Source organism: Zootoca vivipara, chromosome 10 (genome assembly GCF_965207765.1).
Source record: "Zootoca vivipara chromosome 10, rZooViv2.hap1.1, whole genome shotgun sequence".
Lineage (NCBI taxonomy): Eukaryota > Metazoa > Chordata > Lepidosauria > Squamata > Lacertidae > Zootoca > Zootoca vivipara.
In genome coordinates this window covers 48,269,397-48,335,956 of record NC_142593.1, presented here as the reverse complement: position 1 = coordinate 48,335,956, position 66,560 = coordinate 48,269,397, and the positions used below count along the sequence as shown (strand labels likewise).

At 45.5% G+C, this 66,560-nt stretch overlaps 1 protein-coding gene across 4 annotated transcripts; it reads left to right on the top strand.

Moving 5' to 3' along the window:
• The first annotated feature begins 6,904 nt into the window (after positions 1–6,904).
• On the top strand, positions 6,905–61,112 carry ZNF532 (zinc finger protein 532). Of its 4 annotated transcripts, none has more exons than XM_060280343.2 (9): positions 6,905–7,039; positions 30,196–32,556; positions 44,315–44,496; positions 47,395–47,571; positions 50,824–50,986; positions 52,752–53,030; positions 56,271–56,383; positions 58,195–58,342; positions 60,300–61,112. In XM_060280343.2, the coding sequence occupies exons 2-9, from the start codon at positions 30,223–30,225 to the stop codon at positions 60,792–60,794; spliced, it is 3,891 nt and encodes a 1,296-aa protein (XP_060136326.2). In that variant the 5' UTR covers positions 6,905–7,039; positions 30,196–30,222; the 3' UTR covers positions 60,795–61,112. The 4 variants fall into 4 exon arrangements, with proteins under 4 accessions (XP_060136326.2, XP_088508976.1, XP_060136327.2 ...); XM_088652850.1 differs by lacking the exon at positions 6,905–7,039 and adding an exon at positions 7,994–8,126; XM_060280344.2 differs by lacking the exon at positions 6,905–7,039 and adding an exon at positions 11,130–11,254.
• The last annotated feature ends 5,448 nt before the right edge of the window (positions 61,113–66,560 follow it).

Genomic DNA, 66,560 nt, shown 5'->3' with positions numbered 1-66,560 from the left:
AACATATATACCTTTTCCTGCCAGGGAAGGGGAGAGCACTTAAGTGGTCTTCGGCTTTGACCAGCCGTGAGTGCTATCCACCTTGACTTGTGGGTGGGCATCATTAGCTGCTTGGTCTCAGGAAACAAAATGTCCCGGGACAGTCATGAGTGGAGCTGGAATGTCTGTTCCCGGCACAATTAAATGCAAGGGCCGGCTCTACCATTAGGCAGAGTGACTTCTTCAGAAGCAGATCCAACCCACTGGCTGCTCCTCCAAAGTCCCCAGCCAAGCGCCTCTGTTGCAGACTGTTGCACGTCACACAGCCTGCTCTGCAACCCTTAAATGTGCCTGCTATCTTCAGGTTTCCTGGAGGATATTGTGCTACTTTCCTGTTAGCGGATTTGTAGTAAGATTCAGCTGGAAATTCAGTGTAGGAAGCTCAAGGCTGAGGAACTCCTGAGATTGCACAGACACCCTCCTTACTAATCTTCAGGTGTGTGACTAATAATTTCTTGCTCATTTTAAGGTAATCTTTGGTTTTGTGATACTGTTTTGCCATCTCATTTTCTGTGTGGTTTGATTTTCTGTATACCACGTGGAAATGTCCATGACTGAGTAGCAGTCTTTTCTGCTAGTACAATTGATTTCTGTACATGGATTTGAGGTGTGTTGTGTGTGTGCTCTCTTCTCCTTCGCCTCAGGCAGCAAAATGCCTTGGGCCAGTCCAGTCTATCATTCTGCAATTCTAAGGTTTGCTGTTAGCTATTACACTACTGTGTATCAGTGCTGCCCTCTTGAAGCTGAATCATTTTGTTTTCAGGGACCAAGATCAGAACTCTAGTACAGTGTTCAGACTTCCTACATTGAGGTAACCCATGTACACATCAACTCAGCTGCCAAGGGACTCTTAAATGTATGTCACAGAACCTCTGCTCATTCAGAAAATATTCTGGCATGTAGTTCCCAAATTCCCCCCTCCATGGACCACTCAAGAAATTGCCAACAGTCACAGAATCATAGAATTGTAGAGTTGGGACCCTGAGGACACCTGCAATGCATGAATATGCAGCTGCCCCATACTAGGATCAAACCTGCAACTTTGGCATTATCAGCACCACGTTCTAACCAAACGCGCCTGACCACTTAATGTTTTTTTTCTGCCTATTACTGTATAGCAATTGCAATGCACCATGCTTGGTTTTAAACTGCAAATTTTTTTATTTGTTACATGCTGTATTTTATTGTATTCCAAATAATTCAAATCTTAATGCAATAAAATGCAGTGTTAAGAAATAACGGCAGCAATTAAAATACAGTTAAAATCCATATTATTAAGCTGATGAATATTGTAGAATCATAGTTGGAAGAGACTACAAGGGCCATCCAGTCCAACCCTCTGCCAAGCAGGAAACACCATCAAAGCATTCCTGACAGATGGCTGTCAAGCCTCTGCTTAAAGACCTCCAAAGAAGGAGACTCCACCACACTCCTTGGTAGCAAATTCCACTGCCGAACAGCTCTTACTGTCAGGAAGTTCTTCCTAATGTTTAGGTGGAATTTTCTTTCTTGTAGTTTGAATCCATTGCTCCGTGTCCGCTTCTCTGGAGCAGCAGAAAGCAACCTTTCTCCCTCCTCTATATGACATCCTTTTATATATTTGAACATGGCTATCATATCACCCCTTAACCTTCTCTTCTCCAGGCTAAACATACCCAGCTCCCTAAGCCGTTCCTCATAAGGCATTGTTTCCAAGCCTTTGACCATTTTGGTTGCCCTCTTCTGGACACGTTCCAGCTTCTCAGTATCCTTCTTGAACTGTGGTGCCCAGAACTGGACACAGTACTCCAGGTGAGGTCTGACCAGAGCAGAATAGAGTGGTACTATTTACTTCCCTTGATCTAGATGCTATACTCCTATTGATGCAGCCCAGAATTGCATTGGCTTTTTTAGCTGCTACCTCACAGTTGACTCATGTCAAGTTTGTGGTCTACCAGGACTCCTAGATCCTTTTCACATGTACTGCTCTCAAGCTAGGTGTCACCCATCCTGTATTTGTGCCTTTCATTTTTTTTTTGCCCAAGTGTAGTACTTTACATTTCTCCCTGTTAAAATTCATCTTGTTTGCTTTGGCCCAGTTGTCTAATCTGTTAAGGTCATTTTGAAGTGTGATCCTGTCCTCTGGGGTATTAGCCACCCCTCCCAATTTGGTGTCATCTGCAAACTTGGTAAGGATGCCCTCAAGCCCATCATCCAAGTCGTTTATAAAGATGTTGAATAAGATTGGGCCCAAGACAGAAGCCTGTGGCACCCCACTAGTCACTTCTCTCCAGGATGAAGAGGAGCCATTGATGAGCACCCTTTGGATTCGGTCAGCCAGTTACAAATCCATTGAATAGTAGCACTGTCTATCTTGCATTGTCTTCACCACAAATCCATGGACATGTTGCAAACCACCTGAACGAAGATTGGCCCATGGACTGCAATTTGGGAAAATCTGTTCTAGTGTACACATTCTGTTTGGAGCACCGGCCAACCCTTTCTGGTCTCATTGCCACCACAAATGTACTGGGAGTTCATCCTAAAAAGGATTGGTCATGTTTGTGTTCCAGACTCCATAGAGTTCTTGGCTCATCTCACACTTACGCACTGACCAGCTCTAGGTTGCTGCTTCATGTCTTCACACCATACCATTTACACTACAGGGGGAGATCAGTAGTTAAGGGCAATCTTGTCTTTTTCCAAAATATTGGAAAGTAATACAAAGCACATTAAAAATCATATTAAAGGCCTCTCACAAACAGTAGTGAATATATTGTGTAAGTTTGTAAATAATAACACAATGCTGATCGCTTTGGGAACATGCCTTAAGACAGCAATTAAGCTTCTAGTCTACTGCTGTTTTAATAAAAGTTTTAAAGATGCTTGATAGAAATATTTTTGACTTCCAGGTAAAATTTAATGAAACATACAGGTTTGATAGCCCACCAAAAATGTGGGGGCAGATGAGGTGAGGGTTTTCTTTTTTTCTTTCTAAAATACAGCTTTGAAAATGGTGCTGTCACTAATAAACTTATGTGCTTATCTGACATACTGGAATGGGAAAATTTAAGGGTTTGGTTGTCTAAAGACTCCTTTTTAAGAATCATTTTAATTTAGAGTTCAAATGGACAACAATATGCTCATTTATTTCACCTTCCAAAAGGACTCCGTTCCCAAGTTACCTTGGCCCTGGCTGCTACCCAAGTAGTAAAAGGTAAAGGTAAAGGATCCCTAGGTGTTTAAATCCAGTCAAAATTCGACTATGGGGTGTGGCACTCATCTCCACTTTCAGGATGAGGCAGACGCCATTCGTCTTGTTATAAGAATTTAAGATCTCAAATATATAAATTAAATGTTCATAAATGTACCAGGCAAACACATACATAAATATATAAACCACGTCTGAAACAGTACAGGAAATCAGTCCTGAAACCATTTTTACTCTCCCAAATTGACCTCAAATGTTTCTCTGCAACGAGGGAGGAAATGGGAAAACCTCCCCATTGTCTCTTTGCTCACAAATCCTATCTTAAGGGAGTACAGTATCTGAGTATGAACAGGGTGAGCTTGTGACCTGGATTCAGGAACTGAGTATTTACCATCACAAAAGAATGGTCAGACTGCCCAAGTAATGCAATCAGTCACCATTATCAGGTCCTGGCAGACAGAATTTCTGCTGTAAACCACCCCTTCTGTGATGTATGTATGATGTATTGGGGGGTGGTCCTGGGCTACAAGGTGGGCAATTTCAAAAGTCTATGTAAGAGCTTGCACACCAATGTTCTGGGTTCCTTCTCCCTCCTACATGTGGTGATTGAGCACCCTGTTGTAACAGTTTAATAAAGACCATGCTTACTACCTGCTTTGCTTATCAATATTCTCTGGTTGGCCTGTTATTTTCTCCTACCAATAGGGAACCCACTTAAGGACTCTATACAGGCTCTTGGATACCCCATAAGGGGAAAAGGGCAGATTTTGTTCACAACATAGCTTTTCTGGGTCATGTGGCCAGCATGACTAAACCGCTTCTGGTGCAACGGGACTCCGTGATGGAAGCCAGAGCGCACAGAAACGCCGTTTACCTTTCCACCACAGTACTTATTTATATACTCATGGTGGTATGCTTTCGAACTGCTAGCCAGTGTGGTGTAGGGGCTAAGAGCGGTGGATTCGTAATCTGGGGAACCGGGTTCGCGTCTCCGCTCCTCCACATGCATCTGCTGGGTGACCTTGGGCTAGTCACACTTCTCTGAAGTCTCTCAGCCTCACTCACCTCACAGAGTGTTCTTTGTGGGGGAGGAAGGGAAAAGGAGATTGAGACTCTTTAGGGTAGTGATAAAGTGGGATATCAAATCCAAACTCCTTCTGCTAGGTTGGCAGGAGGTGGGACAGAGCAACCCCATCATGCCGATCTGAACTGCCAACCTTACCCAAATATTCCTAATGGTTGCATTGGGTCTGTCTGAGTGTCATAATACAGTAATTAGGTATTGATAGAGAAACAGCTTTGAGTAGAATATGGTCTTAACTCAGAGGTGGGGAACCAGAGACCCTTCAAACGCCCGTCATTCCCAGCCAGCATTTCCCTCTATTGCATTTGCAGTGACCGCCTTCTTGACCAATGGATCTCACCCCCGTAATGTGCCAGAGCCTATCTTCACATGCAGAAAATATCCCAAACTCACTGAAGTTTTGAGACCTACTGGCTCCAATTTGCAGATGCAAATTTGCTGTTAGCAAAGCGGTAAAAAGGTAAAGGGACCCCTGACGATAGGTCCAGTCGTGACCGACTCTGGGTTTGCGGCGCTCATCTCATGTTATTAGCCAAGGGAGCCGGCGTACAGCTTCCGGGTCATGTGGCCAGCATGACAAAGCCGTTTCTGGCGAACCAGAGCAGCACACGGAAACGCCGTTTACCTTCCCGCTGTAGCGGTACCTATTCATCTACTTGCACTTTGACGTGCTTTCCAACTGCTAGGTTGGCAGGAAAAAGCGGTAAGCACATGCTTTTACATGTAGACGGACCCAGCGGTAAGCACATGCTTTTACATGTAGACGGTCCTATTAAGAAGGGCCAGGTGACAGGAAAGAACCCCTTCTGCCTGATCCCCTGGAAAGCTGCTAAACAAGACAATATTGGGCAAAATGGACAAATATGGTGACCTGATGCATGGGTGTAGCCAGGATTTTTGTTAAGAGGGGGCAGATCTTTGGGGGGGGGGCAGAACCTGTTTGCTATGTATTTGTATTGAATTTTTTTGATGGGGGGCAGCTGCTCCCCTGCCCCCCCCTACACCCATGGCCTGATGCAAGAATTTTTCCTTGGCTCCTAATGGATTGCATAGAAATAAGCCCCCAAGAGAGAGAGAGAAAATGCACTGCGTTTATGCTATGGAAAAACAGGCAATGCAGTTCCCAGAACAGAAAAGGTGTTGACATGCAGATTAATTGCAAAAGCACCGGGAACTGCTGCGGTGCATAGTTGATGGATGCTGCTGCTTTGTCAGTTAAGAAAACATATTTTCCAAGAATACAGATGCTTATCAGAGAAGTAGTCAAGACTCACTTGAGAATGGGCCAAGAAAATAAAAGTGAAATTGTTTCCTTGCCTCCATGGTACAGAGCTGAAAAAATATCTGTGTACATTTTTTTTGGGGGGGAGGGGGGAGAGTGTTAAATCAAGGGTTTAAAATGTCTTCTGTTTTTACTGAGCCACATGAATTATGCTCCCAAACAAAAACATCCTTATGATTTCAACACTGGCACATTTGCTGTATAAAGCAAGGTAAGAACGAACCAAGATAAACCCTCAGCAGAAGCAGGTTGTTGGCAGCACTAAATGTGGACACGCCAGTAAAATTAGAATCAGTGGTGTGCTAGCTCATATACATTATTCTTCTGCCCTTATTCCTCAAGACTTCTTCATGAGGCCCAAAGTAGGGATGAAGAGGAACCTGCTTCCATCTTTTGCTTCGTCATCCCTATTTGCTTCCATACCGGATTATTTGTTATTTTACTCCTTACCCTGGGCAGAGCCTTTTAAAAACAGGGCACAACTGCCCTGCCCCAAACCCCTGAGGATATCAGCCTGAGGAAAACCCATCATTCTTTGTTCACCTGAATTATATATCCATGTCTGTTATGTACATGGATGTGTGTGTATCACCCGCCTTCCAACCTAAGGTATAAAATATAAAATTATTCGGATTTATGCTACTCACGCCTGGCAGGCACACACATTTTAACTGAGCTTTACCTCAAGGAAGGTGGGTGGAGGGGAGGGGAACCATTTATTTTTGTTTCCTAGTCAGCCCAACTCCAGCCTGCTCAATCTGGTTTCCTGAGGAAGGTTGCAAAACGCAACCAGCACCGCAATCTCTGCACATTGCAGCCCTTTTGCAGGTCCCTTTTTTTTTCACCCCAGGAGCCTCGCCTTTTCTTCCTTGCCTGTAATTAAAACATGCCAGGGGAGGGGAATGGCTTTTAACTCCTTTCTCCACAAGAGGGAATCCCTGATTTCTAAAGTGGGGGGTGGGAGAGAAGCTTCTAGAGACGAACCACCAATAAAGGCGAAAAAACACACCAAATTCCTTCCTTCTCTCCCCCCTCGCCCCCTTTTCTTCACACTCTGGTGACAAGTTTTAAATTGAATCCACAGGGGAGATCTCTTCCACCCACCTACCAAACCCCAACCCCAGCCAGCCATCCATCCATCCCTTTTTCCGAGCCAAAGAGGCATCCCCCCACCCCCACCCCCACCTTTCCCCCTCCTAGTCCTTGCAAGAGCCTCGCGCGCGCTCTCCCCCTCTGCCTGCCTTGCCTGCCATTATGTGCAACCATCTTTTTTAAAGCCAGGCCTCTCTCTCTCGCTCGCTCTCCTCTCTGCAGGCTCCTCTTGGCAAAGGAGAGAGAGCAGTGAGCTCTTAAACATGTCTGCCTGAAAGCACCCCTTGCAGGAACAGCCCCTCCCCGGGTGGCAGCACACTGGCCTCTTGCCCAAGGCTACCAGCAGCAGCAGGTCTGTTTGCATGGGGGTGTGAGCAGTTTGCATGCGGTGCGGGGAGAGTCGGGGAGAGAGAGAAAAAAGAGAGAGAGACGGTGGTTCTTTTTTTTGGTGGCGATGATGATGATGATGGTGCTGATTTCCTTTCCTTGCCTCTTCTTTTCCCCACCCTGGTGGGGCCTCTGCCTGATGCACCTCCCACGGGAGAACCCCATTTTTTTAAAAAATACACAGGACATGCTATTTTAACACCCCCTCCCTCCTGGATATTTGCAGGAGCTTGCAAGGGAAGGAAAACCCAAAAGCAGCAGCAACAGCCGCTTGGTTCCTCTCCGGAGCTGCCGCTGCAGCGCCTACGCGCCATGGAAAGGAGAAACCTGGCCGGGTGGTGGTGGTGAAGCGAGGCGAAGCTTCAGAGCACTTGCAGCAGCAGCAGCCGCCCGGTAGAAGCTAGGGAAGGAAGCCGGCAGGCAGGAAGGCCGCTGGAGCCTTTCTGCAGCCCGGGAGCTCGCCCGGGAACAGGCAAGGCGCCTGCTGCTGCTGCTGCAGCCGCCGGAGATTAGGCCTCTGCCGCGCGCTCCAGACCCGGGAGAAGGATTGCTGCCGGGGGCATCTTGGAGCTGGCCTGCATCGCCAAGCCTTGGGAGGGAGGCCTTCTCCTGGCTAAATTTCAAACGCCGTTGTATGCTTCTAAAAATTGAATAAATAAAGCCTGTGTACTTAAACAGCCCCCCCCCTTTAAAGTGCTTTCTTTGTAGCCGGATATGGGGCCAAGCGATTTTCCTGGGGAGGGCCTTTCTTTGTGTGCGTGTCTCTTACGTTTAAATGCATTAGGAGCCCATGTCCGCTCCCTCCTCCCCACCCACTCCCACCCCGGCCCCATGGCACACAGCCCGTAAGTGGGTATTTATTGCGTGCGGAAAGAACCCGCGGGAGACTGCAGCACAATGGCCTCTTCCATTTATACCTCCTGGGCCTCTCTTGTTTTTCCAAAACTGGCGCAGCCTCCTCCTCTCGCCCGCGGCGCCCTTCCTGGGCCTCTTGGTGCAGCGCAGGCCTGCGCGCTTTTAGTCAGGATTTCCGCAGTGGGGCTTACTCCCAGGTAATGGGCGCGTAACTCTCGCAGCCCCAATTAGAGTGGAGCTGGATTGAAAAGACCCAGAGGCCAGGAATCGTTGTCTCGCTGTCAGATGGGGCCACTGGGTGAGGTCGCTCACACCTTGAAGGCATCCTTTAGTAAATAGGAACAAGAAAGGTTGCTATGTTGGTCCATAAAGGCGAGGAGGAGTGGGGAAGTGCAGATCCACAGTTGAGCAATGTTTGGGTTGGATCCAGCCCAAAAGTGCGCCACTCAATGAAGTTAATGCCCAGCTATGGATTTTGGAGTAAACATGATTTCCTTGCAGCAAGGGGTAGTAAATCTTAACCCACTGAATGTTGCCCTAGTATGGGAGTAGTGAAAGCTATGTTACTTGTGCTTGCTTTGGAAGCAGGTGGGTTTTCAGTGTCCCTTTGTTGCCAAGATAACAAAAGGGCCCCACCTCTGTAGAGATCTTAGGACTATTGGTTAGCTCCTTTATACTAGGCTAGACCTATTTGTCCGTCTAGACCTGCCCAGTCTGCTCTCCGCCTTTCACATCACCTGCTACCTAAACTGGATGCAAAATGTGTGGTCCCGCACCTAGGAACAATAGCGAGGGACTTTTGAGTGAGGGGTGGCGGCATGTGACAGAGTATGGAAGGAGATGAGGAAGAGTGTGGTAGAGAAAATGTGGGTAGGACCCACGTTGAGAAGAAAGTGGGGGTGGGTGATAGTGAGGTGGCATCAGGAGGATGCTAGCATGGTCAGGTCTTCTGGTAGTTGGGCAATGCAGAATTCCATATCTTCCCAGTATGGAAGCAGCCAAGCAGTTATAGTCTGAAGCAGAAATAGGAGGGATTAATAATACAATTAATATAATATAATATAATATGATGAAGCTGTAATTGTGTCAGGATGGTGGAGACTCCTGTATTTGTTTGCTAGCAAACCAAGTCAATGGTAGTTGCTCTGTTTTAGGGTTGGCAATAAGCTGTTAAGAAAAGTTGAGCCTTCTACCCTGTCATGGATGGGACACCAGATGACGTTGGACTCCAACCTCATCATCCCTGTTCCTTGACCGTACTGGCTGGGAATGATGGGAATTGGAGTCCCAACAGCTCAGCTTCCCCATCCCGGATTGAATGAAATGGACTAATCCTTTTAAAAAAAGCTTATGCAAATACAAACCAAGAAACTGGTAAAAATGGTTTTGAATTACCCTCATGGGTAATTCAGGTGTTGGTTTCCCATCTGCCCCAGTCAGAATGACCAAGAGCAACGGATGATGGGAGATTTAGTCCAGCAACACCTGGAGGAAATGATCGAACCTGTCCCCCCTAAGGTTGTTAAAGGCAGAGGCTGGAGCCTGTGTCCAGGGGACATGTGGAAAACCATGGTTTGGTGTTGCACTTTATGCCATAGTATCCCTCATTAGTCCATTAGGGTGAATGGGGCACTGCCTCCACCAACTCTCAAGCCAGCCCACTCTTCCTTAGTTTCACTGTTGCCATTGTAGACCTCAGCAGGCAGGAGGATGAAGGCAGAACTAGAATAAGTTGGGTCTCTTTGCCTTTGGCTCCCTGCCGACTCCAGCATCCATTTGCAAAGGGCAGACAGCTCTTCCTGAGGATGGAGATGTGGGTAGGTCCCCCCTAAGGTTGTTAAAGGCAGAGGCTGGAGCCTGTGTCCAGGGGACATGTGGAAAACCATGGTTTGGTGTTGCACTTTATGCCATAGTATCCCTCATTAGTCCATTAGGGTGAATGGGGCACTGCCTCCACCAACTCTCAAGCCAGCCCACTCTTCCTTAGTTTCACTGTTGCCATTGTAGACCTCAGCAGGCAGGAGGATGAAGGCAGAACTAGAATAAGTTGGGTCTCTTTGCCTTTGGCTCCCTGCCGACTCCAGCATCCATTTGCAAAGGGCAGACAGCTCTTCCTGAGGATGGAGATGTGGGTAGGTCCCCCCTAAGGTTGTTAAAGGCAGAGGCTGGAGCCTGTGTCCAGGGGACATGTGGAAAACCATGGTTTGGTGTTGCACTTTATGCCATAGTATCCCTCATTAGTCCATTAGGGTGAATGGGGCACTGCCTCCACCAACTCTCAAGCCAGCCCACTCTTCCTTAGTTTCACTGTTGCCATTGTAGACCTCAGCAGGCAGGAGGATGAAGGCAGAACTAGAATAAGTTGGGTCTCTTTGCCTTTGGCTCCCTGCCGACTCCAGCATCCATTTGCAAAGGGCAGACAGCTCTTCCTGAGGATGGAGATGTGGGTAGGTGAGGGAAAGGCCTTGCTCTTCAACCACCTTCTAGTCAGGGAGGGGGGAACTCTGTCTCCACAAGGCCAGGGTTTTATATATGCGTTGCTGTGGGTTGAACAGACCCATAATAAGCAGTGATGGACCAGGGGCAGAGGATTCCTTTCAGCCTCCCCAAATATTGCAAGGATGGGTTGGTTTCTGAGTCAGGAAGCCTTGCTTTGAAGATGCCCTGGTGAGGAGGGCAGTAAGAGAAGCGGTGGCTCTCATTAGAAGCATCTTATTCTCTTGGGGAGCCGCGATTTGGGGGAAAGGGGGGGGGAACTGCTTGGCAGCAGCCACCCTCTTGCTCCTCTGTCCGAGAATCCTTTGTGCAGCAAAAGGAGATCCTGTGGGGATTTATTTTTATTTTTATTGCGGTCTCTCTTTTGTTAGCTACAGAGACACACACACACAGCTTTTCGGGCCAGGTTTCTGGGGGAGGTAAGTTGTGTGAAGGAAGAAGAAAAGAGGAGGCGGGTGTGTGTGTGTGATGCTGTTGTGGTGTTGCGTGCTTGTGTAGGGGGGGGGAAGGGGGGTCTGCGATTGAAAACAGGAGGGCAACCAGGGCAGAAATTGCCCTTGCACCAGAGAAGAAAACAACCCCCGAGTTCCCTCTGATTTTCAGGGACTTGTTGGCAACTCAGCGAGGGTTGCCATAGCTTTTTATGTAGGGTGACCAGAACCGGCTGAAACTGGTTTGAGGCAGATCAGCTCCTGAACACAATGCAGTCATTGAGCTACTACAGTGGGAGAGCTTCCTCCCTCCATGGCAGCCAAAAGCAGAGAGGATCTTGCAGAAAGATACCATCCCATAACAATATGTGAATGCACACTTTAGACACACAGCACTGGTATGTGGCTACTGTAATAGTCATAAAGGATTCTGTGTATCTGTGTACATATTTTCAGTAACTGAGATTACTTTTGGCTGGTTCATGCCTTTTTTTAAATCTCCTTTTTTGTTTTCTTTTGCTGAAGTAATGGACAAGAACTGAGATTTATCACCCTTTTTGTAAAGGAAAAAACGGTTTGCTTTACTAGGTGGCACACTTGGATATGTAGGTGTTGGGTTGTGGCGTTTTTGTTTTCTCCAGCTGCACAAAATAAAAAAAAATACGGATTGAAAGATTTGTATTTCTATGCTTGTGAGTCAGGATTGCTGCTTTGCATGCTGTTTTGTATTTTACAGGGTGCTTTCTTTTCAGGAAAGAAAATAGCATTATTAAGTCTATATGTCTCTCTGTGTGTGTTGTGTCACTGTTAAAGGCCAAAGGAACCCTGTGTGTTGTTGTAGAATTGCTCATGAAAGCATTTTCAAAAGAGGCTTAAAAGGCATTCTCTTCTTTTTCTCCTTGCAGGCCTATTGATTGGGGCTGCCTTTAACCCTTTCAGGTTTGCAGTGGCTATGCATATCTGTGGTTGCATAGCTGATCATTGGCATTAAAAAAAACCCCAAAACAAAAATCTGTCACAGGCCCAAGGTACACAAGGTGAGCTATGGTATTATTTGACTATGATCACAATGGCATTGAGGAACATGTATGCAGAGCCTGAATGCATTTTTGTGGTTGCACACCTTGGTGGAAAAAAAGCAGTGGTCTAAATCAGGCGAAGAAACGCAATTAAATTTGTCCAGATTTAATAGGATTAAAGCTATGGTTTATTTTGATAGCCAGGCTAACAGTACTGCATTTGTTTGGTGTACAGTGCCTTAAAGGCGGGAATTTTCTTTCCTCTGCTGATTCATAAAAGAACAGGCCCCTGTATGACAATCATAATCATGGACCACATGGTAGAGGACTGTTTTGCATTACTGGCCCATTGAACTTTTATAATTTTCCATCTAAACATTTAAAAAAGTGATGATTTCTTATGTCCTTCCTCTTTCGGCCAAACTAAATAACCTTGCCCCTTTTCCTTCTCTATCTCGTTTTGTTGAGAGGTAAGGGAAAGGAGTTTGGGGGGCAGACATTGAGTGTGTGTACAAATGCCAGATAAGCTATGCATTTTGCTTACTAAATTGTATTGTAATGGAGGCTTTTGCAGCCCAACAGAGGGGATGCTTTTTTTAAAAGGTTTTGTGTAGAACTCCAGTGGATTACTAGTAGCATGAATTACAACACTCGAGAATTAATTACATACAAATAGGAAACCGGATGGACAGTGCATCAGCTGGTAAGGAATGTCTCCTCCTGACTCAAAGCTTCAGAGCATTAGATAATGGATAAGATTTGTTTTCCTTCCTTAAGAAATAAATATGTGCTTGGATTAGAGCAGGCATTTTGCATCTTCTACTGAAGCTGGAGACTCAAGAGAAAGGGAGCGGGGGGGGGGGAGGTAGGAGAAAGCAATAATGAATGTGGCAAAAGGAAGAACAAAGGCTCTCAGAGATTATATTGGAGCACTAAACATTTCTTTGCCTTTGGGGATTCTGCGGCTAGAAAACTGTGACTTCCTAAAACAGGAAATCGTCAGGAACGCTGGAATTTTTACGGGCATTATGATGTTTCTAAAAATCCACCCTGCCCTAGCTGGCAGCTGGAATTATAAATCTGCAGTCATGGGGGGGGGGGAGAAAAGGGGGGGTGCGGAGAGAAGGAGCCCAAATAAAGATGGAGGATAAACAGTAGGATGAAAAAAAATTGTTCTGATATAGTTTGAAATTTAGGTTGTCCATTGTATTCAAGCGGAATAAAGTAGACAATCTTAAAAGCCTTGGGAGTATTTTGATTGGGTAAGTTCCATGGAGGCTGGTGACAGGGAAGGTTGGCTGCATTTAGAGGGTGACACAAGCATTAAGGAACCTCTTTATTTCCTGATTGTGCAGCAGATGACATAAGGTATTTAAGGAATAAATTGCAGTGTATTGAAAGTTGCATGTGGTCTCTTAAGCCTGCAGACATTTGATATGGAGGTGTTTTGGGTTTTTTTAAATAAAAAAACACCAGGTATACTGTTTTGTGTGTCTCAGATCTACGCAGGGCATTAAATAGCTTGCATGGCTGGGGGTGGGGAGAGGGACAACTGTGCTGTGATTCCATTTTTGTGTGTTGAATTTAATGTCAATATACAGTGGTTCAGTGTTGGGCTGTAGATAATGCTGTTTTAGGCAGCACCAGCCCATGTAACATAATGGGGAGAATATGGATGGCTAGCCTGCATTGGGTCTTTCTCCTCCCTAGGGTCAGCTGAGATCCCTGGGGTTACATGAGATCACCTTTCTGCTTTGTAAGGTTTTTATAAAACTGTAAGTACTAACACTTCATTTTGTGGCAATGTTCTTACTAGATTTGGGGTTTGGAAGAGGCATTGCACTATGCATGGATATGTGTGTCTGTGTTGTGTGTGCTCTCTCTCCCTCTATTTTTTTTCCTTACCGCAAAGCATTTCTTCTTTCTATTCAGTTACATTTTGTGCTGGAACTGTTTGCTGTAGTGCAAGAAACCCGAACAGATAATTGTTTATGATTCTTTGGATGTTTCTGTATAATATATTCAAACATTCTGTTCTTTGAGAGATTTTTGAGGATTGAGGTTTTTTGGGTGTGTGTGTGGGTGTGGGTGTTGTGCCACCCACCCACCCACCCCCTGCACATGTAGGCCATCCTTTTAAGCTGAAAATGCAGATTATTATTTTTTTGAGAGCTGGTCCTCTTAGGAGGAGCTCATGCTGGAATCTGCTTTGTAGCTGATTCTGAATCAGTTAATGGCTTTTAGGTCTTCTCAGAAATAAAGCAATTTGCTTTGTCTTCACTGGAAGTGTCACCCTAGGTACACATAGGATATTGATTTGTCTGTGAAAGTGTGAAAACATTGACACAAACATTTCCAGGGCCTACTTCTTCCCAGTTCACTGGGATTACGTGTGGGTGTCTTGAACAATGAATTGCCAGTGCTATCCGTTCACCATTGATGCAGCAGAGGAAATACTTCCCCACCCCTCAAAAAACCCCAACCCCAGTGTAAATAGAATACTATTCCTGTATGCAAATAATCCCATGAGTGTGACCAACTACTTCGACACGTGTGGGAGTTTTCCCAATTTCCATTTCAGTCCATTCCTGACTTTCAGGAACGAGCCTGAGCTTTAGAAGCCCTTAACATGGCCCAGGATATTAAAAAATGACAGAAGTAAATTGCCCTTTGAGCGCTCCATCAATGTGATATTCATGCCAGGGATGGGGGACCTGTGTCCCTCCAGAAGTTGCTCGGACTGCAACGTCTGTCATCCCTGATCCAGCGTAGTAGGCCTGATGTTGTAGTCCAGGGGTGGCTAACTCCCAAGAGACTGCGATCGACTCACAGAGTTGAAAACTGGCAGTGATCTACCCCCTTATTGGGAGTTCAGGTCAAAGTTGTTGAGCTTTTTTTTTAGGAAGGAGGAAGGCCCATTTGGGGGGGGGTTGGGCCAAAGTTGTTGAGTTTTTCCAGGGAGGAGGTAAAATTCTGAGCTTTTTTTTTAGGGGAGCCACAGTTGTTCAGCTTCTTCGGGAGGAGCCAGTGATCTACCACAGACGTCCAGTGATCTACTGGGAGATCACGATCTACCTGTTGGACATGCCTGTTGTAGTCCAACACCATTGGAAGAGTTGCAGGTGTTGCTGGACTCCAAGTCCCAGCAGCCTTGCCCAGCATTGCTAGTGATGAGGAATGATGGGAGTTTGTAGTCCAACAGTGTAGAATTGTAGAGTTGGAAGGGACCCTGAGAGTTGTCTAATTCAACTCCCTGCAATGCAGGAATCTCAGCTAAAGCATCCATGACAGATGGCTGTTCAACCTCTGCTTAAAAACCTTCAATGAATGTGAGTCCACCACCACCATTTGAGGGAGCCCATTCCACTGTCGAACAGCTCTTACCACCAGAAAGTTCTTCCTGATGTTTAACATCAGGAGGGTCACGGGTTCCCTATCCTTGTTGTTTGCCGGGGTAGTCAAAGTGGTGCCCTCTAGATGATAATTGACTACAACACCCACCATCCCTTTCCATGGGCCATCCTGGCTGGGGCTGATGGGAGCTGCAGTCCAACATGTGTAGGACACTCTTTTAGTTACTCTGTGTAATGTTGTACCTTGTTTTTTATGTGCATTGTACATCACCTTGGTACCCTTGTCTGAAGGGCAGTTGAGAAATATTTCCAAAGAAATTCTTATTTTGTTTAAACTTGTAACATGCATTGACAATTTCTGCTAGAGGGTTGGTGCACGTGCTCTGATTCTCTTCTTTTAGGTACCTGCACACAGATTTGCCAAGGAAATATCCCAAATAGGGCTGGTGAAGCTGAGAAGTGATCAAAAGTAATGCAGCAATTGGGCGTTAAACCCTCTTTGGTTTGAACGCATTGTGGCTTTTCCTCCTCCATCTTTTTTTCAGTTTTATTTTGCCTTTCTTTAGATAACCCGCTTTGCTGATATGCAGAGTGACTTCTTGTCTGTTTGTTTCTCTTGATGCTTCTATAATCGCAACTGAAGCTAAACATAAGCAAAATTGTCTGAAGTTTAAGAATCCCAGACCCAAGGGGCATGAACCTCAGCGGAAGCCCTGCATAAAGACTTCTTCTTGTGCAGGAGCCGTCCCCCCCCACCCCCCACCAAAATTGGCTTGGGCAGTGGTGAGAGAACACCCAGAAACAGTATGTGGCGGTGGGTGTGGAGGAGATATTTCCATTTGCAGGCATGGAATGTTTGTAACAGCACAACGTTCAATTCCAACAAAGTGCTAGAATACTCCTGACGCTCTCGTTGTCTGAAAGCCTGGAACCTTTGATGTTGGCATCCAGGAAACTGGAAGATTTCTTTAGCTCTTTATATGCAAGCATCTAAAAAACCACCACCGAAACCCCAGAAATGGGTGCCCAGGAGTTGGGAGCGTGCATTGGAGTGTCACAGCCTCACAAGCCTTGGAGGCCAAGCCCCCCTGTGTATTTTCCCCTACATACTATGTTGTTCCTCTATAGTAGAAGGTTCCAGATGCTAAGAACATCAAAAGAGTCCTGCTGGGTCTGGCCAAAGGCCCATCTAAATCAGTGCTCTGAGAGCCAGCGTGGTGTGGTGGCTAAGAACGGTGGACTCGTAATCTGGTGAACCGGGTTCACTTCCCCGCCCCTCCACATGCAGCTGCTGGGTGACCTTGGGCTAGTCACACTTCTTTGAAGTCTCTCAGTCTCACTCACCTCACAGAGTGTTTGTTGTGGGAGAGGAAGGGAAAGGAGATTGTTAGCTGCTTTGAGACGCCTTAAGGCAGGCATCCCCAAACTTCGGCCCTCCAGATGTTTTGGACTACAATTCCCATCATCCCTGACCACTGGTCCTGTTAGCTAGGGATCATGGGAGTTGTAGGCCAAAACATCTGGAGGGCCGCAGTTTGGGGATGCCTGCCTTAAGGGGAGTGAAAGGCGGGATATCAAGTCCAAACTCCTCCTCTCCTCCTCCTCCTCCTCCTCCTAAGAGCCAACTGGATGCCCATGAGCAGAGACGGAGTCCAACAAAGTTCTCTCCACTTGAGGTTCCAAGCACATGGTATTCAGAGTCCTACTGCCTCCAACAGTGAAGGTGGAACATAGTAATCATGGCCACTGGCCACTGATAGCTTTATCTTCCACGAATTTGTCCAGTCTTTTAAAGCCATCAGAGTTGGTGGCCACCACTGCTTCTTAGGGCAGCATTTCCATACTTCCACACAATAAAATAATAATAATAATAATAATAATAATAATAATAATAATATTTTTTATTTATACCCCACCCATCTGGCTGGGTTCCCCCAGCCACTCTGGACGGCTTCCAACAAAGATTAAAAATACATTAAGACACCAGTCATTAAAAAATTCCCTAAACAGGGCTGCCTTCAGATGTCTTCTAAATATCAAATAGTTGTTTATTTCTTTGACATCTTATGGGAGGGCATTCCACAGGGCGAGCACAACTACCGGTTCCCTGTAACCTCCACTTCTCGCAGGGAGGGAACCGTCAGAAGGCCCTCGGCTCTGGACCTCAGTGTCCGGGCAGAACAATGGGGGTGGAGACGCTCCTTCAGGTACAGTCATACCTCGACTTCCGAAGGTTTCGACTTCCGAAATGTACTGGGAGCCAATGTAGGTCTTTCAAGACCGGTGTTATGTGGTCTAAGCGGCCACTCCAAATCACCAGGCTAGCTGCCGCATTCTGGATTACCATAGTTGTACTGTGTGCAGAAGGACTTTCCTTTTTTCTGTCCGAAATCTTCCAGTGTTCAACTTCATTGGTTGACCATGGGTTCTAGCATTGCAACAAAGGGAGAAAAGTGTCTCTATCCAGATTTCACTTACCATGTATAAATCTCGTACACCTCTAACATGTTCCCCTTTACTTGCATTTTTTTCTAAGCTAAAAGCCCCCAACTCTTCTAACCCTTCCTCACAAGGGATTTGTCATTTTCTAAACTTTTTTCTAAAAAGGTAAAGGTAAAGGACCCCTGACAGTTAAGTCCAGTTGTGGCGCTCATCTCGCTTTATAGGCTGAGGGAGCCGGCATTTGTTCGCAGACAGTTTTTCTGGGTCATGTGGCCCGCATGACTAAGCCACTTCTGGCGCAATGGAACACCAAAACCAGAGGAGCACACGGAAACGCCATTTACCTTCCCACTGGTAAAGGCAAAGGGACCCCTGACCATTAAGTTCAGTCGTGACTGACTCTGGGGTTGCGGCGCTCATCTCGCGTTATTGGCCGAGGGAGCTGGCGTACAGCTTCCAGGTCATGTGGCCAGCATGACTAAGCCACTTCTGGCAAACCAGAGCAGCACACAGAAACACCGTTTACCTTCCTGCTGGAGCAGTACCTATTTAGCTACTTGCACTTTTTGGTGTGCTTTCGAACTGCTAGGTTGGCAGGAGCTGGGACAAAGCAACGGGAGCTCAACCCGTCGCGGGGATTTTAACCGCCGACCTTCTGATCAGCAAGCCCAAGAGGCTCAGTGGTTTAGACCACAGCGTACCCGCATCCCAGCTCTGCAATATTGTTTGCTCAGACCTGTACACACCATTCCAAGTGCGGGCTCGTCATATTATTATTATTATTATTATTATTATTATTATTATTATTATCATCATCATCTATACCATCCTTCATCTAGAGATCACAGAATGGTTTGCAATATAAAAACACAAAAATACATACTTTTAACGACGAATAACCCCCCCCCCAGTATTATTATTTATTAAATTTCTATATTGACAACTGCATTCTCCATCTTTGTTCTCACGATTCTTCACATGGATCATAGAATCACAGAGTTGGAAGGGACCCTGAGGATTATTTAGCCCAATCCACTGCAATTCAGGAATATGCAGCTGTCCCATACGGGGATCAAACCTGTGACCTTGGTGTTATTAGCAACATGCTTCACTTTTTCGCAGTTACGGCACACTGGACCTTTCTATTTATTCCACGGCTACTAAGCATACTTTATCATAAGCTTTGATATATATCTTCTTTTCTTTTTGCCTGGACTACAACTCCCATCATCCCATGCCTTTCATTGGCCATCTTGGATGGAGCTGAAGGCATCTTTTGGCATCTGGAGGGCCACAGTTTCCTCAGCCCTGCTACTTAATTGTAAGAAGATCCATTTTTAAAAATGAAATAATTTTTTTTATACTTTATTTACAACATAGTCCACAACAATTCATACATACAAACCAACCCACCACCATTGACAATTTAATTATTGAAATTAAACTCCTATCCACTTTTACACAAAGAAAACATACAATAAAAATAAAAGACTTCCTTTATCCTGTAAATGGCCTCCTTATTTACTTCTTGTATACTGTTTCTTTTATATGTGATTATTACAATTTTTCCTAATTGGGTCAGACCAAAGGTCAATCTCATTCAGCATTGTATTTCCAGCATGGTCTGCCAGGTCCCATTATCCCTGACCACTGGTCCTGCTAGCTAGGGAAGATGGGAGTTGTAGCCCAAAAACAGCTGGTGACCCAAGTTTGGGAAGCCCTGCACTAGTGCATCTAATGTTCAATCTTAAGTATTCTGCTTCTGAACATGGAAGTTCCATTGAGCCACCATCGCTCAAATGTTGACAGACCTCCTTCAATCCCCCCCTTTTAAAGTCATTTATTTGAAGCTGCGAGAGACCCATCACACCCCAGTGCAGCCTACAGGACAGTAATGAGGTAGTCTCTTCCCCCAAGATTACAAAGACACCACAGGAAAGGAAATAAGAGGAAACAAGCTAACCCAGGCACTATATATTGTCTACAAACTTACCTTAACGGGAATAGAAACAGGAAGAGGAGCCCAAAGTTGCTACTGTCTCAGCAGAGCTGATGGAAGGGCCCTTGTGCAGTCATACCTCGGTTTAAGTATGCTTCGGTTTGAGTACTTTCAGTTTAAGTACTCTGTGGATCCGTCTGGAACTGATTAATCCACTTTCCATTACTTTCAATGGGAAAGTTCGCCTCAGGTTAAGTACGCTTCAGGTTAAGTACAGACTTCCAGAACCAATTGTGTACTTAAACCGAGGTACCACTGTATTCTTCTTTCCCTCTAGTACAGTCTGATGGAATCTAAGCTACCGGTAGTGACAATTATCGCATCCCCGAGAAAGTTCTCTTCTAGCACTCTTCAGCACAAGCCCCAGTTCTCTGTCCTCCATTCCGTCTCTACCAAGACATAGCCCTCTCCACTTGGTAGCTTGGCTTGAGATGCTCAAAGTGCCCCTGCAGTTTTCTTCCCTTATTGGCTACTAGTTGGCCCGGCCGCGCGTTGCTGTGGCTCAGTCTGTTAAATGGACCCTCAGAGTCCACCTTCAGAGTCCCCCTTCATTTTGTTGAAATGTTTTGCCCTGTGACTCCCCCCACCCTGTCCCAACTCATGAGCTATCCCATCCCATCCTCTCCCCCCCCGACTCATCCCTGTGGTTGTCCCCACCCTGTCCCGACCCATGAGGTATGCCGCCCCCCCCTCCCCGGCTTATCCCTGTGGCTGGGCATACCCTGTCCTGAACCATGACATATCCCGTCGCTTCCTCCCCCCACCCCCGGCTCATCCCCGTGGTTGTCCCCACTCTGTCCTGACCCATGAGGTATGCCGCCCCCTCCCCCCCAGCTTATCCCTGTGGCTGGGCATACCCTGTCTCAACCCATGACCTGTCCCGCCCCCTCCCCCACCCAGGCAAGCCCCCACCTCCACTTGGCCCAGTCTGGAAAGCCGAGCCGAGATGCTATAGAGAGGGAAGCTTTCCTAGGTGCAGTACCAGTGTAGCCGTCGCTAGAGGGCGATGTTTTGCAACATCTCCTGTGCTCCCAGCATGCACTTGAGGATGAATTGTGAGTTCTGGAACACGGGGTTTTGGGGTTTTTACATGGCCCAGGTGTGACATCTGTCTACGCAACCTGTATATGGTCACTCTAATTTTCGCTTTGGATGTTGTGTCGAAATTTGAATGCAATCAGTCAAGCGGTTTCAGAGAAAAGTGGACACCCACCCACATCACCCACCCACATGCCCTTTTTTACATTTTTATATATATAGATGACAGATGGGGAAAATAAACGAATGTGAAGTCTCTTTATTGCAGTGCTTCTCGAACTCCCCCCCCCCCTCTGGGCCGCACTTTCAGAATAAAAATTTGCTCGCACCACACCAAATTTTTATATTGATAAGAAATAACGTTGGAAAACTAAAAGAAACAACTCCTAGCAGTGCTTGATTCATAGCACGGAACACAGCTACTTTATAGTATGATCGCGGGACATCCAAAAAGTATGAAACAACACAGAATCATTCCCCCAAAATAATTATAAACAAGCCTCTTACACATGGACTTTAAGGATCATAAACTCAGTGAGAGGTGTGAGCTCGCTTTTGCTGGGTAATCTCATTTATATTGGGTCTAATTTGAGACAAACTCTCACCTCCTCATCAACACAAATGGGCCTTTCCCTTTTCTGATCTTCCATATTTGTCGGAGTTGAAAATTCCTGTGTTGTGGAGAACTTTCAAAGAATAGCCAGTGCTCTTGAAGAGAGCCGTGGATACTGCTTCTAGTTGTATATCCATGCTGCATTGAAATGTTTAAATTGTTTCTTTGATTGTCCTTGAATCTTCCTGCCACACTTGCCATCCTCTCCTGCCACACCCTTTGAGAACCATTGCTCTGTTGGGACACATTCATATCATACCTTTTAATTACATGGCTCTCCCCCAAGGAATTCTGGCAACTATATTTAGCTACGGGTGCTGGAAACCATAACTTTGGGAAGGGTAAGCTACAGTTCCCATGATTCTTTGGGGAGAAGCGGCATGCTTTAAATGTATGGTGTGCATGTGACTATGAATTTGTACATTTGGAGCATGCATAAAGCTACCTCTCCCTCCCCCAGTTTAATTGTTTTTCTGTTCATTTCACTCAGTATTTGAATTATTTGAGAGACTCGTGCAACTTATTGACCAGAACTTGTGTGCTCCTGTATGTATTTATTTAGGGGGGAGGGAAACTGTAGACCCCTTAATCAGAAAACTTTCTTGAGTGTTGCACATAATAAAATTATCAATGAAACATATTTATTTTCAGCCAGATATAGATAACTTAATTATATGTCTGGGTAGGCTTGATGATAATGCATCCCTGGTTAAGATTTAATCCGCAGTCCGTTTAATATAATGACGGTGTTGCTTTGACTGAGGATGTGAGTCACAGACTCAGAGACTGCAAGGCATGTTGAAGTCATGCATCAGGCATGGGCCCAAACAGCAATGTTGCCTTGGGCCCTGTCAAGGAAGAAGGCGAGGTATGAATAACTATATAATGGTGTTAAACAAGAAGCCTGTAAAACCCTTGTAACTACAACACCCATTCCATCATCCCTGACGGTTGGCTGTGCTGGCTTTTAGTTGATGGGCTGTGGAGACCAATAATTTGTGGAGGGCATTGACTACTAGGCCACCTATGCTTTAGGATCTGGAGATGCTTACTAAATCAAGTTCCATTGAGGGCCTGGCGATAGGCATCACTGTTGGTCCAGGTTTTGATGCAGGAGTTTCCTAGGGGTCCCTGGAGCTTCTCACTGTCTCCTTGGGGACTTTTGGATCTAGTTCCAGAGTAGTGTCTTGCTTCATGCCCAACACATGCAGAGAGCAGCTGTTGCATGCAAGTAAGAAAAGGATTTTTATTCAGGCAAATAAAGGCGCAGGTTTGGCACAGACACAGAGTTTGGGAGTCATGATTCAGGAATCACGCAAGACATTCAGAACTGGACAGAAGCAACAAAGATGTCTCAACAGCTTCCATGACTTGCTCGCCAAGCTTTTAAAGACAAGGCATTATTATTATTTTATTATTATTATATAATTCCCCCGCTACTCTGGGCGGCTTCCAACAAATACCAAAATACATAAAAATATCACAGATTTAAAAACTTCCCTAAACAGGGCTGCCTTTAGGTGTTTTCTAAATGTCACTCAAGAGACTCGCTCACTTTGCAAGAATGTCAGGGTTGCAAAGTGCGTGCTTCCGGAGTGAGTCCCGATGGCAGAAATGGCACCTGGTTCTGGTCAGCAATGCTACACCCTTTCGTTCGGGCTCCTAATCAGTTGATGACGCTTCCTGAGTTGCCTTCTCTCTGGGTTGTCTACAGGCTTAGCCTCCACTGAGACTTTCCTCTCCATTGGGGAGAGGAGTGGGCATCCCTGCTCTGCTTTCCAAAGTGGCTGAAATTGAGGCACAATGAGCAGAGACCCTCTTCCCATCAAATGCCCCCCCTTCTGTTTCTTCCCATTACTGCCCTTGTGTTGGGGCCTGCAAACCCGGGGATGATAGTCGTATCCAAGAGGCACTGCTGCAAGGTAGCCTCTGCCCTGATCCACTGCCTCATTGGGAATAAAGACAGCTTCATCCTTTGAAACAGAGACCACAAGGCCAGCAGGAGATTGCGACAAGGGTTAACCACGTGGGATCCTGGAATTTCAGGGGAGGCAGGAAATGATGTAGACACAGGCTGAGTGTCTGGTTGCAATCTGTCGAGGATGATCATAAGCAGTTGTGTATATAAAGCTCTGCCTCACAGCTGGCTTTCGTAATTCTGTTCCTGAGGGAGAAGGTGGAGCTGGTCCAAGAAGGTTTGCAACAGACTTTGCTCCTATTCTTTCTCTGTGCGCAAGTTTGTGATTTGATCATCCTCAAGGGCGATTTCAAAAAGCATAGTTAAGGGGCATTGAGAAGAAGCCAAAAAGAATTGGGTTAAAGAGGCAGCCCTCTTTTTCCAAGCCACGTTTTGTCACGAAGCTGTTGGACTTGAATCCATCAAACTACACACTGCAGTGCAAACACTGCAGTTTCCCAAATGAATTAACCAGGTTGTCAGCACTGGGCTATTGGCAATGAACGCAAGCAAATCTGGATTCCTAGGTAGATGGTCTCTCTATAGGATTGGACGGTGGTGTCCCCAGAATCTGCCAAGTGCGATTTGTCTAGAAGCCAGAATCTTAAATGCCTGCGAGGTTGAAGCATTGCGCAGAGGCTACGGTTGCAACATACACAAACCAGAAAAAGAGATGCAAGGTTGAGGGCTAAACAACATGTGGCATTTATTTTATGAACGCGGTAAACATGCATTTTCTGTCTCTTGGATGTAAATGGCAGCTATAGGCTGAGGAACACTTGGGCCTTACTCTGTATCACCTTACTCTGTAGTGCTGTTGAAAACCCCCACCCAAACTCCTCCCATCTGGATGCTCCCATTGCTTTCTGGAGCATTTTAGCAGAGGTGGTACGTATATATGCATTGTACCACACTGCTTTAAATGGTTCTTCTTTTAAAAAAGAAAAAAGGGAACTCTAGTACCACCCCATAAGCAATGCATTTTTTCTGTTGCCAGAGCGTGCATTGATAGGTTCACCTTTGTTCTGGTGTACATGGGTCAGGGGAGGGGGCTGATGTAGGCATGTCGACTCCAGAAATGAGAGCGAATGGCTTTCTTCTCCCATTCCTTGCATGCCAGAAGATTCCCAATTGCCCTTGACCTGCCCTCCGCATGTCTTTGACTGCAACTCCCAGCCAACGGATGGGTGTTGTAATCCGAAGCATCTGTAGGAGTAAAGTTGGGAGAAGGCTGGTTTTGACCCGACTCACATCTAGGCGAAATTTAAGATCCTTGCTCCTCCTCCTCATTGTTTAACACCACAGGTAGGTGTGCTCTGTAGTCACAACCCATTAGCAAACGCATTACTGGCTCCCCGAGACGGGCAAATAGAGACTGAAGAGAAAAGGAGGAAAATGCTAGTTAAATGCTCACTTTTATCGTTTTCATAAAATATGCATTTGTGTGATACCGGCTTGTGGTTTTGTTGGAGAGCAATGGTACTTCTGTAAGGTGGTGAAGAGGAATGAGCGTTCGATAAAATCTATTTCCCCCTTCCCTGCCCCCTGCCACCTCCCCCAAACTATATGGGCTGATTTACACAGCTCCCATGCATGTCAGCTGAATCAATCCTGGTTGAGTTACCGAGCTTGATAGTTTTCAGTGATTCACCAAGAAATAAGAGTCAAGATGGCCAGGAGGGGTGGGGTGGAGTGGAATCACAAGGATGTGTTTTCCTGATACATGCAGCTTTCCCCTGAACTTGGAACTTCCCAACCTGGAATTGTTTTAATTCCTCTTTTTTAACTATTCTAAATGCTGTTTAACCGGCTTCTTTCATTGTGATCCCCCCCCCCAATTGCAATTTTACTTATTAAATTTATGTCTTGCCCTTCTTCCCAAAGGAGCCTAGTGACAAAACATTACCAACAAACATTTTAAAGATAATTCCAGTACAGATGCAGTCCTGGGAAAGATCTTAGCTTGATGAAGTTTTAATGATGGATGTTTTTAACATTTTGGTGGAATTGTTTTATTGTGTATTATAGATTATACACCTGTTCATGGGGTAGGAGAGTCTCACATCTGGCAACAAGTGTGCCCCTTTGGTTTCAGATAGTACATGGGTAAAAGAGTCTATGAAGCCTGGGACAAAAAATTTTCATGGCCCTTTAGTGGCTATGCTGGCTCTTTTACCAGAAGTAATGTAAAAGTAAAGGGACCCCTGACCGTTAAATCCAGTTGCAGACGTCTCTGGGGTTGCGGCGCTCATCTTGCTTTACTGGCTGAGGGAGCCGGCATTTTGTCCACAGACAGCTTCCGGGTCATGTGGCCAGCATGACTAAGCTGCTTCTGGAGAACCAGAGCAGCACACGGAAACGCAGTTTACCTTCCCGCCGGAGCAGTACCTATTTATCTACTCGCACTGGCATGCTTTCGAACTGCTAGCTTGGCAGGAGCTGGGACTGAGCAACGGGAGTTCACCCCATCGCGGGGATTCAAACCGCTGACCTTCTGATCAGCAAGCCCTAGGCTCTGTGGTTTAGACCACAGCGCCACCTGCGTGTAATGTATTTAGTGTTAACTCTGGAAATGTTTACTCAATTCTCACCAAACTAAGCCTCCTATTGTATATCGTGCTCTAGGAGGCTACGTTTGGTCAGAATCAAGTGAAATATACGGTATTGACATTATTTTCAGCTCACCTACACCACTATGACAGCTTCCTAGGTTCCTATATATTGTGTTTCCTTTTTGGATGCTACAGTTGTTAGTTGGCCCAGAAGGCAGAATTCCTTGAACCCTGTGTTCCTGGGTTTTTAAATCTCTCTCCTTGGAGAAGTCTAGGACTGCCCACAACTAGGGCATAGCTGCCAAGTTATCCCTTTTTTTAAAGGGATTTCCCCTTATGCTGAATAGGCTTCCTCGCGAGAAAAGGGAAAACTTGGCAGCTATGAACTAGGGACAATTGAAATGTTACTTAACTTCCAACCAAAGAGTGTGCTTTTTAAAAAGCTCCATACCATGTACAGTGTTCCAACTCCATGCGACTTTTGGCATTTGCCTAGCCCAGGCATCCCCAAACTGCGACCCTCCAGATGTTTTGGCCTACAATTCCCATGATCCCTAGCTAACAGGACCAGTGGTTGGGGAAGATGGGAAATGTAGTCCAAAACATCTGGAGGGTCGAAGTTTGGGGATTCCTGGCCTAGCCCCATGCTTTAATTATTTAGCTAACCCTTCAGGGCTTTCACCTTTGAATTATCTTGGAATCTATGGAGCAACATTTTTAGTGGAATTTGAATTTGGGGTTGTTGTTTTAAAATAAAAAATAAAATAACCCCACCCCCCCAGGAATGGCTAGCTTGTGGCTGCTTAAAAGGATTTTATTTGATAGAGGAGTTGTTTTTTTTAAAAAAAGAAAAGGAAAAAAATATATTTTATGCATCTTATACTGAGTTCATGCTTCAGCAAATGTAATTATGATAATCTAGCTTTTGCAATAATCTCTGAAGACGATAAGATGCATATCCATTTGCAGCAACTCAGCTGAGCGAAATCTTTTCAGTATTTCAAGATTAGTGACTGGTCTCAGCAGTTTGCCTAATTTAAAGGCAATAAATAAGAACCCAGGGACTTTTGGAGGAAAGTGCCTTGGTTTGGGCAGGTTTGTATTGGAAAGATTTAGAAATTGGATATAGGCATAATAAGTGGATAAAAAGTGACTTGTTTGCTGTTAACAGGGCTTTTGAGTCATTGGTTTGTGAATGCTGGTGATCCCAGCATTTGATTTTGCCATGTGAATTATGACTTCAGGCAATTTGAATGCCTTTGGTATTCAGCTTATTTTACTACCGGTACATACTTATGATATACAGAGATATCATAGCTGGGTTTTTTGTTTTGCTTTGCTTTATACTAACCTCCTTGTGATGCTTCCAACAGTATCAAAAGTGACTTTAGTGCACTCTCAGTTGGTTTTCATTTGGTTCGGTATTGGATCGTTGCATTAGGTCGATACAGAGGTGCTGTGAAATTAACATTGTAGGCCCAAACTGGAATTAGAATTACATTCTGTGCCTCCGCATTTCTAGAGTTGTTGAATTGCCTCCAGCGTTGACTTCCTGTTGGATTTTGGTTTCTGTGCTTTTTCTAGCTCGCTATTAAATCCTCTTGATTTCTTGTGTATATTTTGGGGGCTATTGTGGGCATATTAGCACAGTAGTACATAGCTGTTCCTGGGCATCTAGGAGTTCTTAACACTCTTTGTACCCTAGCACTCCCTGGGGGTCAATAGGAAGACTGATTCAACTGGGATCTGTATCACTAGGATTAAATTCAGCCTTGAATAGCCACATGGATGGTTAGCTGCCAGCACCTGCTGAATATGGAAAAGTAGGACTCTGCTGTCTCTTGTGTAAAAGTCCAAGGCACAGGTGTGGAATGACAGATACTATGGGTCAGGTATGGGGAGAGAGTTATCTCTCCCACCCCTCATGGGCCAAGCTTGAAAGGTGGGCAGAGTTGTCTACCTGCCACTCATAGTGACATTGTACCCAAAGGCCCGAGATTTGGAGAGCAAATGGCAGTTAACATGCCCACTCTGTAATTCTTGCCTTTCATTGACTGCTTCCAGACATGCCGCTATCCATGAACAGGAAGGTAGCCTGTCCACAAGCTCGGCGTTGGTGCATGCAACTTGGAGTCCTTGCTTTGCTTTCCCTTCCTAGAAGGGAAGCCAAGAACAGACCTTGGTTTCCAATCATGGTTTATCTTGAGAAGAGCAAACTACAAACACTGGTTTGCACATAACACTGGTTTGTTTCCCCTTTATAAGAAAGGAGCAAAGGGCAAGGTGATTGAGCTGTGTGCATAACCATCGTTTATGGCCCAGCATTATGTGTGAATGAAGCCACTGGCGACTTGGGCTGCTGGTTCTGAAATGCATTTTGGAGGTACATGGAAGACTTTTCTTGGAATTTCCATCCTGTAGGCTATCCTGTTTTTATATCCCACTATATTTTTTGGGCTATCCATCAAGAAGGAACAGCCAGGGGAAGATTTGGTACTTCTGTGAAATCATTTCCACCCTTTTGAATTTTTCTCTTGCACGAGCTGCCATCTATCTGGAGACCTGCGGGTGTGTGTCCCTTCTGTTAAAATTCACTTCCCCCCCTAGCCCTGGGGAGGGTCTCTGCTTTGAGACTGTCCACCTGCAAAGTGGGGGGAAGAAGCAGTTTCCCCAGTAAATATCAAGTCCCCCCCCCATCTACAACTTTCTAACTTTATATTAGGTAAAGGGACCCCTGACCATTAGGTCCAGTCGTGACCGACTCTGGGGTTGCGCGCTCATCTCGCATTATTGGCCGAGGGAGCCGGCGTATAGCTTCCAGGTCATGTGGCCAGCATGACAAAGCCGCTTCTGGCAAGCCAGAGCAGCACATAGAAACGCTGTTTACCTTCCCGCTGTAGCGGTTCCTATTTATCTACTTGCATTTTGACGTGCTTTCGAACTGCTAGGTTGGCAGGAGCTGGGACCAAGCAACGGGAGCTCACCCCGTCACAGGGATTCGAACCGCCAACCTTCTGATCAGCAAGCCCTAGGCTCAGTGGTTTAACCACAGTGCCACCTGGGTCCCTATAACTTTATATTACCTGGGTATTAAACTGATTCCCACATATTACCAGATTCAGAATTGTTTTATTTGTGTCTCATCACCAGACCATCACAAAGGTAGAACTAAACAAAAGGGTGCTTCGTATCTGTAATGAAATTAACAAAATCTAGAATGAATAATATTTTCACAAACCTAAATAAGATTGTATAAAAGTGTCAACACACCTAAAATATTGAATCTTCCTAGCAATGAGGCAGCATTAAATCAGTATGTATGGTGCTGGGCAGATACAACTTTTTTTTAGCATAGGGAAGATAGGCTCACCATGTTCCACTAGAACTTTAATGATACCATATATGCTCTAAATGTTTTGATGGTATTCCATAACATTTTCTTGATCCTCTGTGCCTGTTTTCTTCCATGCTACATCCAGTACTGACATGATAAGTGAGATACTGATCATTTGTGGATGAAATTGCCCTGGACTTTTGGTAAAGCCGCTTCTGGCAAACCAGAGCAGCACATGGAAATGCCATTTACCTTCCCGCTGTAGCGGTTCCTATTTATCTACTTGCATTTTGACGTGCTTTCGAACTGCTAAGGTGGCAGGAGCTGGGACCGAGCAACGGGAGCTCACCCCGTCACAGGGATTCGAACCGCCGAACTTCTGATCAGCAAGCCCTAGGCTCAGTGGTTTAACCCACAGTGCCACCTAGGTCCCACTTACTTATTTAATTAATTTGTATACCACCCTATACCCAGAGGTCTCAGGGCAGTCCACATAAAAATATCACAGTATATAAAATAAAAATAAAAGCAATAACCCAATATTACCTCCCCCCCCAAAAGAGCCACATTTTAAAAGGATATGGGATGTTGATCAGGTCAACCAAAGGTTTGATTAAAAAGGAACATTTTTGCCTGGCGCCTAGAGGTGTGTAATGAAGGCGCCAGACGAATTTCCCTGAGGAGAACATTCCATAGACAGGGAGCCACTGCAGAGAAGGCCCGTTCTCGTGTTGCCACCCTCTGGACCTCTCAAGGAGGCGACACACTAAGAAGATGATCTCAGGGTTCGGGTAGGTTCACATGGAAAGAGGCGGTCCTTGAGAAGAAAGGTTTCCCTTGCAATTTGCTTAAAAAGCAAAATGGTTTCCTTACTTGCAAGTCTTCAAAGTAACTAGAGATCCTTCAGAAAGTTTGTGTCAGTTTCTTGGCAGAACGAAACAACTTTAGTGGGCTTCGTTTTCCACTGGTATGGGTATTTTTGCATGTTAAAAATCACAGTACTGATAGGAAACATTTCTGTTCATTTTGTAGATTTGCTTCTAAGCCATTAACGTGACCATGGGAGATATGAAGACCCCGGACTTTGACGACCTCCTTGCGGCATTTGACATCCCAGATATGGTTGACCCTAAAGCTGCCATTGAGTCAGGACACGATGACCACGAAAGCCACATCAAGCAGAATGTGCATGCCGATGACGATTCTCACGCACCGTCGTCGTCCGATGTTGGCGTCAGTGTCATCGTGAAAAACGTGCGAACGATTGATTCCTCTGAAGGAGCGGAGAAGGAAGGTCACCCTTCTACAGGCAATGGCTTGCATAACGGGTTTTTAACTGTTTCGACTCTAGATGGTTACAATAAAGAAGACTGCAAATCTCACAAAGAAGAGGGCTCCGTTTCGGAGACAACACTGAAAGAGTCTACCTTCAACCAATTTAGCCCCATCTCAAGCGCCGAAGAATTTGACGATGATGAAAAAATTGAGGTGGATGACCCCCCTGATAAGGAAGAGCTGCGTGGGAGCTTCAGAGCGAACGTACTGACGGGGTCCGTCTCCCAGCAGGATTATGAGAAATTAAAGGTACTTGGAGGTGAAAGCCTGATGAAACCTGGAGTTGCAGGTAATGCCGATAAAAATAAACTTGTTAAAAGAGACTCAGAAACAAACTCTATGCCTTTGGGTATGTACGAACCCTTTAAAGCGAGAAAAATAGATGATAAGCTACATAAAGAAAATCCCGAAAAGGTACATGAAAACCGGGTACTTGATGGAAAAGTAGGCACCGAGAAAGCGGAAGCAAACCTCACCAGTGTTTCACAGTCGAAAGCAAAGTCATCAGCAAAACTCTCCTCGTGTATTGCTGCCATCGCGGCACTTAGTGCTAAAAAAGCAGCAACAGACCCTGTTAAAGACCCACAGTCTACTTCAAGAGAGCCGTCTCCCTTGCCAAAAGATATGAATGAAAGCCCTAGGGCCATTGACAAATCACCTGAATCTCAGAGTCTCATTGACTGTGCTAAGAAACCCTCCGTTAAGCAACCTGACAGTCCCAGGAGCGTATCGAGCGAAAACAGCAGCAAAGGGTCTCCGCCGTCACCCGCAGGCTCGACACCAGCAATCCCGAAAGTTCGCATCAAAACCATCAAGACGTCGTCTGGCGAAATCAAGAGGACGGTTACGAGAGTGTTGCCGGAAGTTGATTTGGACGGCGGCCGGAAAGCAGAACAAACCGCTTCCATGGTGGCGTCCATGACGTCGCTGCTCTCCTCCCCGACTTCTGCTGCAGTCCTTTCTTCTCCCCCTCGGGCACCCCTTCAGTCGACGGTTGTCACCAACGCCGTCGCGTCTGCAGAACTCGCTCCAAAGCAGGTCACCATCAAACCTGTGGCTACCGCTTTCCTTCCAGTGTCGGCTGTCAAGACAGCAGGATCCCAAGTTATCAACCTGAAGCTCGCCAACAACACGACGGTGAAAGCCACCGTGATATCTGCTGCTTCGGTGCAGAATGCCAGCAGTGCCATTATCAAAGCTGCCAACGCCATACAGCAGCAGACGGTGGTGGTGCCAGCGTCTAGCCTTGCCAGCGCAAAACTCGTGCCAAAGACAGTCCATCTTGCCAACCTTAACCTACTGCCTCAAAGCGCTCAGGCCACCTCCGAACTCCGCCAGGTGCTCACCAAACCTCAGCAGCAGATCAAGCAGGCAATAATCTCTGCGGCGGCTTCGCAGCCTTCGAAGAAGGTGTCTCGAGTCCAGGTGGTGTCGTCTTTGCAGAGCTCCGTGGTCGAGGCATTCAACAAGGTGCTCAGCAGTGTTAACCCTGTCCCTGTTTACATCCCAAACCTCAGCCCCCCCGCCAACGCGGGCATCGCTTTGCCCCCGCGTGGCTACAAGTGTTTGGAGTGCGGAGACTCCTTCGCCCTCGAAAGGAGCCTGACGCAGCACTACGACCGGAGGAGTGTGCGGATCGAGGTCACTTGCAACCACTGCACAAAGAACCTTGTTTTCTACAACAAGTGCAGCCTCCTCTCCCACGCCCGCGGGCATAAGGAGAAGGGGGTGGTGATGCAGTGCTCCCACTTGATTTTGAAACCCGTCCCGGCGGATCAAATGATAGCTTCTCCAACGACCAATAGTTCCATCGCGTCGTCCGTTCTTCAAAGTTCCATCGGGATGGGCGCTCATGCTGTTGCCAAGATACAGTCCAACATCACCGGAGCAGTCATATCGGCTCCTGCAAGCACGCCTGTCCCTCCGGCCATGCCCCTGGACGAAGACTCGCCAAAGCTATGCAGGCATAGCTTGAAGTGTCTGGAGTGCAACGAAGTTTTCCAGGACGAGACGTCTCTAGCAACGCACTTCCAGCAGGCTGCAGACTCAAGCGGACAAGTACAGTATCTTATATTTAAATTCCAATGTTCCTGGTACTATGCAAAGGAGATTGAGATGTGCTTCCCCTCCCGCTCCCCTTTATAAATGTGTGTTTTCCTTCGCATCATTTTTTTCTGGTCATAACTTTTGTTTTTTAAGTGGCAAAAGATTGAGAAAAGTAAATTTAAAGTGGGCTGGAAGGAGGAATCATTAGGAATAAAAAACCCCGGCTTTTTTTGAGAAGAAAGGTGCTCGTGAGAATTCCCAAGTAGTCTTTAAGGTACTTAAACATAACAACGAGGCAAAGTATTTCAACTATTAAGGGTTCCACAGCCTGGTGCCTTCAGAAGTTGTTGGACTAGAACTCCCATCAGCTCCAGCCAGCATGGCCTGTGGTGGGATAGGCGTTATAGTCCAAATTTGGAAGGCACCAAGTTGGGGGAGACTGCTATGAAACAGTTTTCTGCATGCTGTTGGAGAGCTCCCCATCAAATTTCAAAGGTTCCCGGTTAAATGCTCAGCTGTGCAGGAGGCCATTAAGGTTACTGGTGTGTTACTTTTTTGGGGTTTGGAAGCAGCATTGTTCCTGATAGAGAATTTTCAGTCCATATGTCTTTCTGCATATAGCACTCTCATACAGACTTTGTTTTTCTAACGGTGAGTGTGCACATAGAATCATAGAATCATAGAGTTGGAAGAGACCACAAGGGCCATCCAGTCCAACCCCCTGCCAAGCAGGCACATGATCTGTATCTATCCTGATCTGCTCCAGAAATAATCTGGAGGCATCTAGAAAAGACTCTGGATTGTGTTAGGTTTCATCAGTCGTTCTCCCCCGCCCCCAAAAATAAATAAATAAAAAATATAACTTATTTGCATTTTCCAAAATGGTATCAGAAACAAAACACAGTTAACCAAATTTTGCATTTTGGTTCTTCGGCCAAGTTATGTATACAAAAAAAATGCATAAACTAGGCTAAAATGTGCCTAAAATGTACATATATATATATATATATATATATATATATATATCCTATAAAATGCATTATATTTGTAAATTACTTTGCAAAAATCGCGTGTCACATAGAATTGTATACAGAAATGTGGCTATTAAGAGAAATTCACATTAAGATGCTGGGCATAAGTGTATTTTTATGTGTGCATATATACACACAGAGACAGACAGACATTTTGCAAACTGATATGGAGAACTTGCAATTAGGCCTGGAAAATGAGAAAGTGAAATTGACAGGTTCATGTACATCCTTATGTACAATGGATTTTGTTGAATTGCTACCCTTTTAATGATTTGCCAGTTGATAGACACAATCTTTGCTTTGCCCCCCCCCCCCCGGTAGTTAAATTTTCTGCATGAAGTTTCCTTACCATATTAGGCACTTGCCTTTTGAGCTTTGTTAATCTGTGAAGTCCATGGAAAGACATGCCCACCATGGTTTGCAAGCCTGTGTCAAAAATACCGCTGAAAAGTGGTGATTAATAGTTCTCATTTTCTGCTCCATAGTAGCCTGTGTGCTTAACACTGCTTTTCATATACAGTCAAACCTCGGTTGTCGAACATAATCTGTTCCAGAAGCCTGTTCAGCTTCCGAAACGTTCAACAGCTGAGTCACAGCTTCCGATTAGTTGCAAGAGCTTCTTGCACTTAGTGGAAGCTGTGTTGGACGTTCGGCTTCCGAAAAACGTTCTAAAAAACTGGAGCATTTACTTTCGGATTTTTGCCGTTAGGGAGCCGAAATGTTCCAAAACGGAGCTGTTTGGGAGCTGAGGTTTGACTGTAGTTATTGCCCGTTAAAGATTTATCTTTCTTCCCCGGTGTGGTCTGTGTATTTTACTGCAGCTGCAAAGATACATAGCGAGAGTAAAGCACAGGCATGGTCTTTCCCCAAAAATATAATTTAACAAAAACAAAAGGTTAGGAACAAAATAAAAAAAATTCCTTCCAGCAGCACCTTAAAGACCAACTAAGTTTTTTATTTTGGTATGAGCTTTCGTGTGCATGCACACTTCTTCAGATACACTGAAATAGAAGTCGCCAGACACTTATATGTAGAGAAAGGGTGGGGAGGGGTATCTCTCAGAAGGGTGGTGGAAATGGGTGATTGACTGACTGATAGCTGTTGACGTCTGTAAACGACTGCAAATGGTCTTGCATGAAAAAGCAAGGGGTGAGATGGCTGAAGATCGCTTTATCATGTATAATGAGATAAGAATCCAACGTCTCTGTTCAGCAACTTCTCTTTCCAGTCTATTTCTGAAATTCTTTTTGTAGTAAGACAGCTACTTTGAGTTCTTGTATAGAGTATCCTGGGAGATTGAAGTGTTCTCCTACTGGTTTCTCTGTCTTGTAATTCCTGATGTCAGATTTATGTCCATTTATCCTTTGGCATAGGGTTTGGCCTGTTGTCCAATATAGAGAGCTGAAGGGCACTGTCTAGCTGCCGCATTCTGGATTAATTGTAGTTTCTGAGTCACCTTCAAGGGTAGCTCCACATAGAGCGCATTGCAGTAGTCCAAGCGAGAGATAACTAGAGCATGCACCACTCTGCCGAGACAGTCCGCAGGCAGGTAGGGTCTCAGCCTGTGTACCAGATGGAGCTGGTAGACAGCCGCCCTGGACACAGAATTAACCTGCGTCTCCATGGACAGCTGTGAGTACAAAATGACTCCCAGGCTGCACACCTGGTCCTTCAGGAACAGTTACCCCATTCAGGACCAGGGAGTCCCCCACACCTGCCCACCCCCTGTCCCCCCAAAACAGTACTTTTGTCTTGTCAGGATTCAACCTCAATCTGTTAGCCGCCATCCATCCTCCAACTGCCTCCAGGCAACTGCCTCACATAGGACATTCACCGTCTTCACTGGTTCTGATTTGAAAGAGAGGTAGAGCTGGGTGTAATCTGCATACTGATGGACACCCAGCCCAAACCCCCTGATGATCTCTCCCAGTGGCTTCATATAGATATTAAAAAGCATGGGGGAGAGGACGGAACCCTGAGGCACCCCACAAGTGAGAGCCCAGGGGTCTGAACACTCATCTCCCAACACTACTTTCTGGACATGGCCCAGGAGGAAGGAGCGGAACCACTGTATGACAGTCCCCCCAGCTCCCAGCCCCTCTAGACGGTCCAGAAGGATGTTATGGTCAATGGTGTCAAAGGCCGCTGAGAGATCCAGCAGAACTAGGAAACAGCTATCACCTTTGTCTCTAGCCTGCCGGAGATCATCGACCAGCACGACGAAGGCAGTTTCAGTCCCATGGTGAGGCCTGAATCCCAATTGAAAGGGATCCAAATGGTCCGCATCCTCCAGGCATGCTTGGAGTTGTTCAGCATCCACTCGCTCAATCACCTTGCCCAAGAATGGTAGATTTGAGATGTTTTTTAAGAAGCAGTTTAATGACCGCCTCTTTCAACGGGTGTGGGAAGGCTCCCTCGCAGAACCCATCGCACAGCCCTTCCCGGCTTACTTTTATTAGCCAGGATGGGCAAGGATCAAGGAGACAGGTGGTGGCTTTCACTTGTCCAAGCAGCCTGTCCACATCCTCGGAGGTAACAAATTGGAATTGATCCCATGTAACATGACTAGACAGGGCTCTAGCACTCTCCCGCCCCGGCCCTGCTCCCACGGTGGAGTCTACCTCCTTCCGAATCTGAGTGACTTTATCTGCAAAAAACTTTGCAAAAGCATTGCAGGAGATCTTGGGGTCCCTACAAGGTCCTGGGGACGAAGGTGGTTCTGATAGATTGCAAACCACCTGAAAGAGTCTCCTGCTACTGTTTTCTGCAGATGCAATAGAGGCAGTGAAGAAGGTCCTCTTTGCCATCGCCATTGCCACTTGGTAGGCTTGATGTTGAGCTCTAGCCCGTGTCCGGTCTGATTCAGAATGAGTTTTCCGCCACCGGTGCTCTAGCCGTCTCAGCGATTGTTTCATCACCCTCAGCTCCGGGGAAAACCACGGGGCTGTCTGGGCTTCATGCAATCGGAGAGGGCACTTCGGAACCAGACAGTCCATAGCCCTGGTTAACTCCGCATTCCAGCAGGCCACCAGGGCATCAGCTGAAGGGCCAGCAACATGGGATAAAACATCCCCTACCACTTTCTGGAAGTCAATTGGATCCATTAAGTGGCGGGGGCGGACCATCCGAATCGGTCCCACCTCCCTGCAGAGGGGAAGGGTCGCGGAGAAGTCCAGTTGCACCAGGAAGTGATCTGACCATGGCACTTCTTTTGTTTCCCTTTTACTTAGTGTCAGATCACCAACATCCGTAGAGGTAAACACCAGATCTAAGGCATGTCCACGGCTATGAGTTGGGCCAAACATATTCAGGGTCAGCCCAATGGAGGCCATGCTTTCCACAAAGGCCCGAGAGGCCCCTTGTAAGTTTGTGTCGGCATGGATGTTAAAATCCCCCAGGACAACCAAACTAGGTGTCTCCAGCAGCACATCCACCACTACCTGAAGCAGCTCGGGCAGGGAATCCTTGGTGCAGCAGGGAGGTCAGTACACCAAAAGGAATCCTGTACTGCCCCTATTCCCCAACTTCCAGAACATGCACTCAGAAAACTGGGTCTTCCCAATAGGACGCCTGGTGCAAACATAACTTGATCCCAAGCTTATGGACATAGAAAACTGCCTGGAATTTTTAGTGTGTGATTAGCAAGTACCTGATTGATGAGCAACTGGGACAGTGCCTTCTTCGTGGTGGTGCTGCAGTTGTGGAAATCTGCCCCCTTATAGATCCCGCAAGCCTTCCTTCTGTCCCATTTTTATATGGCACTTGGAACACATTTGTATTCCAAATGTCATTTTGTGATGTTTTCATTGGGCTTTGCTTTCTTCCTTTTCATACCACCTCTCCATCAGGAAGCATTCTCAGGGCAGATTACACCATCCACGTAAAATGTACACCATAGCAGTAACTTTATAAACAACAGAAAAACCTACAATAGAATTGCTCTGTCTGCTCCTTCTGAATACCAGAGCCCATAGACCTTCTTTCTTGGCCCCTTCTGCACCACCAAAAGCCTGGAAGAAGGGGTGGCAATGAAGGCTGAGCAATGCCAGGGCCAGCTGTGCTTCTGAGGGGAATCATCTTCACAACTGGTGGCAGTGCTGGGTTTTGCGGCCAAGAGTATTTCAGCACTTCATTCGATTTTGATATTGTGGTATTTGACTAACTTTTGTGCTACTGCAAGGATTAACACTAGCACAAAGAGACACCTACCCTGAGTGCCACACGCTGTCCCCAGATCTGTTCTAGAGGGGTGGGGGAACCCTGAGAACAGATTTAGAGGGTGCAGAGGGGAAGGAGAGAGTAATTCTGTTGTGCAGAGAGAAATCCTTGTGCCAACAGAACCTGAGACTTGGCGCACAGTGAGATTGGAAAAGCAGGACATAAACAACTTAAATGAATAGATAGATTTCTCTGGGTCAAAGAGCAAGAACATTTTACATGAAATGCATAGCCAACCACAAATGAACAACCATACCCTAGGCCAGGCACCCCCAAACTGCAGCCCTCCAGATGTTTTGGCCTACAACTCCCATGATCCCAAGCTAACAGGACCAGTGGTCGGGGAAGATGGGAATTGTAGTCCAAAACATCTGGAGGGCCGAAGTTTGGGGATGCCTGCCCTAGGCCAACCCCAACCTCTCTCACCACCAAAGGAACACAAGGGAACAACAGAGAACAACATAGTCACCTGACCACCATCTCCCCCCATCTACTTCTATCCCCCTCTTTCTTCCCAATGTCTCAACAAATGAAACCGATTTGTAAAAATGTTACGAGAGACATTGCATATATTTCTGTAAATCAAGAAAACGTTTAATAAAAATAAATTTAAAGAAGAATCAAACAACAACAATAGAGTCTCATTCTCTACCAACTAAGCTATGTATCCAAACAATCTTCAGGAGTATGATGCAGCTAAAACTACTGATGAACAAGCATAACCAATTAACATGGTTGTGCTTCAGCTGGTGAAACAATTTGTCCAGTTAACTGCAGTTGACACACCAGGCTGGCATGATAACTAGATCTGCAGCTCATCAGTGAGAAATCCATATTTTACATCATGTTTACTCGTACAGTTACAGAGAGGGAGGTTCTGGTAAACAGCCTTTGCCTCATCTCCATATGAGTAGGGATGGGAGAGAAATTAGGTAACTTTGCTTTTATGAATCCTATTTCACATTTAAAAGCAAAGTTACCTAATTTTGCACTTCTGAAACCAATAAAATAACTGGAATGCTGCTATCCTTTGAAATCGACACTCTCCAAAATTTGCTCTGCAATTCTCCAGCCAAGTAATGTTTAGATAGATGTGTATACTGGGGTTAATTGTGCACACAAATGCCTATATTAGTGAAAATAACATACAAAAGTGAATTGTATTAGGGGAAATTTATCTGCAAAAAATGTGTATATTAGGCAAAATTCACACCAAAATGTCGATGAATTAAAACAAACAAATACATTGCAAACTGATATGGGTATGTAGAGAACTGAAATTAAGATTGGAAAAACGATAAACAAAGGGAAACCAAAATTTGTAGATTTCACCCATCCCTGTACATAAGGTACGTAGATTCATTTGTGTGTGTTTTCAAAAGTGGTTTGTTCGCCTTTTTGTGCCTTTCTGTTGCCAGATTCCCAAGCCTGAAGAGCGGTTTGCTTTGGGAGTAGAAAGGCTAAGAAAAACTGTGTATGTTTCTGTCCTGAATATACTTTTGACATCTTGCTTTCTAAAGTAGAAGAATCTACCCCAGCTTGGGGGGGGGAAGTCTCCCCCAATCCTTTCCTGGCTCTGTTGCAAACTGTGATCAAAGCAAGAGTTGGTCCCTACAGTGAGCATTTATGCATTTCCAAAGCTGGCTAGCTAGCTGCTGCTGCTCCTGTTTAGAATGGAAATTTACCAGGGGATTAAGAGGCTGTGGAAGATGAAATCTCTGCAGTGGAGCTGGATTATGATTTGAACATCTAAGACCTCTTAAACGAGCCAGCGTGTGAGATAGCAGAGTCTTTTTGCAAGCTGTCCACCACCAGTAGACTGTAAACTAGCCCGTTTTTCCTTCTAGAAATCCTATATAATAATAGTTGCTAATCTTAATAAAAGCTAGAAAGCCAAATCAGAGCAAGGGCCATGCTGCCTGCCATCACTCTGAATGTACGAACAATGTTACAAATTTTGAGGAAGGGGAGAGCAGCAAAATGAACAAAACAGCATGAATGGGTGAAGCTTTTTGGTAAAAGTAATATTTACCACCCTTTGGGGCTTATCTCTTATATATTGGTAGCTTTTAAAATCAAGCAATACCACTTTTGGAAATACAGAATTGGTCATAAATTGTGTAATGCTTTTTGGTAAGCTCAAAATGTTAACATTACCTCTGGTTTACTTTTCTTATTTGTTTGTTGGTTTGTTATTCATTGATATGAAAACAGAACCACTAATAACACACACACACACACACACAAACACACTTATATTTTAAATGTAAAATTCAGCAAGGAAATATTTCTGAAATAAAATTATTTTAGGTGTGTACAGGAGGATTTACAGATCTTTAGTGCATGTTCAGCTTTAGGGTGCAAAAAGCAAGAAGCAAAATAAAATATTGGTTCAGATCCCAGCAAAAGAACTGGGTGGCTTCATTTGCTGGTGTACATCCCCATTCCCGGCAAAAGGCACTTCTGGCCAATTCGGTGTAACGTAGATCTGGATGTGCCTATATACAGTGGTACCTCTACTTACGAACTTAATGCATTCCGAACGCACATTTGTAAGTAGAAAAAATTTGTAAGTCGAATCCCATAGGAATGCATTGGGAGAAAAAATTCGTAAGTCGAAGCAACCCTATCTAAAAATTCGTAAGTGGAAAAAATCCTATCTAAACCGCATCCAAGATGGCGGACGGAGCTCCGTTCGTAAGCAGAAACATTCGTAAGTAGAGTTATTTGTAAGTAGAGGTACCACTGTAGATGCAAATTGTTACTGGCAGAGCACACTCTTGAATCTAGGCTTGTACACATCTTGTGTGGTTTATGAATTGGTTATAATTTCAAACAAGGTAGAAATCTCTCTTTTTTAAAAAAACAAATAAATAAATAGCTAGCTTCTATGGCAAATTGTACTTGTGGAGCTGCGTGAAATCCCTTCCAGGTTGCTAGGTTACCCATGGCTTAACGGCAGAACCTCGTTTATCTCTTCTTTCCAAACTGAAAAAAATCCCAAGCACATGCCAAATGTTAGCATTCTGGTTTGCACTACTTTAGGCCACCGGTGGGGCAGGGCTTGTATTGTTGAATACTCCCTCAATCCCTGCATGTAATAATGAACTAGAATATCTGAGAGAAATCTGTGGCGCACGTCTCTCCGAATGCTAGTTCGTTGCATATAAGGCATATTCCCTCCCTCACCCCTCAGTTGGTGGTGCCTTCCAAAATTCGACTCCTTACCACCTGAAGGTCTGAAGTGGTTCAGTCCAGAACTGCCAAACCTCATAATTGCAAACTCAGGTGCCGACAGGATTGGAAACAAAATGAGGCCACTAGGGAACAAGAGAGGAAGGTTGCAGCATTGTAATGGGATTCCTGAGGTTTGCAGGTATATAAATTTTGGTGAACACCCTCCCCCCCTTCCAGTGAAGACTGAGCATGCTCGGTAGCTGCAGAATGTCGGATATCAGTTGAAAGGAGTGCTTCTGTTAGAGGGAGGATATACTGCAACATTTTGCTGCTGCTTCTCTCACATGTTCTATGTACTGGGTTTTAGGTGCTATAATCCTATGTGCATTGACTCAGAAGAAAGCCACATTGTGTCTTGTGGGATTTACTAAAGAGTAAGGTTGCACCAGCAACATACATTTAAACCATAGCTGCCAAGTACCCCGTTTTCCCCGGGAAACCCCCCGTTTTTACTTACCTTTTCCCGGTGGTCCCCCGTATCACTTCGTCTCCCGTTTTTCTCCGTTATTTTCTCCTGCCGGTGACCTTTTTTTTCCTTTCCGATTTGCCCTTCTATGGGCACCAAAAATGGCCACCGCCGGCTTCAAAAGTCGTATCTACGCATGTCCGGAAGTGCATAGACGCGACTTCCGGTGTTGGCGGCGGCCATTTTTGATGCCCATAGATGGGCGGAGCGACACCGGAAGTTGCGTCGGTGCACTTCCTGACATGCGTACAAGTGACTTACAAAGCCGGCGGCGGCCATTTTTGGTGCCCATAGAAGGGCAAAACGACACCGGAAGTTACGTCAACGCAACTTCCGGTGTCACACGGCTGCCGGTCCCGGATTCTGCAGTCCGGGACTTGGAAGGTTAAGATTTAAACCAGTATCACACTTCTCCAAGCAGTCATGGCGGGGTGATTTCACAACCATTCTTCCAGGGAGCTCTAGGAATTGTAGCTCTGTGCGTGGGGAAAGGAGGGGGGGTCTATTCCAGCCACTCTCAAAGCTCGTAAAAAACAACACTCCCCAGGCAAGCCATGCCTATTCAAATGGGTATTTTACTGCTGTGTTAATGGGGCCTACGCATGATTAGGATTATATTCCGAAGAGGCGAGTCTGATATTTAGGGTTGGTGGGGAGGGGCAGATAAAAGACTAGAGAATGCTGCAAATTTTCTCTTGTGAAATATGAAAATAACTGTATTTTTTTATATATAGAAAAGACAGTAAGTGTCAACATTACATTCATTGCTGCTGTATTCTCTTGTTCTGTTTCTATACTGCTCTTTCCTCCAAGGTGTGGACATTGATGCAGTCTCCCATCCCCAGGGAATAGCCAGACTCAAAGATTGGGGAGGTGGAACTGACTATTGGGGTTTGTGAGGGTTCACGAGCTGGTCCAGATAGAACTGAATTCAAATCCCTGTTCAGCTGCATGGCTTCCTGGCTGTTCTTGAGCCAGTTGCTGTCTCTCAGCTTAACCAAGATTGTTGTATGGATGCATAACACTACCCAGAGCTTTGGAGGAAGAGCAGTACCAAAACGAAATCGGCATAGCCTGAAGATGCCTGGTTTAGATTTGTCGTGGAGGCCATGACACCCCCGCCGGTCTTTGCAACCCATCCGTAGACCTCATTTGCTACAGCTGTGGATCGGGGTTTTGAAATGACAATGAGTTATGAAAAACAGCTGATTCCTGTTGGGTTTTTCACTTTCCCTAAAGTTTCTGATTTCTTCCTAAATAAAAAGGGAGCCTTCCCCCCCGACTTGCCTCATGCCTTTCAATACAGTCGGTAAAGCACATGATGTTTCATTTTACAACTTAAGCAAAAGAAGGCACAGTTCCTCCTTCATGGAGCTTAACCTTTAAGGGTTGCATCTAACAATGACTGCACAAGCAAGTGGAATGATTTCTGCTTGTGCAACATAACTTTCTTTCCCTTTCCTCCATCTGCACAACCCCCCCACGCCCCACGCCAACTTTGGTGGTTCTCCCAACTGGCCCAAACAAATTATGAGGGCTGGGAACTAATGGAAAAGTTAACAAAATATATCAGAACTCTACACAATCCAAAAAAGGACAACTTTTCTAAAGGTTGGCATCCGTTTGTTGAACCCATTAAAGTTAAGGAACATGATTGGCAGCTGCCCTCTTCTCATGGGTTCCTTTGGAAAAACATCCTTGGATAATATGCTGACGAAAGACAATTGACTGGAATTATAATGTTATTTTTTGGAATACTCCCTCCTTTCTCCTCGCATCCTTCCTTCCTTTTGTTTTCCTTCCTTGCTTTGATTTCTTTCTCTTTACTTTCTTCTTTATTGTTGTCATTATGCTTTTTAATGTGTGAGAATATGAAAGCATAGAAAGGGGAGGGAGGCTGGGAGAAGAGAGGGATGCTCTCGGGTGAGAGCTGGGGGCGACACATCTTTGTATGAGACAACGGTTAAGATATATTTGTGAGAGGGGATCTTGAATTCTTCTTTCTCTATTGTTTTTCATCCTCTTTATTATTATTTTTTGGGGGTGTAGATTATCTCGCCTTGTATTGTGAAAAAATGTTTAAAAAACTTTATACAGAAAAGGAAAGGAAAAGCAAAGGAAGGAGAACGTTAATAGCTCAAGCGGAATGACTTTGTTGGATTCAACCCTTAGGTTCTAATCTAATATTAGAATAATAATAATAGTAATAATAATTTATTATTTATACCCCGCCCATCTGGCCGGGTTCCCCCAGCCACTCTGGGCTGGGGGAGAGAAGGAGGAAGAGTTGTGACAGTGAATGTGATTAACAAATACAGTTACCTGTACTTTACAGGATATAATGCACCTGTCCTTTCTTAACCTGGACCTAAGAGACAGGAATCCATTTTAAAGGAACAGTGGTGCAATGGGTCCGTTTTATTGCTTTATTCTTGTCCCTTTTTACTGAAACACCCATAATGGTACAGTCAAACCTCGGTTTACGTCTACCTCTGTTTGCGACCGCTTCGGCGAGCGACCGCTGTGGACCCGGAAGTGTTTACATCCGGGTTCCGCGGCGTCGGATGTGCAGACGCGATCTGCGCAGCTCGCGCATGCACAGAAGCGATCTGCGCAGCGTGTGTGTGCGCTGAAGTGCTCTATTGGTGCTTCGTGCACTCACGGAACGGATTGTGGTCGCAAACCGAAGTACCACTGTACTTTCCATTATTATGATTATGATTATTATGAAGAATCGTGACAACCTTATTGAATGTTACTGTGTGCTCAGGACAAACAATTGGCTTACCATCTCATTTGTTTCCGGTTTATTGTGTAGAAGACGTGTAGTATATGTCAAATGCTGCTTCCCAACCTGTGCAGCTTTGCATCGCATCAGAGAATTCATCAGCACAAATCGCCGTACACGTGTCCCGAGTGTGGCGCAATCTGTAGATCGGTACATTTCCAGACCCACGTCACTAAGAACTGCCTGCACTACACTCGAAGAGTTGGATTTCGGTCAGTATAATAAAAATACTCTTGAGACTCTGAAGTGGTAGAAATGAAACCTGTTGTGCTCTTGAATAAGTTGTAGTCCAATTGTGCTAGCTAAAAATGATCATGGAGGACATTTACGTATCTCCCCCCCCTTTTTTTTTTTTACTCATTGGATCAGTCTGATCAATATATTTACCTGGAAGTTTTATGTATGGCTTGTGTAAGAGCATGTTAAATGTATGTGGGCCGGAGGATAAATTCATTCAGTTAAATCAGTGATGGCGAACCTATGACACGCATGTCAGCACTGACACGCATAGCCATTTTCGGTGACACGCGGCCCCCCCCCTTTTTCCTTTTTTTAAAAGGGGAAACAATTATACATTTTTGTTATTTAAACTACAAATATCATGAAATTATGGGGTTTTTTTCTCGACGTGACACACCACCCGAGTTATGCTCAGTTTTTTTGGCGAATTTTGACACACCAAGCTCAAAAGGTTGCCCATCACTGAGTTAAATGTATGTGGGCTGGAGGATAAATTCATACTCTAAAGCAGGCATCCCCAAACTTGGGCCCTCCAGATGTTTTGGACTACAATTCCCAACATCCCTGACCACTGGTCCTGTTAGCTAGGGATCATGGGAGTTGTAGGCCAAAACATCTGGAGGGCCGCAGTTTGGGGATGCCTGCTCTAAAGCAAACAGTAAACAATTCAGTGGTCCCTTACGGATCAGAATGCAGCTGCCAGTTGGATTGCACATTTCCCCAAATTTTGCAGTGACTGAACAGATTAAGAATATTCAAAATGCATTGATGTATATATGGGAGAATGCACACAAAAAAATATTTGTGAGGCGGGAAATGCATTGAGAAGCATAACAGAATTTTACATTTTACAAAAAGAATGCATACAAAATAAGCACACTTTAAATGTTTTCCCCTTAAATTTCTAAAAAAGTGCAAAAAAGGGGGAAGGCAGAATTGACCTATGATGGAGCATATATGAAACTGTAACAGAATGGAAACAGACTGGTCCCTAGATAAATGTTGTTTTACCAAATGTTGATTGGTGCTACAATATGATGATGATATTGTCAAGTTTTTGTTTACTTATCTGCTTTTAAACAATTAATCAATAAAAATTAAAATATATATTCTTGTCACGAAATACCTAGCTTTCCCATCCTACAATACATACACCCCAAAAGATGATCTCTTCTGCCTATATAAAGTTTTGAAAAGCCAAAACTTTAGGGGAAATGACATATTGTTAGTGCCACATAATTATTCTAGTACATAAAAAAACACCCTGAATCTACAGGAACATAGCAAGGCACCAAATTTTAAAAGCTTAGTCTTTAAACAAGTTTCAAAATCGTGTTATATGCATATTTCAGAATAATAATTATGACATTTTGTGGTAGATCATCCAATTGATGAGGATATTTTGAATTGACTCTCAACATGCTTCTAAGACCAAGTTCCATGAGTAAATTACAGATGGGAATGATATGTGGGAATAAGTTAGCCACATAATTTTTTCCAGGGGCACTTTGGTTGAAAAGAGAACTTCAGCTGGGATTCCTTCTTTTACACAACTAATGCAGATGCAAAAACCTCCTTTCTTTGGCATCTGGCCACCCTAGCTGCACAGCATCCTCAGGTTTCAAATTTTGAAGATGACATTTTCATTAAAATTGGTAGGTTTGTTAAGGCACAGCTGCTCAAAGTATGCAGGCTACTTCGGCATGGCTCTGATCTATGCTTTTGTCCCACCTATGAGTATTTTTGTGGCATGATATCAAAAAGGGAGAGAAGGTCACGGGGGATTTTGTTTTATCTTTTGCTTCTTTCATCATGTGACTTTTCCTGCATGCAGAACGGAGCTGTCCGCTTCTTACCAACCTTGTACAGAGGAAGATAAAATCCTTGGTCTGGGCCACAGTCCTTTGTGCCCTGCGCCCCAGGGTTGAGAATCTTTCAGTGATACAGTGGTACCTTGGTTTTCAAACTTAATCCGTTCCGGAAGTCCACTACAAAACCAAAGCATTCCAAAACCAAGGCGCGCTTTGGCATAGAAAGTAATGCAAAATGGATTGATGCGTTCTAGACTTTAAAAAATAACCCCCAAAACAGTGATTTAACATGAATTTTACTATCTAACGAGACCATTGATCCATAAAATGAAAGCAATAAACAATATACTGCAGTCACACAATCAATCATTATCAGTAGCTGAACTGGGTTCCACACAGTCACAAAAACAAAACAAAACAAAACAAAACAAAACGAAGAAGAAGAAGAAGAAGAAGAAGAAGAAGAAGAAGAAGAAGAAGAAGAAGAAGAAGAGTAGTTTGGATTTGATATCCCGCTTTATCACTACCCGAAGGAGTCTCAAAGCGGCTAACAATCTCCTTTCCCTTCCTCCCCCACAACAAACACTCTGTGAGGTGGGTGGGGCTGAGAGACTTCAGAGAAGTGTGACTAGCCCAAGGTCACCCAGCAGCTGCATGTGGAGGAGCAGAGACGTGAACCCGGTTCCCCAGATTACGAGTCTACCGCTCTTAACCACTACACCACACTGGCTCTCACAAAACGCCACAAAAACGCAAAAGAAATAGCAAAAACAGAGAGACCTCAGCGTAACACTGAAGCGTGGCACTCAAATCAGAAGCATAACACTCAAAACGGAGGATGTTCTGCTTCTGGGCGTTTGAGAACCAAGGTACCACTGTACTTGGAAAGAGTAGAGCACACTGAAGACATTTTGCATCCTTTATTTGTTCTGTGTGCAGTTATAGCTGTGTCCCTGGCCATTTTCTACACCCTGTAGAAGGATACTGACACTTAGACCCTACAGTGTTGCGTTGCACTGCACAACAGAAAACGTTGACATAACTCTCCATCTCTTGCAGGTGTGTCCATTGCAATGTGGTATACTCTGATGTGGCGGCACTCAAATCCCACATCCAAGGCTCTCACTGTGAAGTCTTCTACAAGTGTCCCATTTGTCCAATGGCATTCAAGTCGGCGCCCAGCACTCATTCCCACGCCTATACGCAGCACCCTGGAATCAAGATAGGGGAGCCCAAGTAAGCAGTTCTGATCTTTGCTTCCTGCTTGACTTGACTATTGACTTGTAATGCTACAGTTATCATGCTCAGAAATAAGTGTTGCGTGCCATGACCAGAACTCCCCATATGCCATCAGAGAAGCGGGAAAGTCCTGGCAAGAGCTGGTTCTCCTATTTTCCACTGTGTTTCTAAAATTAAAGGACAGGTGCAATATATAAATGAGACAAAAGAGCAGCATGTTCAACAGCATATGCTTAGAACCTCCTTTCATACCTTCCTGCTTAATTCAAGAAGATTATGAGTGAAATTGGTGAGAGTGGATGAGTGTCCTGCTCCTGTATAACTGAAAAAGTTGCACAGAGATCCGTTTATTTTTAGCGTGTTGCGTCAAAGCAAATTTTAGGCCACGTTTTCCCACACAGCCGACCTTTCAAATAGGGATTTTGCAGCGGTTGAAGCCTCGTCGTTTTCCTTTCCCCAGATTTCTTATATTTACTTCTGTACTTTCTTGTTGATGGTCTAGGGCAGTGATGGCCAAACTTGGCCCTCCAGCTGTTTTGGGACTACAATTCCCACCATCCCTGACCACTGGTCCTGTTAGCTAGGGATGATGGGAGTTGTAGTCCCAAAACAGCTGGAGGGCCAAGTTTGGCCATCCCTGGTCTAGGGGAACCTGCTTCAGCCCAAGGGCATGTCCCCCTTGTGGACAACTTTCCAGAGGCCACATGTCAATGGGAGGGAGGGCTAGAGGCAAAAAAAATGGGTAGAGCCAGAGGCAAAAGTGGGCAGGGCAATGGGTGCAACTTTGTACGACAGGCTACATTCCAATTATGCACACACAAACATATATACACACATCTTCATTCTACATCCAGACAGGGAAAAGGCTGTTCACAGGCACATTCCAACCAGGCAAAAGAATGTGAGGAGAGTGAAGCCAGGCAACAGCCCTTGAGGGGCAGGGCCCAGGAAGAGCCATGAGAGGCCGGAAGGCAAATGGCCATTCCTCTCCCAAGGGAGCACTCTGTGTGAGAGAATGATAAGGGTCTTTAATAGAGAAATCTAAGCATCCCTGCCAGATTACATTTCCCTGGGTTTCTTAAGTCAGAACTGGTATGCCGCTGTTATAAATGCATAATGCAGATACAGCATCTACAATGCATCTTCATAGAAAAAGGAGGAAAGTGCAAAATGGGAATTTTAATTATTTTTGCCGTCCCTTTCAAACGTTCCTCCGGCGCCCCTTGACGTCCCTCCAATTCTTCAGCTGAATTTTGCTTCGGGTGAAAATTCAGTGTCAGATCTAATGATAAGTGGCTGGTAATGCTTCCCTTATTAGGAGCAAGAGTCCTTTGTCTGCATTTATGGAAAGGCACTGAAACCACCAAGATGATTTACAGCCTCAAGGGGTCATTTGAAAGCCCATTGCCATGCAAGCACTACTTTCACTTCTGCAAAGGCTGTTCTTATGAGGCTTAGAAATGAAAATGCCTCATTGCCACCGAGCGACCTACATATCTGGGCCTTTTCAGATATTGCTTCCGTGCATTGGGCTTTATGTGTGGTTAGCTTGACCTACAATTTCACACTGCCCTGAGAGGCAGTATGAGGTAGTGGTTGTTGTTGTTGTTTAGTCGTTTAGTCGTTTGGTCCTAAGAAGGGACCCTGTTGTTGTTGTTTAGTCGTTTAGTCGTGTCTTGATTCTTCGTGTCCCCATGGACCAGAGCACGCCAGGCACTCCTGTCTTCCACTGCCTCCCACAGTTTCGTCAGAGTGCTGGATTAGGACCTGGGAGACCAGGATCGAAATCTCTACCCTGCTGTGAAGCTCACAGGTTGACCATGAGCCAGTCACTGTCTCGTCAACAACAACAACAAAAAAAAATTATATGCCACCCATCTGACTGGGTTGCCCCAGCTACTCTGGGCAGTTCCCAACAGAAAATAGTAAAAAAACCAGCACAACATCACCCTAAAAACATCCCTGAGCAGGCCTGACTTCAGATGTCTTTTGAAAACCACATAGCTGTTTATCTGTTTCACATCTGATGGGACGGCGTTCCACAGGGCGGGCGCCACTACTGAAAAGGCCCTCTGCCTGGTTCCCTGTAACCTCACCTCTTGCAATGAGGGAGCCGCCAGAAGGCCCTCGGAGCTGGATCTCAGTGTCCAGGCTGAGCGATGGGGGTGGAGACGCTCCTGCAGGTATACAGGGCTGAAGCCATTTAGGGCTTTAAAGGTCAGCACCAACACTTTGAATTGTGCTCGGAAATGAACTGGGAGCCAATGTGGGTCTTTCAGGACTGGTGTTATATGGTCTCGGCGGCTGCTCCCAGTCACCAGTCTAGCTACCGCATTCTGGATTAGTTGTATGTAGTTTCTGCGTCACCTTCAGAGGTAGCCCCATGAAGAGCGCATTGCAGTAGTCCAAGCGGGAGATAGCCAGAGCATGCACCACTCTGGCGAGACAGTCTGCGGGCAGGTAGGGTCTGAGCCTGCGTACCAGGTGGAGCTGGCCTGGACACAGAACTGACCTGTTGTCTCCATGAGTCCAGAATGAGTGAGTCCTGGTTCTTTAGGGACACAGTTACCCCATTCAGGACCAGGGAGTTCCCCACACACACACCCGTCTCCTCCAGAAACAATACTTCTGTCTTGTCAGGATTCAACCTCAATCCTAACCTACCTCAAAGGGCTGTTGTAAGGATAAATTGGGAAGGAGAATTGTGTGCACCATCTTGGTCCTTGGAGGAAAGATGGGATATTAATGTAGCCACTATAGTAGTAGTACTGTAGTAATAGTAGTAGTAGTAGTAGTAGTAATAAGGGCCCCATGAAGAAAAAGGCTTTTTTCAGACATTTCCTCCATGCATCACAAGTGCATCATCCCACTGCCCCTTTTTGTGGAAAGGCTGCCTGCCTACCTTCCACTCTGCATCCAGGATCACACCTTTGTGAGCTCCTGGCTAATGCACAGCACTTCTGGGGCGAGGGCTGGGCTATCCCACATTTATACATGGGGGCGACTGTTGCTGGCAATGCTTTCTATGTTTTTTGCAGCTATTTGTAGTTGGATAATGTAAGTTTTAATGGTAGGGTTACTGTGGCTTTTCTGCCTGCTTTTCATGTGTAAGCCCCTTTGAGCAGCCCCTTTATGGGATGGAGAATTGGGGTACTGCTAATAATGCAGTCTTTTGGAATGAATGAAATGCCGCAACGGACTGACGTTATTTCTTCAACTGCCTTTTCCTGTGTGTTTTTCTTTCAAAAGGATAATCTACAAATGCTCCATGTGCGACACAGTGTTTACCCTGCAGCCTTTGCTGTATCGCCACTTTGACCAACACATCGAAAACCAGAAAGTGTCTGTCTTCAAGTGTCCAGACTGTTCGCTTTTGTACGCACAGAAGCAACTCATGATGGATCATATCAAGGTGTGTGGGCTTCGTTTGGCAACCATAATGGGGAGCCACCAGAAGTAGATGAAAGTAGGTGTAATGATCTCTGGAAGGCAAGCAAGCCCGATAAGAAGTAATGACCCTCCAGCAGTTTTATGTATGTTTATTTACAAAAAAAAGACACACCCAGAGCCCGGCTTCTTGCCTGCTCGCATTTATGATAGTTGGCCAGTCTGAATTTTCGCCCCTCCCATAGCAGGAAGGACGGCAGTCTCCTGCCTGTCCCCTCTTGCCTTTCCGTTGCCATCTGATCTCATCCAGACACCTAGAACGGGGACTGAGACACCGACTCATACCTTTGCTTATCTGCTGATTGCCTAGCAACGCTCTGGCTGCCTTCCAACTCTTCCTCTTCTTGAGAGCTAACAAAGTCTTGTCAGCCACCTCTCATCTGCAGAGTCTGTCCCTCTTTCACTTAGTTCAATTTCTGAGTAACTCTTCCCCTGTGCTGGGGGGGGGGGGGGAGAGACATTCCTGACACCAGGTTAAATGCCCTTGTAAACCACAAGGGGAGCAGGCTTGTGAATGATTAAACTGTGAATGCGTGAAAGGGCATTATATTCTAGGACCCAGATCACTAAACGGCTTAACCCAGTACTGTCCACTCAGGCTGGCAGCTGCTCTTTCCCAAGTCTCAAAGCAGAGGACTTTCCCAAATCTTTGAACTGAATAGATCACAGCCTGAACCTGGGACCTTATGCCAGGGGTGCAGTGTGATGCCTCCAAATGTTGGCCTGCAGCTTTCATCAGCTGCAGCCAGCATGGCCTGCCGTCATGGATGATGAGAGATGTCCCGGCCTCTGCGCTATAGTACTACTGAGTTATGGCCGCTCACTTAATCTGCATAGGTTCTGAACTTTATGCAGATTACTATGAAGTTGCAGAATCCACTTTCAGAAACTTTTTCTTTCTCTATATTATAGGTTAAAAGAAAACAAACCCCACAAGATTTTTCTAGAGTGGTGTTTTGAGGCTGACTACTACTTCTGGTAGTTTCATTCCTTTGAACTTTGGTATTATATATATATATATATATATATATATATATATATATATATATATATATAATACTATGGCATTATGCAATCAGCTGCCTTTTCCCACTGGACTTCTGCTTTTAAGCTTTACCGCAGAGACTTTCAACTTGTGTTCTGGGCAAACCCAGGGATTCCTCGGTGAGATCTTTACCCATAGCAGACAACCTTGACAGAATATAAGGGGAAAGGCTAGGCTAGAACACTCCCCCCCCCCTGACATGGCAGCTCTCTCTGTGCAAGGTAATGGCAGGTAGGGGGAATTCAGACATGCAGTCCCCCATCTTCAAAGTGGTACAGTCCAGCTTTGCCATGTGGTTTTTGCCGCCTCTGTACATTGGCCTGTAGGTGCCATGGATTCGTCAAACTTAATCTTCAAGTAACTGCATTTATTTTATTTTATTTATCACATATCTACATCCCTCTTTTCGTCCAAGGAGTTCAAAGTGGCTTTCGTAGTTCTCCTCCTCCCCATTTTATCCTCACATCAACCCTGCGAGGCTGGCAGTGAGTGACTGGCCCAAGTTCACCCAGTGAGTTTTGTGGCAGAGTGGGGATTTGAACCCTGGGCTTCCCAGGTCCTAGTCCAACACGCTAACCACTACACAACACTGGCTTCTCCAGCCTTCCGTCTGCTGGTCATCGCACCTTGTATTCTCTCCAGATTAGCAAGCACCATTTTGCTTTGTTCTTTCTTTTTTAATTAGTCTATGCACGGGACGCTGAAAAGTGTCGAGGGGCCTCCGAACCTGGGTATCAGTTTGCCGCTGAGCACAAAGCCCACCACTCAGAACTCGGTCAGCCACAACAAGGAGGACTCCAAATCCGTCAACGGGACAGAAAAGGCAGAGAAGAAGTCCCCCTCCCCTGTGAAGAAAGCAGAGCCCCAAAAGGTCCCCAATCCCGGCTGGACGTGTTGGGAATGTGACCGGCTGTTTACTCAGAGAGATGTTTACATATCCCACATGAGGAAAGAACACGGAAAGGTAAATTGCGGGTGTTGAGCGGAGAACTGGAAGATTAGATCTGGGCCATTTTCAAGTTCCATGTTTAGCATGGAAAGAATTCGTCGCTGTTAGTCGCCCACCTTGCAACCAAACCAGCAGTGAGGTTTATTGATTACACTTGCCTGTTGCTGAAAAGTTATTATGAAAGATAATGCCCCACCCCTGGCAAAATAAATAAAAATAAATCCCTCACCATGGTCTCATAGTAGGGAAGTGGTGAAGCCCAGGACAAACTGACTGACATCAATTCTGCATGCTGGAATGGGCTCTTCCTCTTTTGCTAAGCCAGGCCAGGCAGATTTGATTGCATTTTAAGTAACCAGCCATCATACAATTTATGTGAAAAAAGGCCACTATTTAGTTTTATGTAAGCATAAATCCAGAGAATAAATAAGATCATGCATGCTAAAAGGCACAGGGTTATGGAGGGAAATAAAACACAAATCAACACAATGGATCAGCCTGGTTTACATTTCCTACAGCGCAGAAGGGAGAAATTTCCACGAGTACGTTATTGCTTAGATCCATTAAGTTTTAGGCGCTTTTCAAAGTGTCGCCCACCAACTTGGATGGCTTTGAAATCGGGTTAGACAAATTCGTGGAAGATAAGGCTATAGAAGACTTATCAGCCACAATGGCTATGATCTCCCCTGCACAGTTGGAAGCATATTGCCCCTGAGTGCCATTTTCCTGGGAGTAACAGTGGGCAGAGGGCTGTTGCTTTAGGCTTCTCCTGGGAATCTGGCTGGTCCCTATGAGAGCAGGTCGTCAGCCTGGTTGAGCCATTGGCCTCATCCAGCAGGCTCCTCTTATGTTCTTAAAGCTGCTGTGATGAATTAACATGACAGGCGTGCTCTGATTAGTCGGCCCTATTGAGCAGAATGCGTCTGATCATATTTTTATATATTCCGAATGGGAGTACAGTAAAAACGGCTTGCAATAAGTTACCTGGACCAGTGGCATGGGTGTGTGTGCGTGCAATAAACTGAAAGCCCCCCTGTTCTTACTCCTCGCAGATTGCTTTTCTTTTAGTAACAACTTGTTGGTAAAGTAGATCCCTTCTTCTCAGACTTCCTTCCTCGAGTAAAGGTAAAGGGACCCCTGACCATTAGGTCCAGTCGTGACCGACTCTGGAGTTGCGCGCTCATCTCGCATTATTGGCCGAGGGAGCCGGCGTATAGCTTCCAGGTCATGTGGCCAGCATGACAAAGCCACTTCTGGCAAACCAGAGCAGCACATGGAAACGCCGTTTACCTTCCCGCTGTAGCGGTTCCTATTTATCTACTTGCATTTTGACGTGCTTTCGAACTGCTAGGTTGGCAGGAGCTGGGACCGAGCAACGGGAGCTCACCCCGTCACAGGGATTCGAATCGCCGACCTTCCGATCAGCAAGCCCCTAGGCTCAGTGGTTTAACCACAGCGCCACCTGGGTCCCTTCCTTCCTCGAGTAGGCTGGTCCAAAAATGAGTTTGCATGTTCCGGTGTTAACTTCTTGGCTTCATCTTGGCCACATGGAAAAACCTTATATTTACTTTGTTTGCCACGAGTAATAAACCTTAAGTCTATTCTTTCAGTCACCAGTCTTACTAGACTGTTTCCTTGGTCACACTGCTGCAAAATATGTACCAAATTCCAAGCGGGGTGGGCAGGCAGTGTGCTCAGATTGCACAAAAAAGGCACTTCAGAAGAGGAATAGGAACAGAAATGGAGAGAGGGAATGTAATGGAGTGTCCTGAAGAGCTCTGGCTGGCTGGAACCCTGAGCAGGAACACTCCATACTGTAATATTTTGTTGCAAGTCCCACTTCTCTGAACTAATAACAGTCTTATCGACTCCAACCTGCTTTTGGCTCCCCCCTGCCAACGAGGCTTTCAGAGTAGTAAAATTAAAAAGAAGGAAGAAATTTTAAAAGCTCATAATTTTTCATGGTTGATGTTCAGCACAGGCCCCTAGGCTTCAGTAAAACTAATAAAAACCATGTCAGTTTTGCTGCCTTGGGTAGAAGGAGAGAGAGACTTGAGAGAAAGCCATATGGGAAATACCGCAAAAATGTAATAAGCTCAGAGGTGTTGGTAAAGACAGAAGAAAGCTCGTAATAAGCAGGCTCTCATGGGTCGGAGATGCTATAATGAAACACCCATGTAGCGGCTTTCAAAGATGGAACCTGAAATAAAGGTGTGTGTGTGTGTGTGTGTGTGTGTGTGTGAATTGTTCCAGAGTAGGATAAATTCTCGGATACGGGCCGTTGGCTAAAATGTTTTACTGCTTCTTGGGTCATTTATGTAGGTCATCGTGCAGCAAGCCTTGTGCAGATCCACTCGCTGCTGTTTATCATTTTGTGTTGCGAACGTCTACTAAAGCAACCTTACAGAGAGAGCTTAAGGGGTTGCCTAGCAACCTTGGGTTTGGCTTGGGCCTAGCAACCTCGTCAGCCAGAGGCGAGGAATGCCAGTGATGGATCTGTGTCCCGTAGGTGGACTGGTTAAGAGCATCTGGACACAGAGCTCCTTCCATTGTGGTCCAGCAACCAATTATTAGACCCTTCTGGGACTCACAGAGCAGGGCAAGAACTGCTGTGCGTCCTCAGCATCTCGTACACCGAGGCAGGCTTCTCTTCCTGCACATGGAGGTTCCATGTATCCATCATAGCTAGTGGCCATTGGGTAGTCCCCACTTATTTTGGATGGGGGGGGGGGTCTTGTGAGTCAAATGACTGGTGTGTGAGCCACCTGTTCAGGAAGATCTGAGCGCAGGGCATGGAAATAATGCACATGTATCCCTCCATATGCTGCTCTCCATTTAACAGCTGGCTTTTGTGTACGATGCCATTCCTCCTCTCGTTAGCTGATTTCCATTTTGCCTGGTTAATTTCCCCCCACTCAGTTGACTTCTAGGGGGCTAGGCAGAGCAGCTGCAACTGGTAATTGCAAATCTGGGAAACCGCACAAGTAGGTCTTTCAAAGCATTGTGTTTGTAAGAGCCAGCAGGCTACCTACACTGGATCAGAATTAGTAAGGGGGAAGTGGCTTCTATTGCTTTCTAGAAATAATTCACTGTACAACACAGCCCTGCTCCCTCTGGTGGACACATCACGTCAAAACGGCCTCCTGGGATGTGTTATGCTCGCAACATTGCTTTTAGGTAAAGTTTTAAGTTAACTGGCAAGTATCATAATGTGCCTCCTTTTTAAAATAACGTTTTGACTTCCTTTCTTTAAAGCAAATGAAGAAGCACCCTTGTCGACAGTGCGACAAATCCTTCAGTTCCTCGCACAGCCTTTGCCGCCACAATCGTATCAAGCACAAAGGCATTAGGAAAGTTTATACCTGCTCGTAAGTTCTGCTTTTTAGAGTTCTGAGCAACTATGTTCGTTATAATAATTCTTAGAGCTTTTTTTTATAAAAACAAAAACAAAACCCTGCTCTTCTCTCATTGAGAGGCCAGGTAGCATATATGGAGATGACCTACTCACTTTTCAGCCTACTCTTTAGAGAAAATGAGTCTCCATGTGGAGCCACACAGTGTTCTTCAACCTTTCGATCCCCAAATGTCGTTGGACTACAATGTCCATCATTTTCAGCTAGCTTTGTCAGTTGTCAGGAATGGCGGGAGCTGGAGTCCTGCAGCATGCGAGGGCCCAGAGTTGAAGAACAAGGTTTCTACAGAACCGCGTACATGTTTGTCATGGAAGACTGCCTGCCACAGAAGAGGGATAGCCGACACGGTGCCCTGCAGATGTTCTGGACTACAAATCCCATCATCCCTGCCATCGGCCATGCTGACCGGGCCCCATAGCAGCCCAGAACATCTGGAGGAATCATTGTGGTGGGCACCACATTATGCACCCTTGGTTGTAGAGGATTATGGGACAATTGCTAAAGTGCATTCTCAGCACATGCATGGTGACAGTTAGGCTTACTGAAACCAGAAGTGTGTCCTGTAATTCAGTGGTCCTCAACCTTGGGCCTCCAGATGTTTTTGGCCTACAACTCCCATGATCCCTAGCTAGCAGGACCAGTGGTCAGGAATGATGGGAATTGTAGTCTCAAAACATCTGGAGGCCCATGGTTGAGGACCACTGCTGTAATTCACCCAGCTGTTTCCTAAGGCAGCTTGTTGCTGGAGAAAACAGGTAGCAGCAGTCAAGCTGCTTTTTATGCAGCAAATAAGTTAAAATGGCCTGGGTGTATGTATGTGTAAGCGAGAGTGCTCCTATTGTTCTTCAGGGCACTGGGTTGAATCCAAGTAAAACCATGTGCATGTATATTAAAGATTTACATGTGCTGCAAAACAAACAAAGGAAAGTACATACAGTGGTACCTCGGTTTACAACCACAATTGGTTCCGGAAGTCTGTACTTAACCTGAAGCGTACTTAACCTGAAGCGAACTTTCCCATTGAAAGTAATGGAAAGTGGATTAATCCATTCCAGACGGGTCCGTGGAGTACTCAACCTGAAGCATACTTAACCCGAAGTATGAGTGTAATTGGTTCTGGAAGTCTGTACTTAAACTGAAGCGTACTTAACCTGAAGCGAACTTTCCCATTGAGAGTAACGGAAAGTGAATTAATCCGTTCCAGATGGGTCCGCGGTGTTTGTAAACCAAGGTGGTTGTAAACCGAGGCGGTTGTAAACCGAGGTATGACTGTATAGCATCTCCATTTTCGGTTCATAGAGTCTTTTCCACAGTTTTTTTACGTTCGCCAACCAAGTGCGATGTAATCCCGTACATCCTAGAAGACGAAACAAAACAATGGGTGCAAATGGAGATAGATAACACCAGAAAAAGGTCTACTGTAGTGTACCCATTCCTCCAAAACAAACCAAGGAAAATTCCCACAACACTAACCAGGTTCAAGGAAAAAGCATTCCCACTAATTGCCCCGGCCCACCACCCACCATTCCATCATGCATCCCCAAGCCTTCCAAATAAAGACCTGGCAAGCTGAAGGCCTATATCGCCTCACCGACTTTTACAAAAGTAAATTATATTTTTGAGTACACCCAGTGAAATCAGTAAGACGTGAGTTAGCCATGTTCATTCATTTTAAGGGTGGGCACTCGAGCACCCGTGCAAACACTGTTAGTACTAACTAGTTGATTATAACAGTTGTTGGTCTGCTGTGCATTTTATTCATGCAGGCACTGTCCGGATTCAAGGCGTACTTTTACCAAGCGGTTGATGCTAGAAAAGCATATTCAGCTGATGCATGGCATCAAAGAGCCTGATGTGAAAGAGATGACAGAATCAAGCAATGTAGGACAAAGTGCGGTAAAAGAAGACGCGAAGGTGAGCTCTGATTTGTATGCAAGTCTTTTAAAAGAAACATGGAATACCAGCTGAATAAACTTATGTGTCCTCTCAACAAATCAAGAGTTGGAAGACTTGATGCTTCTTTTGTCTTTTGAGGGAAAAAGTGAAGAAAACACCTCCAAACGTAAAAAGGGTTTTGTGGCCTATTTAAGAGATTGGGAAGTTTTCAGGCTAGGATTGTGCCTTTTTAATTATCTGCAATGGGGTGTTGTTGTTTTTTAGCCTGACCTGCAGATAGTTCTGGCATAACTTTACCAGTACTGCCTTCTTAAGAGCCAGGCTCTGATTCCTGAGCTGCATGCAGTTCCCAAGCTGGGTTGACTCATGTGCCGCAGAACTGGGTCAGGTGCAGAACAATGGACAACGTAGTCCCCTCCCTCATACGATCTCACGTTATGCTGAGTCATGCCATTGGTCCACCTAGCCTAATCTTTTCTGGCACTAGCCCCCCTAGGCCTGAGGTCAGTCCTGATCCTTGGGCATCGAACTGGGCAAAGCACATGTTCGACGTCTGCGTTACAGGCTCTCCCTGAATTTCTCCCAACGCAGTTAGTGCAGTGAATCTCTTCCCTTGCTTCTTCCCCTTCCTGCTCCCACATTGTGTCTAGGGTGGGAGGGTGGTGGTGGGGAAGATGTATGCATTAATGTTGGGCACAGGGCATTGCGGGTCTGAACTTGGCTAAATAGGGTACCTTGAATGAGATCTGAAGAATTGTTGGAAACAATGGAACACAAGAATGTTGAGTTTGCCGCACTGGAGTCTAATGCTCTGTTGAGCGGTTGGAGTTGGGGATGGAAATGTGATGCTATCAAAAGATGGAAAGTGGCTCCAGTGCCTAATAAACTGGAGCCAGCATCTGGTCTGAAGGCACGCGAGACCAAGCGCCTTTCCCCCCCTAGAAAAAAAGGTGCTGTAACTGCTCCCTCACTGCCCCCCCCCATGCCTCCCTCCCTCCCTCTTCCCCACCCCCTATGCACCCTGTGAGCCCTTCCCTCACTCATGTCTTCCATCCACAGACTGGCCCCTGATTCAGAATGTAGATTCTTACCCTTTAATCCACTAATTGGCTGTGTACCCTCAGATCGCTTTGCCTCCTGCCTGCATGTGCAGGCTGACCTCCTTAGGCATCACAGACCCTTGCTATCTATCCTGGTCTTCTCTTGTTTACCTATCTTTACTCCCAGGTCTACAGGGAGGCCCCCCTCTCAGCCACCCTGCCTCCTCCTCTTCTTCCTCCTCACAGTGATCCCCTCACAACATTGGCCTGGCTTCCCCTCTGCCGTCTCTCTCTCTCCCTCTTCGCTTCCTCCAGCTCTGCAGGCCTCTGCCACCTCCTAAGGGAAGCCTTAGCTGCCTCTGGGTAGGCCTTGGCATCGCCCACAGGGGCCTCTGCCCACATTGAGGAGCAATGGCATGGCCATGTCAGGGTTGGGGGTGAGGGGGGGAGGAGGAGGAGAAAGGTCCTTCTTTCGGACCTTAGTTTGTGCCAGGAGTTGTTGTTTGGGGGCTCTGGCTGGGGAAAAAACACCCTGCTGAGACCATTAACCTGTTGATGCTAAGCAGGCCTGCAAGCCTTGGGTTCCATAATGGAAGAAAGGGTGGCATGTGAATGAAGTAAATAAATAACAGCCATTTTAAAACCTGTCCTCCGTGTCGGATACTCCACTATGTTTTTGACAGCCATCTAAGGTAGTCACCACCACCACCCCAAACACACACACACACAAACTTTGGCAGAGAATTCCGTAAGTTAAATTGTGTGTTGTGTCAAGAAGTGCTTCCCAGTTGGCTGAGTCTGAACATAATACTTGGCTCAAATATATATTTGTTTTTTTACTTATTTCTAGTGCAGAAGCAGTGAACGTTCATGAGAACAGCTACATGATCATAGCTGGGTTTTGTTTTGTTTTAACTGATTTGTTCCAACTTCAGGTTCCCAGTCCGAAGCGTAAATTGGAAGAGCCTGTGCTGGAATTCAGGCCCCCTCGAGGCGCCATCACTCAGCCGCTGAAGAAGCTAAAGATCAACGTTTTCAAAGTCCATAAGTGCGCCGTCTGCGGCTTCACGACCGAGAACCTCCTTCAGTTCCACGAACATATTCCCCAGCACAAATCTGACGGCTCTTCGTACCAGTGCAGGGAATGTGGCCTCTGCTACACCTCCCATGTCTCCCTCTCCCGCCATCTCTTCATCGTACACAAGCTGAAGGAGCCCCAGCCCGTCTCGAAACAGAATGGGTCGGGGGAAGACAGCCAACAGGAGAACAAGCCCAGCCGCGAGGAGGAGTCGTCTGGCAGTGCCGTGTCCGACAGGAAGTGCAAAGTTTGCGCAAAGACCTTTGAAACAGAAGCGGCCTTAAACACTCACATGCGGACACATGGCATGGCCTTCATTAAATCCAAAAGAATGAGCGCGACTGAAAAATGACCCGCCCTTCCCTTCCACCCCACACGCATATTCCAAAAGCGAGAGAAAGAAGAAGAAGAAAAAGCCTTCTCTACTTCAGAACACAACTGACATTTCTTTCTTTCTTTCATTTTTGGTACAGAAAATCTGCCACACAATGGAGATAACAGCTCTGCCCACGCTGTTGCAATATATTCTGTACTGAAAATAATATCTTCTTCACCTCATCGCTAGAGAGATATATATAGAGAAATATATATATATATATACATAGATATATATAACCCCCTAAAGACTTTTTAAAAAACAAACAAACAAACACTCAAAATAAAGCAGTATTTGAGTTGAACAGAGTTTGTATATATTTAAACAGATAATTTTTATACTCTTTGTTATGTGTTGGTATTTAGTGGGAAATCCTTGTTTTGTTTTTCCGGTTTTGGTCAGTTGTTTTTGTTTTTGTTTTGAACAGCAAGTTCGTTTTAAAGCAGAGTTCTTCATATTGGGGCATTGCTTAGGTTTCCATTAAACCGCTTCGTGGGGGGTGGTCCCTTTCTGATGACACTAAAGCATCAAGGGAACATGCCCGTCTTTCCCATAACTCTCTGATCATGCTAGAGGTCACATGGAAGGAGCCATGATCCCCCTGGCTCTTTTCCTTGTTACCATCATCCTTCCTGGAAACCGTGGTTAATGCTGGCGTGGTAAGGAGCTGTACCATGTGTCATTGGACTGCCACACGATCCAGAGCTTCTGAAATTGCCAGCGTTGTGTGTGTGTAAACGTTGCACATTGTGGTGTCTCACACACCTCAGCATTGAAGTCACGAGGAAGCCTACGAATATATATATATATACACCCAGGGGATGATTGACAAAACTGCACTAGAAAGCAAAAGTTACAGAAGATAAATGAAAGGCAAGTAGCTTTTTTGTTTGTCTGATTGCTTTGTAGTTACTGGATTTATGCCCCCCAAATAATGTATAGCATATTTGTAGGTTCTTAACGATCAGGAGGATTTAAAATGATTTCATTATGGCCTCTTGCATAAACATTATAGGTGCTTTTTTTGGAAGATCTTCCCGTATTAATGTGAGAGGGCATTTCCGTGTGTAGAGAACGCATCGGCTACAGAACCCAGATGCGCAGTTTCCTGCAGAAAAGCCCCACCTGAAATAATGGGAGCTTCCCCAAAGCGCTATCCTTCCTTTTCATCAATGCTTGTGTGTAAGGAATGTCCTGGAGGGTCTGTGCTGCTTGTGTTTTAAGCATCATGCTTCTTTTGCTCTCCTCCACTGCACTTTTGAGAGAGGTCCTTGGACCCTTTCGAAAGCCCTGTTGAGGTGCTTCAGTATTTTCCTGCTTAGCTGCTCCCAGTTAAACAAATATGTAGAGTACTGTGAATTGAGTTTACAATGGTGGAGAGGCAGGGAGAAGGATCGTGTGCCGTGTCATTTCTTAAACGCTACGTTGAAAAACCCGTGAAATGATGTATTTTTTGTTTGACGGAGAAGGCGGAAGCCTGGATGCTTGCATAAGATGGTAGGCAGCGCCAGTTTATGTCAGATCAGGTGCTCGGAGGTGTAGGATAAATTTATAATGCCCATCGAAAAGCTAATACCCTTTGGAAGGTGTCTTCTAGCAGGTCAGTATGTCAGATATTTAGCCTAGTATTGTCTCCTCTGTTTCACAACAGCCTTATCAGGATCTTGGACAGAAAAAGGGTCTTTTCTGTCACCTGCTACCTGTTTTGCTTTAACTGAGGGTGCCAAGGATTTGCTTTCCCTCCCCTTCAGATTTTGTTTCCATTGCTTACTGAAACATAGAGTAGATCGGACACCAAAATGCACAACCAGGAATCTTTCTAGAGCTGCCTTCCTCTTCCGGGTACAGTTCTGCAAAGAGCGCTCAGTCCCCACTTCCCCTAGGCTTGCATGGGAAGTCTTAAAGCAAGGGCAAGGGATTTTGACAGGTGGGTAGGGCAGCCCACCTGTCCCAACATATAATTGGCAGGGGGGTTTGCCCTGTCCACCTGCCAAAGCTGCCACAGTCCCATCAGTCTCAGCCAGCAAGGCCCGCTCTGGGAGATGCTGAGAGTTGTAATGATCTGGACCACAGGGAAGGCTGCTCTAAAGATCAGGCCGGTAGTGTGATCCCCAAAAGACAGTGAGCCTTGCAAACCATGGTGTTCCTGTTGTGTGATTTGGGAATAGCATGGACTGTGGGAACAAGAGGGATTTAATGCAGCGCTGTGTGTAGGAAGCAGCAATGCTTCTGAATAACGGATGCTGAAAACCACAGGAGGGGAGAGAGCTCTTGTGCTCGGATCCTGCTTGCAGGTTGCCCACCAGCATTTGGACAGCCATTGTGAGAACAGGATGCCGGACTAGATGGGCCATTGGCCTGATCCAGTTCTTACATATACAGCAGTTCTGTTGCATAAACAGTATTCAGCCGTTGTTAGAAACAGGGCTTGTTACCTGGCACAGAATCCTGTATCGTTTGAAATACTCTTGTTTTACTCTTTTTAAAGCAAGTCTCTAGTTCGCAGAGGGTGGCTGTTAAATTCTCAGAAGCCAAAGGACAGTGTGAACAGGATTTCCAGTGGCGAGGCTCTAGCCACTAGGAAATGGTGCTTCTGTGTATAGGGTGGTTCTTTGCCACTCCCTGTGATCAGGAGAGACATTTCAAATCATGCAAAGTATATGAGTATATTGAGATGTGGTTAATTTGCATAACTTACACAGGTGGCTGAATTCAGTTTTTGTTGATGCAGCGTATACATAGTGCAGGCCTGAATTTGTGTGAGCTACAGTTGACCCTTCATAGCAAGCAATGAGACTTGCCTCTGGTGCTGTGTTTTAATCTGAGGCCTGAGTGATCTCTTAATGATTGGTGAGCTTCTGAGACAGGGTGGCCAAACAAACTATGATTGAGGAAGGGCACTGAGGTCATATGTAATGCCAAAACAGATCTAAAACAACAAACCAAATGTTCGTAAGCTAGCAACTAACCATTGCTTCAGACTGTGTTTTGCTGGTAGAAGAAAAAAATAGAAAACCAAAATATAGTTAAGCTGCTGGGCAGGCTTCACACATAACACTATGCCATTGTTCAGGAAACCATTGTTCAGGAAGAAGAGTTTGGATTTGATATCCCACTTTATCACTACCCCAAGGAGTCTCAAAGCGGCTAACATTCTCCTTTCCCTTCCTCCCCCACAACAAACACTCTGTGAGGTGAGTGAGGCTGAGAGACGTCAGAGAAGTGTGACAGCTCAAGGTCACCCAGCAGCTGCATGTGGAGGAGCGGAGACGCGAATCCGGTTCCCCAGATTACGAGTCTACCGCTCTTAACCACTACACCACACTGGCATTATGTGCAAACCAGGCCAATGTTTTAATGTGTCTTTGAAGATGGTTCTGGTTTGCAGTGGCTTGTTTGTGCACTTAGGAAATACATAGGAGTGAGTTGATTTCTAGTGTGTTCCTCTGAATTGGCCACCTAGTGAGTTTCAGCTTCACGTGCCCTCCCTTCCTCACAGTCTCTTGGTCTCGCTCTCCAATTACTTGACTAAAGTTTTGAATTCTGAACTACACGGTTACTATTTTCAAGGCTGTTTGTCTTCTGGTTAACATAGACATAAGCCAAGCACCTCCAAGGCCCACTGGCTCTTTTTGTTGCTTTCAGCTTGTTTTAGCCTCTCGGTTTACATATATGAGGAGGAGATGCATTCAGGTGCAAGCAATAGCAGAAATATGAAGTGAGAGGTATGTTGCCAAGGTGATAGATGGAAAGGGTACTGTTTGAGCACTGTGAATCTTTTTTCAGGATGCAAATTAAAAGAGCGCGCCATCATATAATACCATTCTGCATCACATAAAGATGAAGGACCATGAAGCACTCTGAATAATGAAACTGTTTTAGACGTGGATAATACTACCTACATAGTAGTTCTAATTTTGCACCTAATATGTAATTTCTTTTTTAAAAAAAAATAATGTAAAAGAACGAGGCCTGCTGTGTGATTCACACATCTCATAGATTTCTTAAAGGTTCTGGACAATACCAGCAATTATAAAATGTTTTGGAGTGTTGAGAGTGCTTCACATAAATTATCGCAGTAATCCTTACAACAACCTTGTAAGGTAGGTCAGTATTATTATTATTATCATCCCCACATTGCCGATGGCTGCATGTGTGTGGACAGATCTCATATTTAAGGCAAGATTTGAACTGAGGATTTCTCAGCTCATAGTCTTAACCCTCTGCACTAACATACGCTCTCGTCTACTCTGAATTGCACCCAAAGTCTCTTGAGACAAATAGTGTTAGCTCAGTGTTATGCAGTTCCCAGATCGCCCAAGTTCTCTACCAAAATGTGTTACGTGGTGGAGTATTTGAGATTAATGGGGGAAGCTGGTGGCGTGTGTTTTTTAAAAAACACACCACGTTTCTAGATCTCATGGTTATGGAGTTAGCAAGGATTTGAAGAAGGCTGCCAGTGGTCCCTAGCCTTGACGGCTTTGCTCTGTCTCCATGGTTGGAACCAACAATGCTTCTGAATACCAGTTGCTGGAAACCACAGGAGGGGAGCATGCTCTTGTGCTCGAATCCTGCTGGCAAGTTTCCCACAATCATCTGGTTGGCCACTGTGCGAACAGAGGCTGGACTAGGTGGGCCATTTGCCTGACATTTAAGGCAGCTTTCTCCTGCATTTGTCCATGCCGCACACTCACATCCCCATGCGACTGTTCTGTGCCTCTTACAAAAAAAAATCAGCCCCGAGATGCCTGCAAAGTATATATAAGTCAACTTGCAAAAACTGCACCTGGTGGCCACAAACCAGATATCTGCTGTAATTAAATTGTTCAAACCGCCGCCGGTGTATCCGTTTTCTTCTGGGCTGGCAAATGCTCCGTATGGAGCCCTCGTGTGCGAAAAGCTCCCCCTGGTTTGTGACAGAACTTGTGCCCAAGGTGCTCTGCGTACAAGCCCCCTGCACCACATTTTTGGATTTGTGTGGCGACACCCCTCAGAGGCAGGTTAGCGATCTTGCACTATGTGCTGATACTTCTTCCTCATCCTCCTCCTCCTCTCATGGCATAAGCCTGTTAATTTAGCACCTTTTGATTTGCATTTCCTAAACACTGTCGATCTCCTCCTCCTCCTCGGTGGAAAGTATGGTGCTTTTGGAGGTGGGGAACACCTCAGAATGTACCTTCTATCGATGACTCGAGTTTTTACGGAAGTACAGAAGAGGTTCGGTACTCTGCCCTCCTTACACTAGGTTGGAATTTTGTGGGTTGCTTTTATACCACATATGTATTCCCTGAACCCCTGAATTTTGTACTTTTTTAGAGAAATAAACACATTGAAAACAAAATGTCCAGTGTATGTACGTATGTATGTATGTATATATAAATATATATATGTATGTATGTATAGGGGGGGAGAGAATGAAAACCGCATGGTTATACTGTAGTTAAACGTTCCATTCTTGAGAACCATGGGAAGGCGTCGCTGCTCTCGGGAATTATACATTTTGTCCATAGTTTACTTGTATGAAGACACATGTTGTATGTAAATAAATGTGGGGCGCCCCCGCCCACCTCTCTTTTGCCCCCGAAAGAATTGTGATATTCCGTTATTTATTGAGCAGAGGAAATACTGATCCACGGGTGTCCAGTAGCTTTGTTAAGTCTTTTGCAGCAAAAAAAGATCCAAGAGCCTTGTGTGGCACCTTAATAAGTTGCCAGCTTGGAGCTTTCCAGATGTTTTGGCCTG

What these genes read in the sequence shown, in the direction of transcription:
- ZNF532 (XM_060280343.2), top strand. Translation starts at nt 30,223, where the DNA reads ATGGGAGATATGAAGACCCCGGACTTTGACGACCTCCTTGCGGCATTT. An exon ending in TCATGATGGATCATATCAAG is followed by an intron (nt 50,987 to 52,751) that starts GTGTGTGGGCTT and finishes TTTTTTAATTAG; the next exon opens with TCTATGCACGGGACGCTGAA. An exon ending in CGGTAAAAGAAGACGCGAAG is followed by an intron (nt 58,343 to 60,299) that starts GTGAGCTCTGAT and finishes TTCCAACTTCAG; the next exon opens with GTTCCCAGTCCGAAGCGTAA.